General features: G+C 46.3%; 4 protein-coding genes and 1 pseudogene across 4 annotated transcripts in view; all 5 read right to left on the bottom strand.

Annotated features, from left to right (window-relative positions):
• Positions 1-7,443: 7,443 nt before the first annotated feature.
• On the bottom strand, positions 7,444-10,581 carry LOC136538392 (protein ETHYLENE-INSENSITIVE 2-like). Its single transcript, XM_066530366.1, has 6 exons — positions 10,330-10,581; positions 9,808-9,894; positions 9,517-9,630; positions 9,207-9,419; positions 8,711-8,893; positions 7,444-7,920 (listed from the first exon to the last, which is right to left on the bottom strand). The coding sequence occupies exons 1-6, from the start codon at positions 10,579-10,581 to the stop codon at positions 7,444-7,446; spliced, it is 1,326 nt and encodes a 441-aa protein (XP_066386463.1).
• Positions 10,582-19,515: 8,934 nt separating this feature from the next.
• Positions 19,516-24,575, bottom strand: LOC136538393 (protein ETHYLENE-INSENSITIVE 2-like). The gene is made up of 6 exons (XM_066530368.1): positions 24,244-24,575; positions 23,164-23,250; positions 22,890-23,003; positions 22,578-22,790; positions 21,449-21,628; positions 19,516-20,974 (listed from the first exon to the last, which is right to left on the bottom strand). Exons 1-6 carry the CDS (start codon positions 24,493-24,495, stop codon positions 20,204-20,206), a joined length of 1,617 nt encoding a protein of 538 aa, XP_066386465.1. The 5' UTR covers positions 24,496-24,575; the 3' UTR covers positions 19,516-20,203.
• A 357-nt stretch (positions 24,576-24,932) lies between these two features.
• LOC136536310 (protein ETHYLENE-INSENSITIVE 2-like) lies at positions 24,933-51,748 on the bottom strand (annotated as a pseudogene).
• Positions 51,749-59,564: 7,816 nt separating this feature from the next.
• Positions 59,565-63,262, bottom strand: LOC136538394 (probable linoleate 9S-lipoxygenase 4). Its single transcript, XM_066530369.1, has 8 exons — positions 62,936-63,262; positions 62,535-62,824; positions 62,175-62,418; positions 61,704-62,063; positions 61,502-61,608; positions 61,298-61,405; positions 60,859-61,166; positions 59,565-60,750 (listed from the first exon to the last, which is right to left on the bottom strand). Exons 1-8 carry the CDS (start codon positions 63,144-63,146, stop codon positions 59,700-59,702), a joined length of 2,679 nt encoding a protein of 892 aa, XP_066386466.1. The 5' UTR covers positions 63,147-63,262; the 3' UTR covers positions 59,565-59,699.
• Positions 63,263-66,189: 2,927 nt separating this feature from the next.
• LOC136521433 (probable linoleate 9S-lipoxygenase 4) overlaps positions 66,190-71,339 on the bottom strand; it is a 6,927-nt gene continuing 1,777 nt past the window's right edge. The window contains exons 3-9 of the mRNA XM_066515173.1: positions 69,074-69,317; positions 68,649-68,990; positions 68,447-68,553; positions 68,250-68,357; positions 67,846-68,153; positions 67,323-67,586; positions 66,190-67,206 (exon numbers count right to left, since the gene is read on the bottom strand). Coding sequence (XP_066371270.1) covers positions 66,420-67,206; positions 67,323-67,586; positions 67,846-68,153; positions 68,250-68,357; positions 68,447-68,553; positions 68,649-68,990; positions 69,074-69,317 — 2,160 coding nt within the window. The 3' untranslated portion in view covers positions 66,190-66,419. The remainder of the gene's footprint in view (positions 67,207-67,322; positions 67,587-67,845; positions 68,154-68,249; positions 68,358-68,446; positions 68,554-68,648; positions 68,991-69,073; positions 69,318-71,339) is intronic.

A 71,339-nucleotide genomic window follows, 5' to 3' on the forward strand; every position in this document is an offset into this window, starting at 1 on the left:
TCGCGCACTGGGAGTGGAGAGATGGCGGGAATAGCATGTACCCACGTGGCCATGGGCTGGAATGGTGGAGTACTATGTTCTCGGGTGGCGCGGACCCGTTCTTGTTTTAGGGGATCCGAGGATAGGTTGGTATATGTAGGTCGGGGACCTGCATATGTCGTGTGGTCTGGAATCCCCAGCTGGGTTTAATCGGTTCGAATCGTCGTTGCTCCTCGGTTATGGAGACTCAACTCACTGTTCATCATCGTAGTACTAATAACTGGAACTCAAATAAGGCTTGTGAAGGTGTTGGATATGAAGTTTCATGATCTCATCGTGGATCGTGTCAGCTTTGTATATGATTTTATGAAGCTTTCTATATAAAGAATTTTGTTAAAGAGCTTTTACGCAAAAGAACTTTGATTATTGTTAAAACCATACCTTGAATCCCTGAACCTGCATTCCTGAGTTCTATCAGTTTTATTTCGGTTAAGTCTTGTTGAGTACTTTTGTACTCAGGGTTCGTTGACCCTTGTTGCAGGTGAGCCTCATGAGCAGATCTGTTTTGGATCGTGCTGCATGACAGTTGTACCTTGTGCGGACAATGAGAAGTAAATGTGTGGCCCTTGGGCAGGGCAATCTCCTTGTGTGTTTTGTATTATATTATAATGCCACTCCACTACTACTATGGTTTGTATTAATTATCGAACTTAGTTTGTAAGGTTTGAAACAACTGTTTTGTAAATTATGTTATTGTAAGACTTCCGCTGTTTTTACTCTGATGCATATATTTGAATAAATGTTGTAATACTGCAATGACTCTGTAACGTGATCCTGCTCGGAAATCGTGGATGATTCGGGGTTCCCCGAGGACACCCGACAGTCTTTTTAAGTTAATGGAAACATATGCATAAATGTCAAAGGTCGTCGGACAGTGACAGGTGCATGTGGGCCCTATAACTTAGGAGGTTCTGCCACAGCCCCTCCATAAGGAGGCCGTGGAGGGATTCTGTGATACTTTTGATCATCCCCATGAACTCGTTGTTCGCGGGGGATGGGATCGTGCGCTGTGCCACAAGGTGGCTAACGGTCGCTGTGGCATTGCGGAGACTGAATGGAAGCACCATTGGGGCGCTCCGTGCAGAGTGTTCCGGGGAGAGGGTGAGGTGACGTGGGTCCTCCCTAGATGGCTGGGGTCCAGGAGAGACGCCGGGCTGGTACTCAAGCCTCCCATAGTGGAAGCTGACGGAGGGGAGAGACTAGATGGTAGCGTGGGCCAACGCCAACTCTCCCCTACCGTGACGATGAAGTCCAGGTCACCGAAACGCACGTGTGCACCCAGGACCCAGCTAATTGCGTGGCTAGCCATCTGAGGCTTGATTTGGAATGCGCAAAGGCCCCTACCTGGCGCGCCAACTGTTGGTGTTTCGAACAAGCACCGACTAGTAATTTTATAATTGTTGCGCGTTAGGCTCGGATGGTGTACTAAAGAACACAAGGTTTATACTGGTTCGGGCATAATGTCCCTACGTCTAGTTTGCTGCTGCTCATGATATTAGTACTAAAAAAGGTTCGTAGTAGGGGGTACAAACGGTTGAGAGAGAGACATGTCCTAAGTCTCTGATGGAAAGGTTGAAAGGACACCAAGAGCTCGGTTGCTGCTTAGCTGTGTGTTGTGCGTCAAAACGATCAGTCCCCTTAGTGGGGTGCCCTGCCGTCCCTTTTATAGACCAAGGGGGGAGCAGGGGTTACAAATGGGAGAAAGAGGAAAAACCAAAGGCAAAAAAGTCCTTCGAGGGTGTCGGGTCTCCCTTTTCCCTTGAGCATGCCCTACTAGCATGGCAGACCATGCTAGGGATAGCATGTTTCATCGATCCTAATAGGGCTGGGCTCTAACTTCGTTTTAGCAAGTGGTCATGTCCCATCCTTCCCCGACGGACGGTGCGGTGCGGTGCGTCAGGGCGCCGAGCCATGACTCTATGGGAGTAGACGGGGAAATGACTATACGCCTATCACTATAGATGATGTGAGTTCTTCCTTAGATTGTATAGGTTGTCGTATGCCTATGTTAGTACCCGCGCCCGAGGGCTGATGGCGGCGCCTACAACACTATGGGACAAAAGTCGATGTCAACAACACTATTCGAGCACTGTTAGGTCAGAAAAGGGCCTAAAGTGCTTGTCCCAACGGTACTGCGGTTGACTCGAATGTCCTATCATACCCTATGCTTGTCATCATGAAGGAGCAGGGTGCAATAGTCGAGCGAGACGGAGCCAGCCCTCATCCGTTGGGCGAGGCGGAGCCAGCCCTCGGACGTCGAGCGGGGCGGAACCAGCCCTCAGTCGTCGGGTGAGGCGGAGCCAGCCCTCAGTCGTTGGGCGGGGCAAAGGCCGCCCTCAGACGTCGGGCGAGGCGAAGCCAGCCCTCAGCCATCGGGCGAGGCAGAGTCTAGCCCTTGGGGGTCGGGCGAGGCGGAGCTAGCCTTTAGCCGTCGGGCGAGGCGGAGTGTAGCCCTCGGGGGTCGAGCGAGGCGGAACCAATCTTCCGTCGTTCGGGCAAGAAGCGTAGTTGCGTTCTTGTATGACTGGAAGCATCAACGTTCGATGGTTATTAGTTCCACCTCATTGGGTACCCCGGTATTGGATCCCCGACAGTAGTGAAACAAGCTCACGTAGTGCAAATAAAATGTAACGAAGTAGTGGATTATCTGATTCAACACACACAACACATGAAATGGCATGTGATAACATGTATCAAACTAGGGTACAGAGGTCCTATACTAACCCTAACATGCCTTAGGTAATTAAAGCAAACAACAAGCACATACGAGAATATGTGTCAAACAAGGGTACATAGTTCCTTCGACTAACCCTAACATGCCTTAGGTGATTAAACCAAAAAAACAAACATATGAATGTGGCCCATTAAAAAGATTGGTTTGTCCTAATAGTGTGGCCACATAGCAAATTATGTTGCACCATCTCAATAGTATCCTCCCATTGTTGGTGGTGGTGGAGGCAGGGTGACGGCAGAGGCCTCTTGTTCCTATGATTAGGGCAGGTGCAATATGGATCATTGCAGAGTGCCTCCTGTGAACCGGCACCATTGTTGTTGTCGTCCTATTCGTCGTCCTTGCAACACGCCTCCTTTCCTCCTCTTCCTTGTGCTTTTTTTTCTAGAGCCTCCTCTCTACGTCTCTTCTCTATCATCTCCTTGTCCTCTACCTCCCACCGTAATAGTTTCTGCATCCACTCCTTGTCTTTTGGCTTGATCTCAGTGTCGATCCACTGCTTAAAATCACAGAGCGGTGGAGGGGTCTACAACAAATGCAATTGTTACAAAATAAATAAATCATGCAAGACTTCATTTGACATAAAATAATTATTACACAACATCAATTTCTCATCATCTTGTTAATGTGGCGCTGATGAAGCGTAGGCTCAAACGTAAAATTGGCACACATCCAATACCTCTGCCTATACGTGTCCTATTCATCAGACTTGGCTACCTTTGCAAGGATCACCGCACCAGCACATGGGCACTGGAACACCACTAGGCAGAGGCAATGAGTCGAAGGCATTTCCGGTCATCCGGCCATAACTACAATTGAACCAAATTTGTTCTAAGAACCGAAAGCAATGAACATTAAACCATAAGTCTAGGGTTTTTTCATTTGTTGCACATAAATTAAAACATAATATAACACGATGATAAGAGATTATCTTGGCTTACTAGCTTTACCACGCTTTGATATCCTACCGTTACATAATACAAAAAATAAAAAATCACTTCAAACATTAGGTAATAACGTATCTAGGGTTACAAAATAGACGTAATATATACCAAATCAATGCATAAAAATGATATGGAGAGAGAGGATACCTTGCTCGCGAAGATATATGGATCAAATCTAAGTATCCAAGGTCAAATTCGTCGATTCAAGAGATTGGGCGGGTTAGGGAGAGGAAGAACCCGAGAGGGAGGAGGAAGAGATAAAAGTAGCCTCGGCAAGGAAAACTTGGCCGTAGATTTTGAATCCATGCTCGGCGCCAGGATCCATGGCTCCGAGATCAGAGCCGAGATCCACGGCTCCGAGGCCAGGGCCACAGATCTTGGTGCCGAGCTCGTAGCCAAGCAGCCTGTTCGTCAGGCCGTAAACGATCGTGGATTATTTACTGCTGGCTGGTTTGGTGTGAGAGAAAAATACTATTCTGGCTTATAATCCATGATCGTATACGAGCAAACGAACAAGATGAAGATCTGTGTCTCCGAGCTCAGAGCGAAGATCTGTGGCTTCAAGGTACCGGCCACGTCAATGCCACCTAGGATGCCCTGTTGTGCACGACTAGACACCTCAGAGTCAAAATTTGTGGCGCCGAGACATGTTACTTCAGAGCCATGAGTCCTGACGCCGAGACGTGTTCAAAGATGAGTTTACGTCTGTAGGGGTCAAATGTAAATTTTCTTAAAAAAAAAAGACCAAATTGCAAAAAAAAAAAAAAGGTCCCCAGGACCGAGCCGAGTCCCGGCAGGCCGGGACGGCCTGGGCGCCTGGCACCGAGGCGCGCACGGTACGTGTCTGGTCGGCCAGCGAGTCCTCGCTTCAATTGCTCCCGCATGCCACCTGCTTCACGAAAGGAGATGCGGCCCGCCCAAGGACGGTCTGCACCGGCTGCTGCTTCCTTCAAGGGCCCAAGATTCGTGCTGCTAACCATCGCAGGCACCACGTGAAACGCAACGCGCCAACGAGATGGTGGCCACCCAACTTTTGGTCCAATCATCACTACATTAGAGAGTTTTGTCCAGGGCATTTAGGGATAACAAGACATAGGCACCTGGCAATGTAAATGCACCAAGCTCAAAGAGGTTTGAGCCTGACTAAGAATTTTCGAGCAGCAAGCAACAACAGCGACTCACCAACCAAACTGCGAAGACACTAGAGTTGAAGGTGAAGCGAAATTTACAGCGTCCCATCAGAAAGATTTCATCTCTTTTTTGTTGAAGTGCATTGGGCTCCACGTGCTTGTCACATCCAAGATCATTCAGAGGCGCCAGGTCGAACGTGCCAGGGAGATCAGCAAACTGGTAAATGAGGTATCAAGGGTTTGCCTACATCAAAAGGAAACCAAAGAGATCAGCAAACTGGTGGTAGCGAAAATGAGCCGAATAACTCAGGGACTTGAACAGGACAACTGCATTGTTCACCATTAAGAAGACTGTATAAGCTGCCTACAAGTTCTTTTCCATCAAAAGTTCAAAACTATAGAGGGTATATCCAATGACTACTGAAGGCATACGCAATACTACCCAAGTACCCATTCACCATATGATGTAAACAGAAGTTGATACTCTCACTGTGAGATGAAATATGCTCAACCTTCTATGATCCAATTAGCTGTCACAATTTGTTTACTGAAATGTCAAATTCAGTTGCAAAGATGTGCAGTCAAGATGCTCAACTAAAACCAAAAACTTTCCAAAAACCACAACGCATTGAATGGATCTAGATCTCAGGAAGCACGCCTTTCTAGTGGGAAGATTACAGTTTGTACCTTTATTTTTACTAAAAAAAAACAGGTAAGAAGAGAAAAAGATCACCTCAAGAACCCAAGCATACTTGGTAAGAGAAATCATCCTTTGACCCTGCTACTAGATCTGCCAGTGTCCACCTCACTCTTCAATTCCAAGCTTGCCACACTAAGGCCTTGTTTGGCCGGGCTCCCGGCACTTCCGGCTCCGGCTGACACCTCTGCAATGAACACTGTAGCAACACTGTAGTATCAGAGCTGTTTTTCTCCCCCACATTTTCTCTCTCACTGTAGCACGAGTACTGTTTACAGGGCCAGTGAAGCTCGAATTTCTAGCTCCACCGGCTCCGGTTCTGGCACGCTACCGTGCATAAACAGTATAGGAGCCGAAGCACCTCGGAGCCATACCAAACGGCCCCTAAATGACTGCTTGGCCTGAAGGGATTTATTAGCGCTAGTGTTCACGCTTGATGTCAGAATGTCACAACTCTCAAGAGCCCCCTTATGTGCAAGTTGAGACTAGAACCTCGTTGCGGACTCCACACATGGTGATTTTTCATATGTTATCCTACAGAGGAACCACCTGATTTACAGCACCACTGTCCACATTAATTTGCTTCATTCAGCAATCAACAAAGCATTCTGTTTGCAGCAATCACCACAGTCGTCAGGTGAAACAGTGGTGTTTCTTTGAGTAATAAGGCCTTGTTTAATTCCTCCCTAAAGTTTACTTCCTATCCCATCGAATATTTAGACATATGCATGAAGTATTAAATAAAAAATAACTAATTGTACAGTTTACGACTAATTTACGAGACAAATATTTTAAGTCTAATCAGGCCATGATTCGACAATGTGGTGCTACAGTAACACATGTGCTAATGATCCCATGCGACACTCCCATGTGACATCCAACATGACACCCAAAATTTTATATTTTGGATTTAAACAAGGCCTAAGTAGATAAGCCAACACTTTCACTCCCACAAAGAGAGGTGAAATCATGATAAGGACCATTGTGTGAATGTAAATGAAAGAACAATAATGATTGATTAAAAAAGGAATAGTTCTTCGTTGCACTGATCATTGGTGTTTTACCTGAAGCAGACTTCTCGAATTCCAGAGCATGGGCCCCTGCAATATCCTTGTCCGTGCAAGCATCTGAGTCTACTTGCACAACCTTTTCAGTCAATGGTTCCGTTCGCTTCGCTGAAAAAACAAGCCAAAACACTGTACCGATTAATTTGTTGTGAAAGACAAATACTGTTTCGGCTAAAAAAACAAGCTGAAAAGTACGGATTATAAGACAAACGAACAGTCAGAGCTAAGGGTGAGCTTCAGGATTAGGCTATCTCCAACAACAACACCAAAAATACAAGACTTATTCGTCCTTTGGGTAGCGCTGTAGACAAAAGGTTCAATACCTATTCGACATCTTCTCCAACGACAAGACCCAAAAGAGAATCTTTTCTGCAAATGGATTTTCAGGAGAGAGGATGTCCATATTTGGATTGTGCCTCTCAGATAACCAAAAATATATCTCTCATATAAGTTCTCTGTTGAAGACTACCTATTTTGAGTTTAGATGTGCATATAAATTCGTTGTTGGAGACACTCTAGACATATGAGTAGCATGTAGAGTAGCGTCAGAAACCGCCCACGTGATCAAGAGCTGATCTGAGATGACCGGTATGCTACAAAAATTATTTCTGATGGACTTTCAGTGAATCCCGTGGGACTGGGATGGCTAAGGACCTCTGAACTTCTTCATGTGCCCCATTTCTCAGAGAAGTCGCTTTGCCGTGATGAGTGGCATCCAACGTTTCTCTGTGTGACGAGTGCACAGACAACATTCTCTAAGCTTCATTACATGCTGATTTTAGTGGAGTAACAGCAAGGAACAGTGCAAAACCAATAGATGCACAAGATACCAGGACTACAACGATATATGGAAGTAGAATAGTTCAGTGTTCCCTTTCAGGTCATTTGTCCAAGTGCTATCACCAAACAGAACTTCCGCCGCGAAAATGATATTTGTAAACAGTGTTAGAAGAAATGCTAGGAAGGACAATATTTCAACATATAGAGATATCCGGTATCTGCCCATCAATAATCTCGAAGAGGAAATGCGGAAAACAGGTATCACAAACGAAGGAAGGAGCATCGCTTGGATAATTGGGCAGATCATGAGTAACTGATATAACCCTTCAAAACCTGCAACCTTCGCATGGTATATAGTAGCAATCATGGCAAAAACCTTAGGTAACAGATGGTGCGCAAAAAGAGACAGCTTTACGCCGAAGAGATTCTTTGAAATTACATCACTACCAATAATACATGTCATTGATACGATGTGGCCTGAAAAGAGAAGGATCACCAATAATACAATTGGTGCCACAGGATTTATAAATACCTGCAAAATACAAGAACCCAAATAAAATTCAGGAAGGAGCTTCATCCTTCAATGCACACTCCAAGCTCAAAGTGATACTATCTTTATTGAACATGCGTTGGCCAGTTCATGCGGAGGCTAAGTTTTTATGAGGACTAAGAACATCTCCAACAGTTTTCCTATAACTCATTCTCTATGTCCCCATTCAGGGAGTGAGCCTAAAGGAGAGTTTGTCTCTAGTGACTTCCCTAGAACACATTCCCTATCTCCCAATTCAACCTTAGCACTTGTTTCGACAACTACGCGTGTGTTGGGTTTGAGTAATATGGTGGTCTATCATTATCTCTCACCTTGCTTTTTTAGTTGTCTGTAGAATAATTGGGTTGATTCATCACCAGCTCATCATTCCTCACAAGCTAATGTATATACACGAAGAATAGGTTGATTCCACCAAAATTCATTGAAGAAACTCATGATGCACGACCTCATGTAGCATGAGGTAATTACTCAAACCAAACACACCCTATAGGCTTTGTAAGATCTATAACTTGAACCCAAAATATACTAGAACTATCTTTTTCCTAAAACTGTGCTACTTCAATTAGGTCCTCTTGACCATAGTAACATATTGAAACTCATGCACCATTTAGTCCACCCAAAAAATTAGGTAATGTACTTATAATACAACAATTTCACAAAGTTGAAAATCCAAACGTGCAAGGTATAGTAGCATGCCACAACACTAAACCCAAACCCATGGTCATTTCTTATAATTTGAGAATTCGAATGCTGCTCTTACATTAATAGGAACAAACCGATTCATTAGCTGTCTAGCATCTTGGAAGTTAATGGCCATTGTGGTTTTGGACTCATCAACTGCTGAACTCAGCAGAATGTAATTCACAAGAAAGATACCGGAAAACGCAAATAATATAGAAGAAAGGTGATCATGAAACAGAGAACCAAGGGCATGACCCCGAAATCTTCTCTGAACCTGCACACATGATAATATGATATCTGAATTAACAATGATGCAAGAAGCCAAAGCAGACCAAACTAGCAAAGAATGAATCAAGAACAACTCAGTACATTCAGTACCCATGTGATGAATTGGTGATCGAGAACAACCAGTGCACTCAGTACCCTAACATAAAACATCACTTGCACCACGAAAGCCATATTCAGGATTGATAAGACAAACTTTTAATCGAAGGCATGCTTGATAAAGCTAAGTGCACCAACTGTAGCTCCATATGTGTCATCTGATAATTGCAACTAAACATGAGAACATGATGTTGGAAATTTACCTGAACAATTGATGAATGAGTATAGAAGTTGTGTACTATTATATTTGTGCCAAGTAGTGCCATCAGTGAGTAAGCACTTTCACCACTCAACTTGGGGAACATTACGTTCGTATTAACAGGGGTTTTGGGATGGCTGACTAATAAACCAAGCACAAAACAAACAAGTGTAAAGCCAGATAAGTAGGCATTCAACATTACAGCCTTCCTCTTGTTCTGCAACCAGCACAAATATAGGAATCAGAATACATTATAAAAAAGTCTTAGAGCAGGTCATAATTTTATACACAGTTCTTTGGGGACATAAATTTACCAGAAGGGAGAGTGTATATGATAGCATATTAATTACAACACTTGTAAAACATACGACTGTGATGGGATCGTTGCTTTCAAATACAAGGTTGAACCCAACTGCGATGCCTGCAATATGAAAAGTGTCAAATGTTAAGTGTTTTTCCCTTGAAAATGTTAAGTGTTTCAAATGTACGAGCTACTTAAGTGCTCTATTAATTGTAATGGTGCAAGCAAATGTATATCATGAGCATAAAAATCCAAGATAAACCATCATCAGAAAATGAATTTTTTGAAATATTTGTAGACATACCATGGTCAATTCAGAAGTTAACAAGGACAGTCCTGCTTGAAGACCAAGAACAACACATATTTTCTGATCATACTCCTGGTGGCAAATCTATTTGTTCATGTACAAATATAACAAGAAAGAAGTCAAGATCTGAAGAAGATTCTGCTGAAAATAGATGAAGAAAATGTAAAATAAAAGGGATATTTCTAGATAGAATTTAAACCTCAAGCCATTAAGTTTTTGTTGTGACATGTGGATATCTGATGTGTTCTTTTGAAATATGATGGCATTTTTTTTTCAATAGAAGTATGTCAGCATAGCTACAACACTTAGGATACCATGATTACTCCATGAGCATTTTTTTCAGACACCTCCCATAAACACACAAAAAAACACACCAATAGTACGGGTACATACAACAATTTATGGTAGGCCCACCCTATCCTAAGGAAACACCATTCTTATCAGTGAGATCTCCACACTGTGGTTCTGGTGAGAGTTCTACAGTTTGCGGTGGCAAGAGAGGACTGAGTAAATTCTTACCTCCGCAAGATTCTTCCCGGTGACAATGCCGATACAACTCGAGAGGTACTGACACAGAATAGCTGATAGATTTAAAAGCAGCACGAGCAGGACAAGATCATAGCCAAACCGAGACCCTGCTTCCACTGCCACCAAACATTTCCCGAAGTCAAGATACCCCATTGAAACCAGGAGTGTTGGTCCAAGGGTACGGAAAGAATTATGCGGAGCATCCCCAGCAGTCAGGGGCTCTATGCATCGCACACCATCCATTGTGCAGGGACAATATGATGATCTGCAAAATATGATGATCTGCAAAAGCTCAGTATATATGGATCGACTCTACTGAAACCCAACTGTCTACAAACTCAGGCCTTTTGTACTCTCTCTCGTTATGATCCAAGCAGTCTACTTTGAGTTTCCAAAGTCCAGTGTGACCTCCAAGTCCGGCACCGTGCCAATTACAATAATGAAGACGCTCCTGATTTAAGCTCCATCCATCACGCCACAGTACTTTGCCAACTGGTCTCACGAAAACAAACTTTACACTATTTCCTGCAAATGGTTACGGAGAGTTACGGGTGAAAGAGGAGTAGATCGAGGACACAGTAAAGTGCTTTCTTATATGGAAATGTTGAGCAGCACAATAGTGACAGTTATCTTATTGACAGTAAGCTCTGGGAAGCTTTATTCAAACCTTTGGCTTGTTTGGACTTTGGAGTGGTAGAAAGCACGAAGCAGGTTCAGGAAGGCACTAATTGATGTTTTTTTTTAGAACACGACTTCACGTATATTTCATTAAGAAGAAATAGCATAAAGAGTTCGAAGCCATCCAAAGGCGAGATGCCTCGATGGCACCGTTACAAGCGACCACACGCTTAGCTTAATGTTCTACATGATGAAGGATTTTGCGACAACTAGAAAGGACCACTACGACACCACCATGGTCACCAGTAGGGCTGGACAAAATATTCGCGGCTCGCTAACTCGCTCGACTCGTGTCCGGATCGGATCTGCTCGGCTCGTTTTAACTTTTTCACGAGCTGAGCTGGAAGTCTAGCTTACTGTTTTAACGAGCCAGCTCGCGAGCTCAAACGAACCGAGGCCTATCAACCCACGACCATGAATTCAGAAGATGATGATGTTGACCTGGAAGTGTACACCTATTTCATTGATATGTAATCTTTATTTTCAGCTGTTTCATATGAATTTTGATTTTATAATTGTTGTGGTACTTAAATGTTGATTTATGGATTGCTTTACAGGGAGAAGATGATGATGCTTACATTGAATTTATGGACTTTTCTAAGTCTGTAGTGGCAAGCAACTAGTAAGTATGCTGGAACTGCATGGATCATGAATGAACCAGCTATGTTGCATAGTTGATATTTTTGATGAACATAATATGTATTAATCATGTATGATTGCATAATAGTGGACGTCACATTCTAAAATTATTATGACATGTATATTATAAACATGTGTGTCATATTTTTTAGTAGCTCACGAGCTAAATGAGCCAGCTCGAGCTCGCTAACGAGCCAAGCTAAGCTGCCCCTCTAGCTCGTAATATTAACGAGCCGAGTCGAACTGGTTCGTTAGCCTAACGAGCCAGCTCAAGCTGGACCGAACCGAGCCAGAACATATCCAGCCCTAGCCACCGGGATCGACGAGAGCGCCGTAAAGCCCGTGGCTATCCACTCGTCCCCATCCTCCAACGCCTTGCTCAAGCTGGACCGAACCGAGCCAGAACATATCCAGCCCTAGCCACCGGGATCGACGAGAGCGCCGTAAAGCCCGTGGCTATCCACTCGTCCCCATCCTCCAACGCCTTCCTCGCTGCCTGGGCCGCTGTGCAGGCCGCATTGTCGAAGACACGAGAGTTGCGCTCCTTCCGTATCCGCCAAGAGACGAGCAGCACAGCTGAGTCAAACCCCTTGCGCATCTCCTTCGGCACTTGACGTCGAGCATCCATCCACCAAGCTGAGAGTGTCGCCCCCGACAAAGGCGTGATCCGATCCCAACCAAAGCTACGCAGCAGACGGCTGGATGGGAGGTCGGTTGGCTCACGAGGCGGCGAGATAGCTTGGCGATGGAGCCCGGCGATCGAAAGGCGGTTGGTGGCTTACCGCGGTGGTGCTTGCCGACGACGAACGGCGCGGAGGCGGGCGGCAGAGAAGAGGACCTCGTCTTCCGAGTTCCCACACCTAGGTTTCGAGCTATAGTAGGTGCCGCGCGATTCGCTCGATCGGGAGACGGGAGAGCGCTGCCACTCATGTCCGTGGGTGCGCCGTGGCCCGTAGGACGCGCGCAATAGGGCCACGAGACGCGTGGCGAGGCGAAGCTGGGTGGCAAGCATGCAGGAGGGACAGCGGGGACGCGCCGCTGCCGACGTCGTCGCGTGACGGCGCCGTGAGCCATCCGAATCCAAGAGCAAGACGCAGCCCCCACGCGCGCGGTTGACAGGGCAGTGATCTCGGTTCGGAAGCAAATTCTAACAGACCCTGTCTTTTCCTAGTCTGAGAGACCCGGCTTCTTTATGTGACACCTTGAAATCCTCATCGATCTCAAAGCAGCGGAGCCATTGCCATCAGGATCCTAGCGAGTAGGGACGCCGTGAGCGTTAACGGCAGTCTTTCAACCAAATCCACCGACAGAAGTAAGGCTTAGTTTAAAGGCAACGTCTAACGTGCAGAGTCGCTCGATATTAATCCAATAAATAGGGTGAGAGGTGGAATTTTTTTACATTTAAGCCCCTCACCTGTTGTCCTTTTTTTTTTGCGCTTAAACCCCCTCATCCCATCCATGGATCCTGATCGGTAGTTTCTAAGTTTGCACATGTTGATGGGTTTGTACATGATATGTTGCCTAATTTAAATCCAGTGCCTTAAGTTTAGGGGTATCACATCGGATATCACAAATAAGTGTTTGGATAGTAATAATAAAATAAATTACATAAATCTTTAGTAATACGTGAGACGAATTTATTAAGCATAATTAATCCGTCATTAGCACATGTACCGTAGCACCACATCATCAAATCATAAACTAATTAGGTTTAAAAATTTATCTCGCAAATTAATCATAATCTATGTAATTAATTATTTTTTAGTCTATATCTAATACTCTCTATATATGTGTGTGTGTCAAAGATGGTAGAGACTGAACATGCGGACAGCTCTTCCGTGACCCTTTTAGTGGAAGCTTCATGCGGCTCCTTCAAGGTAGCGCTGGTGATCAAATCGAAAGGAATTGCCGAGGCAGCGGCGCGGCAAGCAGCTGCTGCAGCGGTCCAGCACAGCAGGAGACCGTCAGCATCACCGGAGGCGGAGGAGTAGGTGCCGGTGAAGAACTTGGTGTACCGGCCATCGTCGAGCGAGCTGCTGGCGGCGGCGACAACGGAGGCAGAGGCGATGTGTCGTACGAGCCGCGTTCGAGCTGTGCCAAGGGTGCCGGTGCTGCTCGTCGTCATCCAACGCGAGCAGCTGCGTGGGCAGGGCACCCCAGCTACTGCTACGCCATCGATGATCGACCATTTTAGCATATTTGCTTGTGCTTGCCTTTTCTTTTTTTGTCACCAGCATTTGAATCCATGACATGTAAGGTCATTCACGCTCGGTACTAGTATGTAATATAAAAATGTGTATGTGCAATTTTAGTACCACATATTACTAAATTATAGATGTAGTGCTAGTTGCCTTAGCGATGGAGACACGGATGACTTCCCGATTAGGATAGGACTACATTAAGGATCAGCTTTGAGCCCTTATTTATTTGCCTTAGTGATGGATGAGGTCACAAGGGACATACAATGGGACATTCCTTGGTGTATGTTTTTCGCGGACGATGTAGTGCTAGTTGATGAAAGCCGAACATGAGTGAATCAGAAACTGGAGTTATGGTGGGAGACTTTGGAGTCCAAAGGTTTTAGACTCAGTAGAACTAAAACTGAGTATATGAGATGTGACTTCGGCATTACTATTCGGAAGGAGGAAGATATTAGTTTGGAAGGTCAAGTAGTGCCTAGGAAGGATACCTTTCGATATTTAGGATCAATGCTACAGAGAGACGGGGATATTGATGAAGATGTTAGCCATAGAATCAAAGCAGGATGGATGAAGTGGCGGCAAGCATCTGGTGTCCTATGTGACAAAAGGGTACCACAGAAGCTAAAAGGCAAGTTTTATAGGACGATGATTAGACCTGCTATGTTGTATGGTGCAGAATGTTGGCCTACGAAAAGACGACATGTTCAACAGATAAGTGTCGTGGAAATGCGTGTTGCGTTGGATTTACGGTCATACAAGAAGGGATCGAGTTCGGAACGATGATATACGTGATAGATTAGGGGTAGCACCAATTGAAGAAAAGCTTATCCAACACCGGTTGAGATGGTTTGGACATGTCCAACGGAGACCTCCAGAGGCACCGGTGCGTAGTGGAATCCTAAGCCAGGATAGTAACGTGAAGAGAGGCAGCGGAAGACCGAAGTTGACTTGGGTAGAGACAATAAAAGAAGACTTGAAAGTTTGGAATATATTCAAAGACTTAGCCTTAGATAGGAGTGCTTGGAAGACAGCTATTCACGTGCCTGAACCTTGATTGCTTCTGCTGGGTTTTAACTTTAGCCTACCTAACTTGTTTGGGACTTAAAGGCTTTGTTGTTGTTGTTGCTGCTGTATATTACTAAATTACAGAGCGCCAAGCAAGCTAACAAAGTGGTAAATGAAAAACAATGACTACGTAATACATTAAATGAAAAAGATACAGGCCCTCGCTCCATCGTTCCTGTCCCAGAATCGATGTGGCTGGTGAGCACCAGCGGATTGGCACATTCTTATACATACAGGTCGGGCATTCCATCGAATAGTTGGCGTGCGCGGCGCACCACGTCCTTGCTCATGCTGCTCTCGGGCATTGCAGAACAGCAGAAGCGGCACACAGTTATGAGGTTGTGGTAGGCACTCGGCGACGAATGTACGGCACCAGCGCCTTGTTGTAGACCGGCACCATGGCGATCATGGCGAGCGCCGACAGCGCGAAGATGGACGGCGGCGGGAGCTCCAAGTGCGGCGCTCTCCAAGTGCGGGCCTGAGCGCCGCCATCACGCTGCCCTGCTTGATGGAGAAGGTCGACACCTGCGCCACCGCCATGCCGAAGGTCAGCGTGCACGCCCAGATGGGCACCATCGCCAGCACCAGCTTCGTCTCCTCCACCTGGGTCACCGTCGCCAGCCGCCAGGGCCCGCAAGCTTGCTCGCCAGCGCCGGGCTCCATTATGGCCGCCCTGAGGAATGAGCACGAAATCACCGCATCAAGAGCGTTTGTTCCACAATCCACAGGGCTGTTACTGCCCGATTCAAAAATCAAAACCGGCTTTGATCGGTCCGTTCCTGTGATACAAATGAATACCTCCTTCAAAGCCGGTAGCTTCCTGAGCAGCCTGGTGATCACGGCGGCGGACCGCGCCACCTGGTTCGCCCAGGACCTCAACCGCAGCAGGCTGGACGACTTCTACTGGCTGCTGGCGTGCATCGGCGCCGTCAACCTGGCCTTCTACATGCTGGTCGCCGCTAAGTGCTCTGTTAGGTACACAGTAATCGGCCGGAGCCGGAGACGAATAGAGATAGGGGATGGCCGGCCAGAGGTCCGGTTACAGAGGAAAGCTTAGAAACCTAGAGTTATCTGATACAAGTTGAATTATTCCTTTCTTCCTCTCCACTCTCTCTTATCTACTCCTCCTTCTTGGGCTCGCAGCGGATACAGGCCCATTGCGGACCAGACACTCTTGTGCTTCTGGATCGGGCTCGAGTTCCACGTCTCGGCCCAGCTTCACATGTGGACGGGTCCAGGTGAGGGACGGTGACATGCTCGTACAAGCAGACCGTCAGGGCCGGCAGTGTCGGCGACGACGTTGAGCGTCGAGCCATTGGTCTCCCTCGTCTCGCCTTCCTTTCGTCCCGCGCACCCGCTCCACCTCTGCCTACTCGCCGCCGACGATGACTGCGCCCTGCTGGTGCTCGACGGCTTCACTTAACGTGGAAGTAACGTCGTCAGATGAGAATAGGAAATAGAATGGAAGGAGCAAAGGGGATACATGTGCTTTGAGATTGTTAGACACACGTGTCGTTTGAGGAGCAAGCTCCTTCACGATCCAGGAAGGACCGGGTTCTTCAAAATTTGCCTCCAGTGATCTGGGCGCTGGCCAGCCGCTACCATACCAAGTTTTTTCTTGTTTTTTTCTTTTTTTTAAATGAGGGGCTACCATACCAAGTTATTTTTTTCCTTTGGAGGGGGCTACCATACTAAGTTGGCATAGCTGAGTCAAAATTTTACTTTTGAGTATAGTAACTTTTTTAAAACTTACTTGCCCTGTCTCAAAAAATTTGTAATTGTAGAACTTGAGGAGCAAATTAAGGTAAGTGTAAAATGACCATGCTGCCCCTATATAAAGATTTCAGATGCATAGACAGAGAGAGTGACAGTACATACCGGTTTCGGTTCGTGACGACGAGCTATGCAAAGCGTTTAAGAGACATCCGTGAGAAAAACAAATGGCCAGTCGGTCTTGTGTGGGTCCTACTTAATGTGATAGCTTACTATGACGGTATAGCACCTATGTATGCAAAATTTTTGGGACAAATTTAAACTCTATAATTGCAATATTTACGGGACGGAGGGAGTATTTTGTATGTTAGATTAAAAATTGCAAAAATGTACCAGGCACCACAAGGATATTGAAATATCTCCCGACACCGTAGAATTAGGATCGGATAATCCTGTCTTTCTTATCTCTAAGGAGGTTTCTTGCCTCTAAACAATACTCTTATGAGTATAATCTGATCACGAGGCTCAGCAACACAGTCTACTATCCCACCAAATCTTTTCCTCCTATATGGCATCATGAGTTTAAGTTTTGCTCTAAGCTACGAGATATTGCTTTCCCATGCCTTTAGGGAGCTTGATCTCTGTCGGGAGCAACACCATCATCGTCGCTCTAGCGTGGGTCGTAGCAACAAATCGCTTAATTACCTCCTCTCTATGGTCGGCCTTCATCGTCTAGATCTCCGCTGCTAGACCGTGCCTGGCCACCGTACCATTGTGGAGGCGACCGGGTCAGATCACGCCCCAACCATGCGTTTAGGTGCCACCACCGTCGACCTGCGTCGTCGAGCCATCTGATCATGCATTGTCAGAGACGCCTCTGCTGGACGACCATCGGTTCTGATTTGTTGCCCACCAATGAATTTAGGATCATAAAAGATGAACAGTAGCACTTCTCTGAGTAAGCAGACGAGCCAACACTTCCACTCTCACCGATGCATTTAGGATCATAATAAGATATTTTAACTATACAGACTGCTATTTTTTATTTTTTTATTTTATTTATATAGCGGATAAGTCATCCACATTTGTTAGGTGGTTTGTGTTAATGATCACTTACAGAGGTTTCTAGGATTTGAACCCATGATGTGTATTACTAGACACATTTCCACCGCTACACCATACACTAATTTATCGCTATATATAGGATGCTATTCTTTTATATTAACATTTTATAATATTAAATTAATTATTTGACTGCTAAAAGATCAAATGAAAAAACTACAAATTTTTAGAACTTGTCAAGCGCTATAATTTTAATATAGGGCGTGTTCGTCTAAGATTGTTTTGAAAAAAATAAAAAATTTGAATCAATTCAAATATAAGAACTTAAAATAAATATATGAGACTCTAAACAACTGAAAGGATCTAAATGTCGAGAAGGGTTGAATTGCCTAAAAATTTATCTACCAAATGCACAACACAAAATCAAAGTAGTTAGTATAAAATGATATCCTAATAGAAATTACTTTGCCTAACACTATTTTGTAAGCCTCCTACTCAATTCTAGTAGCAAGATGATCCTTGTCCACTAATTGTCACTCAACTACCAAAACAAAACTGAGGCTTTCAACAACTTTAAATAAAAAACTTATCAACAACAAAGTTGTATATCGCGTCGAACACAACAAACTAGGTATTGATCATGGCCAAAATTGAATTTCAAAGTTCAAGAATTTCTAACACATATTTGGGACTCTAAATAAAATGTGCGTGACTTATATTAAAAACTTATCAAATAAAAATATTTCAACTACAAAGTTGTACATAGCATTGAGAACTAAAACTGTTATGTAGACCATGTCAACATCCGAGATTATTAAAAAAGTCTAAAATTAAAGTTCAAATTATAGAAAATTAAAACAATATTTGGGACTCTAAATAGCTTTAAATCAGAAACTTGTCAACTACAAAGTTATAGATCACGCCGATCTCTAATTTTTTATGTAATGTTTATCTTCACTCGGCTTCATATGAAAATATAGCTATTTCTATAGACGATGATCCTCTTAAGTGTGCCGTCTCCGTTAATCGATTTTCAGAGACAACATCTTAAAATGTGTCTTTATTAATAACCAATTCCGACATTTTAAAATAGTCTACTAACAAAAACGGTTTTCTTAAGATGTCCATCTCCGAAAATGATTAACGGAGGTAAACGTGTTCGTTCAATGTTGAGCTCGTTGAAGAGCGGATATGTGGTTGACCTATGAAAAAGAATGTAATCACAAACAAACAAACATGAGGGTGTGGGTGTGTGTCGTCTCCTAAAATCTTCGTCTCAATTAATAAGATCCCCACCTTAATTAATTAGAGACCTATCTCCTAAAATTCTTTAGTAGTGGTTCAATGTTGGGCTTGTTGAAAAGCCAGCTCCCAGTGAACCAAACACACTTTGGTCAGGAGCATATATGTCAGTGTGACAGTGTCAGCATAGCATGGTAATAACTTCTTGTGTAAGCTCACCGTGATAATAAAAAAGATGCCCCCAGAACTCATCAAGAATTACTGCTAACTGCCTCCGTGCTGTGCGCCCCAAACCAGACGTTTAAAAAGGCTACCACTGGCATTAACATGAGTCCATGACCACTCTTTTTCCCCATACTACAAGCAAGAAATGGTGGATCATTAGAACCAAAGGCGTACCACCTCCAGCAGACTTCTCATATTTCAGATTGCACAATACCTCAGTCTCCCCAACTGTGTAAACATTTGCTTCTGCTTTTAACAACTATTTTTTTTGAAGGGCAGCAAGATCATTGCTGCATAGTTTATTACAAGAAAAGGAATTGGTCCATTTTTGGAAAAAAAAGAGGACCTAAAAACTGAGCAACTGCACGGTTCCAAAAGTGAAACCGGCCTGACCTGCAACTAAAAGAACTACATACAGATACAGCTGACAAAACCAAAACACAACTACGAGAATTGCTGGCAACAAAAAAATCACCACTAACTACAACCATCAACACCTCTTGCGAAACTACCACAGATCGATCCAAACAAGAAAGTTGACAACTACTATAAAACAACTGAGAAGACACCATCATCTCTAACCAAGAGCACCACTAGCCGAACCATGAAATACTGAGAACCATGAAGGCAAAACCTAAAAAGAAGGCTGACACACCATCAGAAGGATGTCAACAGGTTGGATGTCAAGTTGATCAAGGGCTTGTGTCAGAGATTCTTCCACCTATGTCACCCTCATGAGTTGTCTTCACCTTCTTGTTTAACCACCATTTCATTTGAGGGCTTCATCTCGAAATTTTCTGAAACGCTATGTTCTACTACAGTGATACAGACCTCTGGAACTGGTTGCGTCCACTCAACACCAACTGATTTTGGCACCTCATTGGTTATAGGTGGTGATGGTTCAGCTTCAGGATTAATCAATGTATCCACAGTCAATTGCTAAGCGCCACAATCAGAGGTGTCGGAATCGCATGTAAGCTCAAAAGCTGATTCCTGATGACCCTCCAATGAATCCCTCAGAACAGCTCAACAGAAGACCTCTAAATTTCTTCATGTGCACAATTATCCAGATAAGGTGCTCTGCAGGTGTGTTCATGAACTGATTCCGTATGACCTTCCGATGAACCCATAAGAACAGCTCCAACAGAACAGCTTTCAAATTCTTCATGCTCATTTTTTTCCAGATAAGTTGTTTCTCTATGAGTAGTGCCCAATGTTTCTCTTTGTGAGTGTACAGACGACAAATGAGTCTGAGCTTCATTACTTGCTGATTTTAGTGGAGTAACAGCAAGTAACAGTGTAAATCCAATTGATGCACATGAAACTAGGACTACAACAGAATATGGAAGTATGGCAGGGCTTCCAGTATCTCCTTTCAGGTTGTTTGTCCAAGTGCTATCACCAAACAGAATTTCTGCTGTGAAAATTATATTTGTGAACACTGCAAGAAGGAATGCAAGGAAGGCAAAAATTTCAACACATAAAGCTATCCTGTATCTTCCCATCAATAATCTTGATGAAGAAACACGTAAAATGGGTATAATCGACGAAGGAAGAAGCATAGCCTGGATAACTGGGCACATAATAAGTAACTGATATATCCCTTCAGAACCAGCAACCTTCGCACAGTAGATAGTAAGAATCATGGCCAAACCCTTATGTAGCAGATGATGTGCTGAAAGAGGCAGTTTAACACCAAAGAAGTTCTCTGAAATTACATCACCACTAACAATGCATGTCAATGAGATGATATGGCTTGAAAAGAGAAGGATCACTAATAGCACAATTGGTGCTGCAGGATTTGTGAATATCTGCAGAAGGCAAGAATCCACAGAAGTCAGGAAGGGGTTCCATGCAGAATCCAAACTAAAAATACTTATTAATATGCATCAACCAGAAACTTAAGTTGTTTATGAGTGGGAAGTAATATGCTTATAAATCAATGTAAGCACTGATTTTTATTCTCCTTAACACCTATGGATGAACTAAAAAGCATTACAGTTATCATTTTCTTAAAATTGTGCCAGCCAGGTCCCAGACCTGACCTACTGAAACAATGGCGTATATAAGTTCAATGCTCCAAGCAGTTCATCAAAAAGCTTAACTTGTTGAGGGAAGGTAGACATCATATTCATAATTCAACAATTTCAAGCAATTGCAAATCCAAACAAGCAAGGCATAAAAGAAATGCAACATGCTGAACTCGTGGTACTTTTTCTTGGCAATTATTAAAAAAACAATAGATGCCAGGATTTGACAAATAGACAGAAACTGGAGATACAAACCTGGTGCATTAGCTCCATAGCATCTTGAAAGTCCATTACCAATGTGTCACTGGATTCATCTGCTGCTGAGCTCAGGAGAATATAATTCACAAGGAAAATCCCAGTAAATATAAATAATATAGAGAAAAGGTGGTCGTGGAACAGGGAACCAAGGGTATGGACTGAAGATCTTCTCTGGACCTGCACATATGATATCTGAATCAGTATACGACAAACCAAAGAAAATCAAATAAGCAGAGAAAAGAAAAGAATGATTTGCTTAGTGAAATGGAAGAGAAAGGACAAAAGTACATTCCAACCAGCTTCTTGGTTAGAGCGGAAAACCCTGGGGTCTGGGGATCACTGAAACCCCTGTGCCGGTCCGCGTTCCAAGCCTGGTACCTCTCCTCAAGGATATGCCCAGGAGGTGTCTCCCCCAAGATCTATTTTTTTTAAAGTACATTCCAACCACTTGAAATGTATCTTTTTTTTTTTTCAAATGGTCGGCAGGAGATCTGCCGAACTTGTATTGATATAGAAGGACCACTTGACATGTATCATGAATTACCATAACTAAAAACACTAACAACCTTAACACCATTTATTTCTTGATGAAGATCGATTCATAAGTAATGGATCATAACAGGCAATACAGAGGACTTGTTTCTTATTATGAGAACTCTGACAACACGAAAGAAAACAAAAGGCTCCACCTAGTGACATAGGCTGCTTCAAATACGAAAGCAGCATAACCAAACACCAGTAATCTATTCATGAATCATGACAGAGCACTTTCTTACTCTGTTTTCATTACATTTGAAAGGCCAACTCAAACATGAAGCAGCACAACCAAACACACTGAACCTGGGCACTAATCTGCACCTGAACTCTAATCTGGACACAAAAGATTATTTGCTAACAACATTCAGCACTCCCATGGCCAGCCACATTTTCCCAGACATCACTTTTCATTACATTCAGCACCCTGAGGCTTATTGTTGTTGGATCACTTTCAACGTGCAAGACACATTCATTCAGGATTGATAAGAAAACTTAATGGAAGATAAGTTTGGCAAAGCTAAGTGCATGTACATGCCATCTGAAAACTTTACCTAAGCATTAGCAAGAGGCTTTAGAAGTTAGAACTTACCTGAACAAATGCTGAATGAGTATAAAAGTTGTGTACTATTATATTTGTGCCAAGAAGAGCCATCAATGAGTAAGCGCTTTCACCACTCAACTTGGGGAACATCACATTCATATTGACTGGGGTATGGGGGTGACTGATTAATAAACCAAGCACAAAACAAAGAAGTGTAAATCCAGCTATGCAAGCATTAAATATCCCAGCCACCTTCTTATCCTATAATGAGCACGAGTAAGAAACTAGAATTACATAAGGTCTTAGACTTAAGAAGATAATCTTTTTATGATGGGGTTATTTGGGGATTTATAGATTTACCAAATGAGAGAGCGTGTATGGTAGTAGACTAACTACAACACTTGCAGAACATATGGCTGTGATAAGATCGTCGTGTTCAAACACAATGTTGAACCCCACTGCCATGCCTGCAATCTAAAGTAGCCAAATGTTAAGTGTTTAAAAGACGATAACTATGATGTGCTCTGGTAAGGAGTAACAAGTACTCATAAACTAAATGCATGCATAGCATGATCACACAAACATCCCAGAATGAAGCACAGCAGAGCGAGAAATCTATAGTTTGTAGGCGTACCATTGTCAATTCAGAGGTCAACAAGGAAAGCCATGCCTGAAGACCGAGAACAACACATATCACCTGACTGTATTCCTGGCAGCAGATCTATCAGTCATGTAGAAGTACAGAAAGTAAGGTTAATATCTCCCAAAGCCTATGCAGGAAATAGTTTAAGATGATTTAGAATGAAAGGAGCATTTACTTGATAGAACTTAACCCCAAGCTATAAAGTTTATCGTTGACAGTTCTCCTTGTTTCTTATCTACAACTAATATGTAATATTAAAAGAAGGAATTTTCTTTCTCCAAATTTTCATCCATCACTTGGTCCCCCAGTATGTCTATCCCTCCACTCCCCGACCATAAGAGTCCTGGTCGGTTTTACTAAGAGGTAGGAGTACGTGACGAATTAGAGATAAGAATCCTAATTGGTTTACCATCTCGTCCGTGACCCGAACTCACGACCTGTGTTCATATGAGTCAAAATAGCGCGCGTCTAGCCACAGTAGAGTCCGATTCCAAGACGTATTGGAACGGATGACACAACGCAAAAGCATGTTTGCTAGTTGAAAGAAAAGTCAGAGATTAAAAATGATAACTTGGTTTCCTGTGATATATACTCTCATTGTATCCATGAAACTGAGGTTATTGTGAGTAAATATTGTATTTTTGAAAGTCCTCACCAGCAACCCAGAAATAATGTTAACAATAACAAGTAATAATACAGTCACACAGCACAAAGTAACTAATTTAGTTACATTGCGTTTCAGTGTTTCATTCAGAAAGTGGTACACTTCTTTTTTAGGCTCTGAGACCTCTTTAGATTGCATCTAACAGCAGTGATACAAGCATCCAGGACTTGAGAATCCAAGCCCGTCCTTGTCTACTCGAAGATAATTACCAGGTCCATAGGTGAGAAGCCAAATCATTGTTATGAATTGCATAAGAAACGTTAACATTTTCGAGGTTATGCTAAGCTAGTAAGCTCTAGAATATCAGCTAAAATTAGTGAGATCTCTGCACGGTGGTTGTAGTGACTGGCAAAAGTTCTACAAATTGTCTCTGAAGCAAGAACAAGAAAGTGCTCAGTAAGTCGTACCTTGGCAAGGTTCTTCCCAGTGACCATGCCGATACAAGTTGACAGATATTGATACAAAATGGCTGAGAAATTGAAGAGCAGCACCAGTAGCACAAGATCATAGCCAAACCGAGATCCAGCATCCACTGCTACCAACCACTTTCCAAGGTCAATATATGCCATCGAAATCACGAGTGTTGGTCCAAGTGTTCGGAAAAGGTTATGCTGAGCATCGCCAGCAGTCAGAGATTCTATACTCTGCACACTATTCATGGTGCAGAAATAACGCTAATCAGCAAAATTTCAGTATGGAATATGGACCCAGACCACTAAGCCTAATAGCCAACAGTTGATCAAACTCAGGTCCTCTTGACTCGCTCTTAATGATCCTAATAGTGGACTACCAATCTTCAGAGAAGACGACCATCCACAACACTGTAAAAACCCAGGGCATGCCACTAGTGATGGGGCGTCTTCCTCCTAACCACAGCCTTTAACTTGCTTCAGAAAGATTTACACCACATAATTCTTGCAAGGATGTGGACTACTATCATACTATGGCTGAGAGGATAACATGTCTTTCCTTATGGAAATGGTGAGAGCACTGTAGAAGCAACCATGAACTAGTGATGGGGTGTCTTCCTCCCAACCAAAATCTCCAATATATATCTTCAAGAGGGGCCAAAGCTTAGGTTTGTGTACCACAGTTTTCAGATCTTGCGCCCATGGAGGCAATAAACCTTAACAGCTAACACCGAGCCACCTGCAACGTGATCAAAGCACAACATCATATAGAGCCGAAGCAATCGAAAAAGAAACACGCATCAAGGCAGCAAGTAGTCAGACTAAGAATCCTCTTCCCAACAAAGTGTAGTAATAAAACCAAAAAGAGCTTATATATATAAAAAATGAATAATGGCTCCGAAAGAGACAAATCCCTTTTCCGCTGTTACCTTTTATTCCAGGATTTTTTCTCTCCATATTTCGCTTGGGATTCCCCTGACACGAGAGCTCTACACAAGGAACGAGGTAAGACCGAGAAATGCGCTGTGCAAACAAAGTTGAGAGCCCTACTGAAAAGTTTTGGGGATCTTTCTACGGTGCCTTCTCCTTCTCGGCTAATGGGGGAGAGGAACTCAAGAAGACAACTGACCCCGCTCCTCTTATTTGCTCCTCGGACATACATCGTTGGGTTGGCGGCGAGCAGGGATGGGCCGACGCGTCGCAGAGGCTGTACGGGACCGAGATGGAGGCGGCAGGGTGGTGGCGGCGAGCGTGACGTGGAGCCCTGGAGGAAGTTTTTTTTATCGGGTAACGCGCATAACTCACAAGCTCCACGCTCCTGTCACACCTTCGTACACACCTAAAAAAGAGATTGAGAGACATTTTCTAGAAAAACCAAGAAAAAAAATACGACACCAGAGTTTAAATCATGATGGTAACGTCCCAATGTGGTAGCGTCCCATTGAACTGCGTACCCTAGACCATGACCCCTTTTGCCCCTGGAGGAAGACGTCGTGAAGAAGAGCGGGTGGCATTCGCAGCCTCGCAGTCGCAGGGCAAAGTCGGTGTGGGCCGTGGGCGGCAAAATTAGGAATACGTACGGTCGCGTGGCGGCTCTGCAGGGGCACCGCACGCCACGAGACTGACACCACCACCACCCAGGTTGTGACGCTTCCCACGGGGCATATCACCTTCACCTACACGCATGCAAGCTCATAGCCATCGTCCATTGCAATTCGCAAGCGGCGAGCCTCGGTGACATTCATGACTTGCTTCCGAACTCGAATTTCCCTAACCAGGCGAAAGGTCCTGGACGCAAACCACAACTTAACTACAATTTCACACAGGATGACAGGATGTAGACCAATCCCAAAAACAGAGTTACACATAACTGTACATCATTTCACAATGCCTTGAGGAAACTAGTGGCCGCTTGTCATACTGTTTCAGCGAACGAATAATATGGCTTTTTAGTAAAGTGAACATGGCCTGCTGTACACCGGACTACATTTGGCAGTTTGACCCCTCGTGCGAACATCACATGCAAAAACTTGTACGGGCCAAATGCTAAAAAGGGGTACAGAAAAAGAAACAAGAATTCTTGCACCCATGACTCCAGAAGCAGCAAAATGGAACATGTTTGTCTTCCCTTTGGGAAAGGCCACATCTCCAGCTGCTGTGCCGCTCCGCCCCTTGCGGCTTGAGACAGCTTGCTCCACGCCCTTGATCACCTCCAGGATCATGGCTGCCGTGATGAAGCTGCCAGGGATGGGTGTGCCAACCGGGCCTGCTTTCGGGAGGCATGCACAAGCCATTAGGGGTTTCCGGGGATTTGAGAGTGAAGGATCAATGATTCCCTACATGAAGTAAACAACAGCTCAGAAATAACATTGGGAGAGAAAAAGAACACAAGGTAAGAGCAGGGTTTTTTTTGTTCAGCGGCAATGTGACCTCATGATCCTGTAACCCTTGATGTAAACGTTTTCACGCAATAGATAGGCCTACCAAAAGGCCCAGATCAATGAACAAAACAGAAAATTTCAGGTGCACGCCCCCCCCCCCCCCCCCCCCCCCCCAAGCGCACGCGGCAGTGCCCACCCATTGACCATCAAAACCGGAGCATGAAATGTAATCAGAAAAGGATTACAAAAATCTTTGCTATATGAACGAGGCACTGGCATAACCAAAGGCTGAATCTATTTCTCAGGTTTACCCTTTTCTAGTGGCATAAGAACACGATGTGTAGTTCGCTGGAAAACAGATGTGCAGTCAAAAAGGATCACCTGAAGACGGTTGAGAACATATGTATACTTGCCCCAAAGTTCTGGTCTACTTTCCACGCGGGACAGGTTTAGCACCCGATGGATACACCAGACACCAAAACTAACAATCAGGGAAGCCCGCCAAACACAATCATCTCCGCAATTGGGCGCTCTGTGCACAGAATTGGTATCTCTGTCATCATTGGTTCCTTCCTGTGAAACTCTCTCGGCTTCAGAGACTTGATCAATTAGATTTTCATCACAACCGCCGTTCTGACTAAACAGCCACTCTGATCCTTCCAGCTTCAAGAGCTTCATGATGCCAAATCTAAGAGACTTAAGAAGTTCTGCCTGAAACTGTGTGTAAGAGAAATCATCCTTCATGGCACTACTTGCTCACCGGCCAGTGTTCACCTCACTCCTATTCAACTCTGAACTTGACACACCAAATAATTGTTCAAATGGCTGTTGGGACCAAAGGGATTTGGTTTTGGTGTACGTGCCTGACTGTGTAGAGAGCATATCTCTCTGAACATTATGTTGTGACAGCTCAGTAAGTGGAGATGATGGCCTGACTGCTAAGTCCACATACCGTGATTTTTCAGATGCCAACCTACTCAGGTATGCTAGATTTGCAGCAGGACCACCCAAATTTGCTTCATTCAACAAAGCATCTCTGCTCGCAGCAATTACCGCAGATATGTCAGGTGAACTGTGATACTTCTTTGAGTTAGCAGATGAGCCAACACTCTCACTCCCACCAATGGAGATAGGATCATAGTAGGATCTTTCCGCTGCCATTGTACTTAAGCGGTTCAATGTCGGGCTTTGCAAAGAGCTATCTCCAAATGAACCAAGGAGATTATGGGTATGAGCATTCATCGCAGAGCCAGTATAGTTGGGAATAGCAGATTCAGAAGATCTAGGAGGTTGCCATGGGTCCAGTGGAGTGCTATGATTTCGACTTGCATTTATCCCTTGCAAATAGTTTGCTAGCTGATACCCATGAATGGTAGCCGGCTGATAAAACTGGTTACCGGAGTAAGATGGAGTATGAAAATTTGAATATAATTTAGCATTTTGCTCAAGGAGGGTTCTGCCTGAACTTGGAATATCTCTGTTTGGTAAATGCATGCTTTGAGACCATGTTGGTGGACCCATGGTACCCATCTGCAGACCGATACCCGTGTCTTGATTAGAGATATCTTTATCATGAGAATCCCATGTGTTCAATACAGTAGCTGACCCAGGCATTACATCTCTCATCGTTGAGTTACTGGAAGCTTCAATTGATAGGCTATCTTTCCTCACAGCAGAACCTTTTAGTGTTGGCCTCTTGTGTAAGTTTACCATGATAATAAAAAAGTTGCTCCCAGAGCTCATCAAGAATTTCTGTTAACTGTCTCCTTGCTGCACGGCCCAAACCAGTGTTGGCCCACAGGATCACCGGCTCAGACGAGTGAACCACTCAGCCGATCTTGCCAAGCACCCGCTAGTGTTGTCGAGCACCCACTAGCCGTGCCGACCACGAGTAAGCGTTGTCCGTGCCACGCACTATGACCAGAGCTAGAAGAAGAAGGGAGAACAGAGCAAGCACGCACAATGCAAGACAACTAGCATTGGCCGAAGCCCTGTCTGTATGATGGCAAATCTGAACTCTCTTTACTGAGTTGTCATGGTAGGCTATTTATACAACTCTATCTATCTAGTCCTAGTACAGCGCACATGCTGCAACAGTAACTAGATAACCTGACAGGACTGACTCTGCGCCGGCCACTGCCTGTTCCTACAGTGCTGCAGGTGAGCGGTGCGGCGCCTGCACCTGCAGCGCTACAGTGTCACAGCAGGGGGCCAGTGCGGCGCCGCCTTCCCTTGCTGTGTTCACATAAGGAAAACAGTGGATTAGCTAACAATCTTCCCCTAATCCTACTGCTAAACATTGTACCCCCTCCATGCCGATCATCTCCTTCAGCTCCGTGAGTCGAAGTCGTCCGAGCGGCTTGGTGAGGACATCCGTGAGCTGCCGACCAGTTTCGACGAACTCGATGACGATCTGCCCTCCATCGACACAGTCCCTGACGAAGTGGAACTTCACGTCGACGTGTTTACTCCGGTCGTGTAGAACCGGATTCTTCGCGAGGGCGATGGCAGGCTGGTTGTCCACCATTAGTGCTGGTGGGTGAGCTTCCACGCTGGTCAGCTCGCCCAGCCGCCGGCGTAGCCACACAACTTGGCACGCCGCTGTGGTCACTGCTACGTACTCTGCTTCGCACGTAGATAGCGCCACCATCTTCTGTTTCAGCGACAACCATGAAATTGGGGCTGACCCGAGGAAGACGAGCACGCCAGAGGTGCTCCGTCGTCCGTCGATGTCCCCCGCCATGTCTACATCGCTGAACACCGTGAGCTGCAACCTACTCCCGTCGGTCTTTGGGAAGATGATTCCATGATTCACCGTCCCCTTTACGTAGCGTAGTAGCCGCTTCACCGTAGCCCAGTGATCCTCTCTGGGATCCTCCATGAAGCGACTGACGTAGCCCATGGCGAACGCAATGTCCGGCATCGTGTGGACTAGGTAGCGCAGACCGCCGACGATGCTCCGGTAGAGTGTTGCATCCACCTTCGCCGCAGTACTGGCCTTCGTCAGCTTCAGCCACTCCTCCATCGGAGTCACACATGGCTTGCACTCCACCATGCCGCCCCTCTTCAACAGCTTGGAGGCATACGTGCTATGACCGAGCGTGAGTTCCTCCTTCCCCTGTCTCACCTCGATGCCGAGGTAGTAGGAGAGTGTGCCGAGATTGCTCTTTCAAAAACGAGCTGCCATCTCGCGCTTGAAGCTGTTGATGTCCTCCGTGCGCGCGCCAGTGACGATTAAGTCATCCACATACACACCGACCACGAGTTCCTCCTTCTCCTGTCATCGCGTGTAGAGCGCGTGCTCGGTTGCGCACCTTTGAAACCCAAGCTCGCCCAGCGTGGCGTTAAGTTTGCCGTTCCATGCTCGAGGGGCTTGCCACAACCCGTAGAGCGCCTTGCACAGTCGAAGCACCCTGTGCTCCTCTCCCTTGACGGCGAACCCTGGAGGTTGCCTGACGAAGACCGTTTCTGCTAGCTCGCCATTGAGGAAGGCCGATTTAACGTCCAAATGATGGACGCGCCAGTCCTTTGCTGCTGCCAAGGCTAGTAGCAAATGAACCGACTCCATGCGCGCTACTGGCGCAAAGACTTCCTCGAAGTCGATGCCCTCGCGCTGAACAAAGCCTCGGGCGACAAGGCGCGCCTTGTGTTTGACAATGGCGCCAAGCTCGTCCCTTTTGACCTTGTACACCAACTTCAGGCTGATCGGATGGCATCCTGGAGGTGGATCGACGAGCTACCAAGTCTCGTTTTCTTCGATCGCCTTCATCTCCTCCAGCATCGCCCGTCGCTAGTTTCCATCGCGCTCGGCTAGCGCGAACGTGGGTGGTTCCTCTGCACTGACGAGTAGCAGCTCTACGTCGTTGAGCAGCCTACCCGCCAGACCTGAGGGACCTATGCCGCCGCCGATGTCATCTAGCCTGCGGAACCTCAACTCCTCACCTTCGTGGTAGGCGTCCACAAACTCAGTGATGTCACTTGGAGGTGAGGCGAACTCGATCAGCATCGATGGAGTTCCCTTTTCCGTCGGAGTGCCCTGCATAGCACCTGAAGTGCTCGGCACCGCTTCTGGACAGCTCGTCATTACTCCTACAGTGTTCGGCCACACTGTAGGAGTGTCCAGCCTCAGTCTTGGAGTGGTTGGCACCACTGCAAGACGTCTTGGCTACGCCATGGGAGTGCTCGGCACCCGTTCTGAAGTGGTCGCCACCTCTTCAGACCCTCCTGGCTCCACTCCTGGCGTGCTCGGCATCCCTCTAGAAGTGCACGACACTTCTCCCGGAGTGGTCGGCATCCTTCCTGAAGTGCTCGGCACTGCCCCAAAAGTGCTCGACTCTACTGTTGATGTGCTCGGCTCTCCTTCCAGAGTGCTTGGCACCTATTCCGCAGTGTCTCCATCATCGTGGATGACCAAGTGCTCGACGACGAAGGTGCTGGGGAAGCCGCCAGCTTCCCCCGTGCTCGGACTGCTCTAGTCCCAAGCCGCCTCCTTGTCGAACACAACGTCGCGCGAGACAAGCACTTTGTCTCTGCGTGGGTCGTAGAGCCGGTATGCCTTGGTACCCTCCGAGTAGCCTAGGAACACCATCAGTGTGCTCCTGTCCTCCAGCTTGGTGAGGTTCGGCTTCATCTTCCTGACGTGGCCGATGCAACCGAATGTCCGGAGGAATGACACATTCGGCTTGCACCCGTACCAAGCTTCGAACGACATCTTGCCCGTCAGGGCCTTGGTCGGAGCGCGGTTGAGGATGAACACCACCGTGGTCACTGTCTCTCCCTAGAATTTTGCCGGCATCCCTTTGGCCTTCATCATGGATCGGGCCATGTCGACCACCGTCTGGTTCTGCCTCTCCACCATGCCATTCTATTGTGGTGAGTACGACGCGGTGTGGTGTTGCCCCACACCCTGATTCGCGCAGTACGCAGCGAACTCCACCGAAGTGAATTCACCACCGCGACCAGTCCTCAGCACGCGGAGCTTCTTGCCGCTCTCGGCCTCCGCGCGCGTCTTGAACTTCTTGATCGCCGCCGCCGCTTCATCCTTTCTCGTTAAGAGTTGCAGCCAGATGTAGCGACTACAATCATCCACAAGTAGGAGGAAGTACCGCCGACCACCGCATGTAGCAGGCGTGATCGGCCCGCAGAGGTCGCCGTGAACAAGCTCGAGAGCTTCCTCCACGCGATACTTGGCTGCCTTTGGGAAAGGTAGCCTCCTCTACTTTCCGGCCAGGCAGCTGTCACATAGCTCTCCTCGATGCTTAATGTGGGGTAGTCCTCGGACCATCTTCTCCAGCCGACCAAGCGCGTCGAAGCTGAGATGTCCGAACCAGGCATGCCACATCCATGGTTCCTCGGAGTGCCTTGCCGCCAGGCACACCGGCTGCTCTACCTTCAGGTCGAGCAGGTACAACCGGTGCAGGGACCTCTTCACCTTAGTAAGAAGTCGCTGCTTCTGGTCCCTGATCCTAAGGACATCGTCCTTGATCAGAACCTCGCTACCGCGCTCATCCAGCTGACCAATGCTGATAATGCTGGAACACAGCTGTGGGATGTAATATACATCCGTTAGCGCGCGGTGCTCCCCGTTCTGACATCTGAAGATGATGGTGCCGTGCCCTTGGATAGCCACCCTTGAGCCGTCACCAAACTTCACCGAACCGATAACATCGTTGTCGAGCTTGGAGAAGGATTCCTTGGAGCCCGTCATGTGGTTGCTGACACTGGAGTCCAGATACCACCGTTGCTCCTGGTTGACGCCCACATGCCCAAGGTGAACTTGGGCACGTGGTTTGTCGAGGTTGACGGTCTTCAGGGCCTTCTGAGGTCCTTCCACCATCGTCGCCTCTTCCCTCTCCTCAGCCTCGACGTCGTGTAGTGCACAGAACGTCGCCATCAGGATAGTGGCCTCATCCTCATCATCGGCTTTCGCTAGGTGAGCCTAAGCCTTCTTCTCCTGCTTGCGATTTGGGCACTCCCGTGTCCAATGGCCCATCTTCCCGCAACGCCGGCAGGCGTTGGGGTCGACTTGCTTCTTCTCCGAAGAAGCCTTGTCGCAGTGCTTGCCCTTGCCACCGTGACTGGAGGAGGCTGCCTTCCCGGAGTTCCTCCGAGCAGCCCACTCCTCTTCTGTCAGCAGGAGTTTCCCGCTGTCCTTCGTTGCTGTCGCCTGCTCCAGGTGCTCGTCCACCGCCCGCAGACGGCCTGTCATATCCTCAATGGTGAGGGTGGACAAGTCCAGCATCGTCTCTATGGAGAGCGCGATCTGCATGTACTTTGCCAGAATGGAGTGGAGGTACTTAGAGACCGCCTCTTCTTCGTCGATGGTGACACCATGGCTCTTTAGCTTGCTGATGAGCGTCTACAAGCGGAGGTAGAAGTTCTCCACCGTTTCACCATCCTTGAACTTGAGGAGGGCGTACTCCTGCTTCAGAAGCTGGGCCGTCGCCTTCTTTGCGCGGTCGGAACCGACGCGCATCGCCGCAATAGCCTCCCATGCCTCCTTAGCCGAGCTCTTCGCCCCCAACGATTCCCTATACTCCACCGGTACAGCAGCGAGGATAGCCTCCAACGCTGACATGTCATCCTCTTCATTGTCGGTGCCCTTGTCAACAGCATTCCAGAGCCGTCGGGCTCTGAGCTTGACCTTCATGGTTACCGACCACTCTCCATAGTTGGTGCGAGTCAGCGTCGACCAACTGGTGCCGCTGACCTCCCGCACCGTGCGAACAACGACCTCCTCTCGTGGCTGGGCAGCCATAGCAGTGCCACTGCTGTCGCCCAACTCCGAACTGCCCGTCATCGCCATCGGTTAGAACGGCGACGACACTCGTACGGCTCTGATACCACTTGTTGGCCCCACAGGATCACCGGCTCAGGCGAGTGAACCACTCAGCCGATCTTGCCAAGCACCCGCTAGTGTTGCCGAGCACCCACTAGCCGTGCTGACCACGAGTAGGCGTTGTCCGTGCCACGCACTATGACCAGAGCTAGAAGAAGAAGGGAGAACAGAGCAAGCACGCACAATACAAGACAACCAGCGTTGGCTGAAGCCCTGTCTGTGTGATGGCAAATCTGAACTCTCTTTACTGAGTTGCCATGGTAGGCTATTTATACAACTCTATCTATCTAGTCCTAGTACAGCGCACATGCTGCAACAGTAACTAGATAACCTGACAGGGCTGACTCCGCGCTGGCCACTGCCTGTTCCTATAATGCTACAGGTGAGCGGTGCAGCACCTGCACCTGCAGCGCTACAATGTCACAGCAGGGGGCCAGTGCGGCGCCGCCTTCCCTTGCTGTGTTCACATAAGGAAAACAGTGGATTAGCTAACAACCAGACTGTTTTGAGACGAAACCACTGACATTACCAGCATCAGTATCATCTCCACCATCTCCCCTGTTCAACATAAGAGATGGTGGACCACCAGAAGGGAAAGAAGGTACCTTACCCTTATAGGACTTGTCAAATTCCAAATCACGTGACACCTCAGAATTTTTCTGTGCGCCAACATCTGGTTCCACTTGAACAATCTTCTCAGTCGCGCTCTTCACTTTGATGTTCTCTGCAGTACTTTGTTCTACTATGGTGTCAGTACAAACCTTTGACATTGGCTCTGTCCAGTCAACCTCAACAAATTTTGGCTCATCGCGGAATGCAGACAGTGAGAGGCGAGATTCAGGATCAACTGCCCTATGAGATGTTGGTTCTTGAGCATCATGATAAGACTCTGTAGCGGTATCAGAACACTCGGTATGCTCCAAAGCTGATTTCTGATGACCTTCAAATGAATCCCTCGGAACAACAGCAGCAGACGACCACTGAACTTCTTCAAGGGGAACACTTTCTAGAGAAGTCTCTTCTCTATAGTGAGCAATGTTCAATGCTTCACTATGTGAGCGCACAGACAACTCCTCGTTTTCAGCTTCATTACTTGCTGACTTTAGTGGAGTAACATCAAGGAATAGCGTAAAAGCAATACTTGCAAAAGAAGTTAGGACTATGACAATATATGGAAGCAAAACAGGGCCTCCGGTGTTTCCTTTGAGGTTGTTTGTCCATGTGCTATCACCAAACAGGATTTCCGCCACAAAAATGATATTTGTAAACAGCATAAGAAGAAATGCAAGAGTGGCAAATATTTCAACATGTAAAGCTATCTTGTAGCTGCCCATGATTAATCTTGATGAGGAAACACGGATAAGGGGGATAACAGCTGAAGGAAGGAACATAGCCTGGATAACTGGACAGAGAAGAAGTAACTGATATATCCCTTCAAAACCAGCGACCTTTGCACAGTAGATACAAGGAATGATGGCGACACCCTTAAGTAGCAGATGATGTGCAGAATCTGGCAGTTTAACACCAAAAATGTTCTTTATAATCACATCACTACCAATAATAGATGTCAACGAGATGATGTGGCTTGAGAAGATTAGGATCACTAACAACACAACTGGCGCCACAGGACTCGCAAACATCTGCAGAAGACAACAATACATGAATTTAGGGGGTGTTTGGTTTCCTAGACTAAATTTTAGTCTATGTCACATCGGACGTTCGGATGCTATTTAGGAGAACTAAATATGAGTTAATTATAAAACTAATTACACAGATGGAGACTAATTTCCGAGATGAATTTATTAAGCCTAATTAATCCGTCATTAGCACATATTTACTGTAGCACGACATTGTCAAATCATGGACTAATTAGGCTTAAAAATTTCGTCTCGCAAATTAGCCACAATCTGTGCAATTAGTTATTTTTTTCGTCTATATTTAATACTTCATGCATGTGTCCAAACATTCGATGGGATAGGGACTAAAATTTTCCTGTAGGAACCAAACAGCCCCTTAGTAGCTTCAATGAAGAATCCATTCTCAGAGTGACAGTGCTGTTCTTAGTTTCCGTGCTGTTACAGGCTGTGTAAGGGTGACAACATAAACAAGATTACACCCCGTCCCTCCCTCTTCTCGTGTGCCAGATGGCCTGCCCAAGCCGACATTACACCTTCCTTGAATGCAATGTTGAGCATACACAAAATCCTCAATTTTTAAGCTTATTGGTGAGTTGTTTAAACAATTTAAAACTCGATGAGCTCTTCCATTGTTATGACTGGCGTCACGTACCAGCGCCGGGGCCGACCAAGTGGCTAGGCCACACCGGCGGCAAGGGGCCTAGGTGCCCAGGATTTGTTATCTTTAGATATTATTTCTATTTCCTTAGTTATAGGATTAGATTGATTTGCTTGTATCGTTAAGGGATATAAATATTCCTGGAACCTTTGGAATTAAGCAAGCAAGGCAATATTTGTTGCCTGGCCTCAAGGGCCACCAACGTGACCTCCTCCTCCTGCTCTCTCTCACGCACGCCCTAGGGCTAGCAGCAGCAAGCCGCCGCCGCCACTCCCTCACGCTGCCACGGCTCCACGCCGCCGCCGGGAGATCAAGCCCCGACCTCCCATCTTCCATCCCTACGCACTACGCAGCCAGGGTAGGATCAAGGATCCTATCATCCATCTTCACCTCAAATTCAAATTACTAACTAAAAAATTGTGCATCAAAAAGTTAATCAGCCTTGCATGTGTGATTTGGAGCTTATTGGATTTTATTTGAATTTTTGAGGGAAGTTTGAATATGGACCTAACTAAAATTCAAACTATATAGTTTAAATAAACAGAAAACAGGATTCTAAAACCAAAACCCAGCTAGACCCACCTACATAATGTTTCTGGTCCAGCCATACCCCCCCCCCCCCCCCAGTTTCTGGTCCAGCCATACCCCCCCCCCCCCCCTCCACACACACACACACACAATCCTTGGACTGAGCCAGGCTGAAGGCCAACATCAGCTGACGCTCGCTGTGCCCCTCATCTCAAGCCCTGGACTAACACTGATGTTGACCGGCGAAGAAATGAAGCCAAAACAAACAATAGGCAAAGGTGCGTTTGAACGGCGGCCAGCACTTTGAACGTGCCGAACGGATATCGTATCATCTAGTGACAGTCAGTGCTGGGAACACACACCAGATGGTCCGGTGGTACTGACGATCAGGGGATGGCTAGACAAACTGGTCCCGAGGGAATATACCTCACTCTGATTTTCCTATCCGCCCTTGGCTTCCTTTACGGTTCGGTGAGAAACGTACCTGGGTGGAAGCTCCAACATAGACTAGGGGTGCGTTTTGGCAACTGATGCCATAGGATAAATTGACAAGTTTGCCCTCTAGCTCTTCCTCTTTGCTTACTGCATTTATTACTTCCTCTTGTGCTTTGATTGTGTGACCTTTACTTTACTAGATTATCTTAGGCTAGTTGATATGATTGGCTCTAGGTTCCAGAACTCTTTGTAGGTTTAAGGGTAAGTTAGAGCACACTAGAAAAACCTTAGATGCACATCATACTAGAACTAGTTTACAGTTTTTCTAGTGGTAGTTTTATTTGAGCCTTATGATTATAGTTTTAAATTAGGCACCGAATTCACACAACCCCTCCCCACTTGGGCATTCACAGAGACCTTTCACCACTCTCACGCGATGCTGATAGGTGGTGCCTGCATAGCATAGCATTGTCATCATCCTCTTAAAGCCACACTGATTTTCGCCTCTCGCCTCATGATGAGGATAGATCATTGCAACTGTTGGTCTTCAAGAGACGTTCCTAGTACAAGTTTGAGCACAAATCACAACTACAATCTTAGCAAGCAACTAGAACCTTATAAGCTTGAGCACAAATCACAACTACAACCTTAGTACAAGCTTGGTGGCTAGTGGTTGTGAGTCACAAGCACCAATGCTGTAAATCCAAACCTTGCCCTCCCACAAATCACAACTAACCTTAGCATCAAAGTGAACTGCAAGTTTTCCCCTATATTTGCACCTGCCAGGCCTTGAACTCATGACCTCTTCGTTATGATAACATATTGAATTCCATCACCAACTATTCACTCAAAAGTTTAGATTGCCGAGGAAAGGTGGGTGATGTGCTCTAAAGAATTTTAGAAAAAGGCAAAGGGATAAGGGGACATGCTATTTTCTGAGTTCGATTGCTGCCAGAAGAGTAAGGGTGTGTTTAGTTCGCAAAATGAAAATTTTTGAATGTCACATCGGATGTTTTGGGATGTCGGAAGGGGTTTTCGGATACTAATAAAAAACTAATTACATAGCTCGCCTGGAAACTGCGAGACAAATTTATTAAGGCTAATTAATCCATCATTAGCGCATGTTAGTTACTGTATCACTTATGGCTAATCATGGACTAATTAGTCTTAAAACATTTGTCTCGCGATTTCCAACTAAACTGTGCAATTAGTTTTTTTCATCTATATTTAATACTCCATGCATATGCCGCAAGATTCGATGTGATAGTTTGGGGTGAAAATTTTTGGAAACTAAACCAGGCCTAATAGGGAGTAGAACAAAGGACCTGACAATCTAACAGATATTGAACGAACCTGGTTCATTAACTCTATACCATCTTGATAGCTAACAAGTGTTATGTTACCGGATTCATCTGCTGCTGAGCTCAATAGAACATATTTCACAAGAAAACCCCCAGTAAATACGAATAATATAGAAAACAGGTGATCATGGAACAGAGAACCAAGGGTAGGAGCTAGAGATCTTCTTTGCACCTGCACATATGATAGCTGATTAACATACAATCAAATAAGTAGAGAGCAGATCAACAAAAATGGCCAGGTTTGTCAAAGTGGAATGCAGAGTACAAAAGTATAACAAAAATGGCCAGGTTTGTCAAAATGTGTTTTCAAGTATTTTTAAGGGAAGATTTTTTTAATGTTGTGTTAGTGATCATGCATTTCGAATATGCAATTAAATTGCATTCCAGTGAGATTTCGAGAGTGTCATTAATAATAACCTGCTTGGTTTATTTTTGGCCTTATCAGGACATTACTAATGATGAAAATCTGAGAAATGATGGTGGTAGGATGAGTATCAGAAGATTTTTCTCTGTTTTAGTGTCACTGTGAATCAAGTTATAGACTAACATGCCGCTACAAAATAGTGTCATTGTCGGTTACCACTATGACCAATAAATTGTGGTAGACTAATGATTCATGTGATGTGTTGCATTATATGAGAACACTGCAGATGGATACACATATGTGAAAATAGAATGTACGCGTAAGTTGCTTTCTACATGAAAGTAAAACCAGCATAATCGAAGCAATAATCCACTCATTCTTTTGGTGATAAGCATTATCTCACTATGTGTTCAGAAAAATTACTCCCCCGGTGGTATTATTTGATTGCTGAAAACATGAAACATTCTCTACAATAAGAAAATGCATCCAGCCAACGGAAAAGGCACATTACCTTAGTGGACCAAATGTAACTCTAAATGATATCTGACAATTGTGACTAATCTGAGCAAAAGTGTTAGAGCAAATAGGAATAGTACCACGTTGTCTACTAACGTGGGGTATTAGTCATATGCACCCTATATAACCAGCCCATGAGGCCCAACACAATATATATATCCAATTCCACCACTTATATTCTCCTACATGGTATCATTCGCCTAGGTTTAGATCCTAACCCTATCCGCCGCCGCTTCCGCACCGCTAAAGATGGCAACGGGTAATATCAGCGCGGATAGTGGCTTCGCACGCCCGCACCCGCGAGAAAAATCTCATGCCCGCACCCGCGCCCGCCACCCGCCATGGGCAGCAACCTGTGCCCGTGCCCGTGCCCGCGGGCACAGATTCATGCCCCTATCCGCGCCTGCCGGGTCGGGTGCCCGCGGTTACACGGGTTTTTTCTGCCCGTTGCCATCTTTAGTAATATCTGTGCGGATAGTGGCTTCGCACGCCCGCGCCCACCACCCGCCACGGGCAGCAACCTGTGCCCGTGGCCGTGCCCGCGGGCACAGATTCATGCCCGTATCCGTGTCTGCCGGGTCGGGTGCCCGCGGGTACGTGGGTTTTTTCTGCCCGTTGCCATCTTTACGCACCGCGTGCCCCCGGGGAGAGATCGATCTCCGTCGGGGGCAGCGCTGTGGCAGAACCACCTAATCTAATGCCTCCCAGGAGTACTTGTCTTCCATTAGACACTAAGTACTCAAGAGAGGACACTAAACTAGAAAAATCTCATGCCCGCACCCGCCACCCGCCACGGGCAGCAACCTATGCCCGTGGCCGTGCCCGCGGGCACAGATTCATGCCCGTATTCGTGTCCGCCGGGTCGGGTGCCCGCGGGTACGTGGGTTTTTTCTGCCCTTTGCCATCTTTACGCACCGCGCGCCCCCGGGGAGAGATCGATCTCCGTCGGGGGCAGCGCTGTGGCAGAACCGCCTAATCTAATGCCTCCCAGGAGTACTTGTTTTCCATTAGACACTAAGTACTCAAGAGAGGACACTAAACTACGCAGTTCCGTCGAGCACACCCCAAGGGAGAACTCGAAAATCCATATTTTTCTATCAGGATCATAAATAAGAGAATAAAGCTTACAACATTCTTAAGTCATTTCTTACATCACTTTATTATAGTAACAGAATATTACCTCAATTGATTATAATAGCAGAATATAACAATGTTATAAGAGTTACAGAGGAAGCAAAGATTAATTTAATGACATGGTGGAGTATTAACATAATGGACATTTATATACAAGAGCTGCTAGCAGATTTTATATCTTTTCTTATAAAAACCTTTCGTAAGGGTTATAAATAAACACTACGGTCATATCATGAAAGAAATCCTCTCTGAGCCCAATAGGAGGTTTCCACACACAAAGAGTCAGCTCTAAGTATCCTCCAATCACCTGCAACAGGGGAAATAAAACCCTGAGTACTCGATTGTACTCAGCAAGACTTACCCGACACGAGGAAAATAAAAGACTCCAAGGATATGCAAGGCTTATTTAGCTTGTGGGTTATTGCATCTGCGGAAGCGTTACTAAACGTGCGTCCTTATATTCAATTTTATAGCAGTCATCATTAGTTCAATAACTAACCATCCTATGTAAGCACCTATGCTACTTTCAAGCAGGTGGTAAGCAATCAAAACAATTTTATCACCTTTCAAGTTTCAGTTCTTACTACGGTGCTAGACCATAGCCACGTCATAACGTCTCATAGAAACGACGATTCGTGAACCAATGTATCCCAGCTGGGTACCCCGAAACACACGCTCCGTTTGTACTCCAGGCACAAACAAGACCAACCCATTTCACCCCTGTCACGAGGTCCAGGTCCCCGTCCAAACTTGGACTCCAAGCCCCCACACTTGAGACCCGGTCTCAATATGGTGCTTAGACCTCCACCTTTCCCCGCCTCCAATCAGTCAGTCCGAAAAGAGCCAGAACCCACGACAAGAGCGTAATGAGCATTTCCACTCCCATAAGCAAGTATGTGCTTAGGATAATAAGTCTGTGACCTGACTACCATCCACAGCAACGGACGGTCATCAATCGACACAAGTGGAACAAGTGCAATCCGAGCCTCGCTCGAATGCCTACCCAAGTCTAGATCCAAAGTACCATTCCGTCTGGTCTCCAATTATCCTTCATATATATTCCATGTGATAGTAATATAATAACAACAATAATATCTTTCCTATCTCTCTCGAGTGACAGGTAATCACTCGACTTCTACCGGATCCTATAGCATAGCAATCTACATGATCCTGACATACTAGTAGGACTCATACGCAATGGCCCAAAGTAGCCCAAGGCCAAGGAGGCCCGCGCACGACGGCGGCTTTGCAGAAAAGCCCCATGCTTTTAGATAATAACATGACTACTATGCATACTATTTCTACCATCAATAATCTTGCAACTAAACCCTCGGATGTTTTCACCTTTACCACAGGGAGGTCCCTGGGGATCCCCGCGCGCGCCGGCACGGTGACCGACGGCATAAGGCGGTTACGCCGGGCAACCTAGGCGGGCTACGATGGAAGTAAGGGGTTGACCATCATCTACAACTAAACGCGCAAGGATGGGTAGTGGTTAGGGACTCGGAGGCGCACTGTCGTGGGCTACATCAGCGAGTGGCTATCCGTGACGGCGGCGTGACTATTCTGGTGAGCCTACGCCCTCATGGAAAGGTAGAGATGGTGGAGAAGCATCAGTAGCTGACCGTGGTGTATGCCCTACTAACGGTTGAAGAAGGGGAGCACTGTGATGGTCTAGCCACGTGCGAGCCGCTGGGGCGGCGGTGCTCCAGGATAGACACCCATGCGTCACCACATCACCGATGAGTTCCCTGACCAAAATAGCATGAGCACCGGATGGAGGAAGTCAAGGTGAGTTCGGGGTTACGAGCAATTGAACTGTTATTAACCCTACAGGCCTTACCCCCAAGCCTACCGGCTCGACGGCGCACATGACCGACGGCGAGCAAAATCTAAAATTGGCCGCGGCTAGACCACCGTTGGACCCGACGAGAGTGGGGCGTCTAGCTAACTTCCTCTGCTTTTCACTGATGCGAGGAATTGAGCTGGGAAGCTTCAGGCTAGTGATTAAGAAAGGGGAAGGGAGAGTGGTGCACTGCCACCGCCACATCACGGGAGGTGGCCCCGGCAGAGGTGGCCCGGCCATGACCCGATGAGGCACGATAGTGTGGGGATATGACTGCACGAGCAAAGGACAGGCAGCGTGTCGGTTAGTGCTTGGACGGAGCCATTGAAGGTGTGCCCACGTGTGGCCACTCGCACGCAGCAGTACGGCGTCGCAATGCAATAAACTATGTACGACATCGAGCTCGGGCTTGGTAGGTGGGTTGTGTGGCTGGGAACAAATGCTACAGCGGCCAAGTGAGTCGGAGGGCATGGGACAGCGCCACGCGCAGCGGCGTGTGAAAGGTCCTAATATGGCTAGAGGGGGGGTGAATAGCCTATTTAAAATCTACAAATCAACTAGAGCAATTTGATTAGTATGACAAATAGCAAAATGCAAACTTGCTCTAGCTCTACAAGGGTTGCAAGCCACCTATCCAATAATTCTAGTTGCAATGATTACTAGGCACACAACTTGCAATGTTACTACTCACTAAGAGCTCTCAATCTTGCTACTCTAAAGAGCTCCACTAGATGAACTTAAAATAACAAAGCAAGCTCTCAATTCTAATTACACTAAAGAGCTTGCCACAACTAGTTTGCAAGAATATAAATGAGTGAGTAGGGTGATTATACCGCTGTGTAGAGGAGTGAACCAATCACAAGATGAATACTAAATCAATCACCGGGAGAATACCAAAGGGCAAGAGACAACCAATTTTTCTCCTGAGGTTTACGTGCTTGCCGGCACGCTAGTCCCCGTTGTGTCGACCAACACTTGGTGGTTCGGCGGCTAAGAGGTGTTGCACGAACCTCGTCCACACAATTGGACACCGTAAGAACCTACCCACAAGTGAGGTAACTCAATGACATGAGCAATCCACTAGAGTTACCTTTCGGCTCTCCGCCGGGGAAGGCACAAGACCCCTCACAATTACCACGATCGGAGCCGGAGACAATCACCAACCTCTGCTCAACGATCCTCGCTGCTCCAAGCCGTCTAGGTGGCGGCAACCACCAAGAGTAACAAGTGAATCCCGCAGCGAAACACGAATGCCAAGTGCCACTAGATGCAATTACTCAAGCAGTGCACTTGGATTCTCTCCCAATCTCACAATGATGATGAAACAATAATGGAGATGAGTAGGAGGGCTTTGGCTAAGCTCACAAGGTTGCTATGTCAATACAAATGGCCAAGAGTGAGAGCTTGAGCCAGCCATGGGGCTTAAATAGATGCCCCCATAAAATAGAGCCGTTGGACTACTCACTGCACTAAACACGGGCTGACCGGAAGCTTCGGTCAGATTGACCGGACGCTGGACCTCAACGTCCGGTTGTGCGATGCACACCACGTGTCCCCTCTCTTCAAATACTGAGCGTCCGATCCCAACGGTTAAGTGATGGGCGGACGCGCTGCTGTGAAGTGACCGGACGCTGGCCCCCCAGCGTCCGGTCGTTTCCAGTAAGCATCCATTCACGGAAATCCATGACACGACCGGACTCACCCGGCGTTCGGTCACTCAACGTTTCCTCTGTACGCCTCACATCAGCATACGTCAGCACTGACCAGACGCACCCAGCTAGCGTCCGGTCACTCTTCATGCCAGTGTCTAGTCACAAGACCGAGATACGTGCTCACTGCTGCTACTGACCGGACTCTGAACCCAGCATCCGGTCACTGCTCCACCAGCGTTCGGTCACTCTGTGAACCTCTGTCTTTTCTGTATAGGGCGCCGGTGGCACCGTCGGACTGTCCGCACTCTACGGGTGGACACTCCACCGGTGAAGTTTCTAACCCTTGCTCAAATGTGCCAACCACCAAGTGTGTCACCTTATGCACATGTGTTAGCATATTTTTACAAATACTTTCAAGGGTGTTAGCACTCCACTAGATCCTAAATGCATATGCAATAAGTTAGAGCATCTAGTGGCACTTTGATAACCGTATTTCAATATGAGTTTCATCCCTCTTAATAGTACGGCTATCTAACCTAAATGTGATCACACTCGCTAAGTGTCTTGATCACCGAAACAAAATGGCTCCTACTATTTATACCTTTGCCTTGAGCCTTTTGTTTTTCTCTTTCTTCTTTTCCAAATTCAAGCATTTGATCATCACCATGCCATCACCATTGTCATGATCTTCGCCATTGCTTCATCACTTGGAGTAGTGCTACCTATCTCATAATCACTTTAATAAACTAGGTTAGCACTAAGGGTTTCATCAATTAACCAAAACCAAACTAGAGCTTTCAACGTGGCTCGAGATAAGGAGGGCAGCAGGTGGGGCAACCGCGCAGCAGGGTGGCAGCGGTGGCCGAGGGGCGAGTGCCGAGGCCATCGGCCAGCAGCTGGCGTTGCAACCGAAGGTAGCCATGCCACGACCACGCCATAGCCAGGCCAATGGCGGCCACCATCAGCCTACCCACGCACGCGCGCGGCCAGAGGTATCCACGACGCGCACCGAACGCGGTGACCACATACTCCCAGCCGAATGGCCAGACACGTGCTAAGCACGAATTTTAAAGCGTCAAAACAAACCGCTTGGAGCTTGATTGAGATTAAAACAAGAGTTTAAGATTCTAGTAGCCACTAAGAGCTTCTCATCCGAGCAACGAGCATGGCCGTAGAGCGAGCATCGAGGGAGATGAGAGGTGCCAACAGGAGCTCGTCGCGCTGAACGCCAGTTCATGACCGAAGCCCGAAACAAGATCGACAGCGCGTTCTAACAAAGTTAGGGCAATTTCTGCGACGCCACGACAACCCCAACTCATGCGTAGATTTCACCATGCTAAAGTGCTCACTTAGAGGCAACTAACACTACGAATCATGGAGCTAGTGCTTAAGTGTTTTAGCTAGAATTCAATTGCTAAAATATCATTGTCTACCATCCTTTTCGGATTTAGAAAAGGGCAAGAGTTCAGTTAGAACTAAACAACCACTAACACTTTTGCCAGAATTTTTAAAATGTCTAAACCTTATTAATTTCAACCAACAAGCATTTCACACAATAGTCCATACTTCATACTAACCCATAGGAGCAAAATATTTAAGCACCTTTTAACTATTCTGCTCAATATAATTCACCAAAAATGGCATTTTGTACATAAATTCAATTTCTTATCGATTTAACGAAAAGTTCTAGTTTAGATTTTCGGATTCGATTTTTGAGCTCCCAAAACACTAGTTATCAATATTTATTTTCTAAAAGTTAAAGTTGCATTTCCATCTACTAAACCTGTACTTCAATTTTTATTTAAGTACTAAATACAAGTTATATTTTATTTTTGTTTATAGAAATTGTTTTTTGTGCTAAATAATTAAAACGACTTATCCCATTTTTCTCGTTAGAATTTTTATTAGCACTTTTACGCACCAAGTAAGTTAACTTGAATATTTATTTGAGTTCACAAAAGTGAGTCACATAGGATTCGCTTATCATTTCACGCGCGTTATAAATTTTTAAAACCCGAAAACTTGTTAGGCTAATCCTTCTCGGACCTAAATCTTGGTGCTAAACAAGCTCGTAACACCAGGGGTGTTACCAGCGCCACCCCTTTAGGCGCCGGATCCTATTGATCCTGCTGCCATCTTCGTCACTGTCAAGCAGCAGTTCGGGCCTTCTTGCGATGTCACGCTACATCGCCGGCCTCACCGTGCTCGCTATGGAGGACGCTGGGCGTCGCCCCCATCCCGCGCTATCGTGGTGGTGGCCCGGGCCAGGTTGATCCCGACACCGAGCCGCCATGGTGGCGGCCGACCAATCTGCGCCATCCTCGCGTGACCCCGGGTGACCGCGACCCCCCGTGCGCCCCGCGCCGTCCGACTCCCCGGCAGCTCGTGCCGTCGGTAGGGACGAGCCGCACCAAGGCGCACTGCCTACCAACGTGGGATGTTAGTCCTATGTATCCTATATAACCAGCCCATGAGGCCCAATGCAATATATATCCAATTCCACCAATTCTATTCTCCTACAAAAAGACAGCTAGATTACCTGAACAACTGATGAATGAACATAAAAAATATGTGTTATTACATTTCTGCCAAGAAGTGCCATCAGCGAATAAGCACTCTCACCACTCAACTTGGGGAACATCACATTCACATTGACTGGGACCTTTGGTTGACTGACTAATAAACCAAGCACAAAACAAAGAAGTGTAAAGCCTGCTATGCAGGAATTGAATGTTCCCGCCATCCTCCTGCCCTAGAATGAGCACAATCATAAAACCAGAAATATATAAGATATTAAATGTCATCTTCTTTTTGGGCAGATCTTTGGGTTAATAAATTGCCAGACAGATGATAACATATGGCAGCAGGTTAACTACAACACTTGAAAAACATACACCAGTGATAGGATCACCATATTCAAAAACAAGGTTGAACCCAACTGCTATGCCTGAAATCTGACAGCACCAAATGTTAAATGCTTAAAAGATGGGAACCGGTTACATGTGCTGGAAGTGACTAAAAGTAGTCTAATCCATAACATGAACATATGGACGTTCCATAATGAAGTGCGGACAGAAGATGAATTTGTCCAAAGTGTGCAGACATACCAAGGTTAGTTCCCCAATAATCAAGGACAGTCCTGCCTGAAGACCAAGAACAACATTTATCGTCTGACTGTACTCCTGGTGGCAAATCTACCATTCACGTAAAAGTATCACAGGTAAGAGGTTAAGAAATTCAGAAGAATATGCTGAAAATATGAAGAAAATGTATTTTTTTAGATAATGGATAAACATCCGGCCTCTACATCCGTAGATGTACACAGCCCAAAAATACAGAAAATGATAAAACCAAAAGAAAGCCAAGGTCTTATAACATGACCAAGACGCTAACTTAAACAATAAAATTGTTTCCATCCGTTATTGGATATCTCTAGAGCAATAACTTCTAATTTCTTGCTTATTGTCGAGAGCGCGTCCTTAGCTTGCTCTTCACGCTGCAGCTGGGCCCAGAAGCGTAACCAGTACGCTCCCCTGAAAATGACCTGCATAATAGAGTTAGATTTTATTTTATTAAAAACAACATCATTACGGCATCTCCAAATAGCCCAACACATAGCAGCCACTCCCACCCAAATCAAATTTCTAATCCTTTTATTTTGATTAGACAGCCAGTTACCAAACATGTGGCTGATTGATCTAGGTTGAGTTAAACTAGTAGCAAAGAAGATAATCCTCCAAATCATTTTGGCAATAGGGCAGTCCAGGAATAAGTGTTGAATAGTTTCATTCCCATTGCAACAAACGCAATTCTGACTCCCTTTCCAATTTTTCCTAGACAGGTTATCTTTGGTAAGAATGACACCTCTTTGTAGGAACCAGAGGAAAATTTTTATTTTTAGAGGAACTTTTATCTTCCAAATCTTCCTATGCCGAAAAGATGTATTTGTATCTATAAGGTTGAGATACATGGATCTGACTGAGAATGAACCTGAGCTGGTTAAACTCCATCTAAAATGATCAGATCCATTTATTAGTTCGACATGAGAAATACTTGCTACTAGACTAAGCCATTCTGTAAGTTTATTACCCACCAGAGCCCTCCTACAAGAAATATTCAGAGGGCTAGTGCTCATTATCTTTGAGACTGTAGCGTGAGGATCTCTCACAATATTATATAAAGATGGATAACGAACTTTCAGAGGCCTAGCACCTACCCATACATCATCCCAAAATCTAGCCGTGGTTCCATCCTTAATATCGAAAGAACCTTTTGCCAGCACCTCATCCTTGATATGCATGAGGCCTCTCCAAAAATGTGAATCATTTGGCTTTGCCGTGACCTGGGATAAACTTTTTGAATTTAGGTATTTATTCTGTAATAGCGTTTGCCATATGCCTTCTGTGTTCATGAGATTCACTAGCCATTTTGCTAGTAGGCATTTATTTTGCAGTTGTAAATTCAGAATACCTAGTCCACCTTGATCCTTGGGACGACAAATGATATCCCATTTGGCAAGGCGGTATTTATGTTTCTCTGAGGATCCTTGCCAGAAGAACCTCGACCTAAAATGATTGAGTTTTTTGATAACTCCTTTTGGGATCTCAAAGAAAGACATCATAAACATGGGTAGGCTGCTTAATACAGAATTAAGCAGTACTAGACGTCCCCCATAGGATAAGTATTTCGCTTTCCAGCATGAGAGCTTTTGTTCGAATCGCTCTTCAACTTTTCTCCATTCAGAATTAAGGAGTTGCCGGTGGTGCATAGGGATGCCTAGATATCTGAAGGGGTATTCCCCTGCTTTACAGCCAAAGAGATCAGTGTAGAAGGATTCCATTTCTTTGGCTGCCCCAAAGCAAAAAATCTCACTCTTGTGGAAATTAATTTTGAGCCCAGATAATTGTTCAAAGGCGCATAGTAAAAGTTTGAGATTTTTCGCTTGTTCTTGATCGTGGTCTAGAAACATGATGGTGTCATCTGCATATTGTAGGATTGATAAACCATCATCAACCAGGTGGGGGATAATTCCACTTATCTGCCCATCCGCTTTTGCTCTATTAATAAGAATAGCTAGCATATCAGCGACGATGTTAAATAAGATAGGTGACATAGGATCACCCTGCCGGAGTCCCCTTCTGGTTTGGAAGTATGGGCCAATGTCATCATTAATTTTAATCCCCACACTTCCTCCAGAGACCATATTCTGAACCCACCTACACCATTTAGGTGAGAAACCTTTCATACGCAAAGTCTGTTGTAAGAACGACCACTTGACCTTGTCATATGCTTTTTCAAAGTCAATTTTGAAAATGACTCCGTTTCTTTTCTTAGAGTGTAATTCATGGATGGTTTCGTGGAGAATTACCACACCTTCCATAATATTCCTTCCTGGCATAAAGGCCGACTGTGTTGGTTTCACCACTGTTTTGGCAACCGTATTCAGTCTATTTGTGCCCACTTTTGTGAATATCTTGAAACTCACATTGAGGACGCAAATTGGTCGATATTGCTGAATTTTTGTGGCATTTTGAATCTTTGGAATTAGAGTAATGACTCCAAAATTCAAACTGTAGAGATCGAGTGTCTCCAAATGTAGGTCTGCAAAGAGACAAAGAAGGTCCTCCTTGATAATTTCCCAAAAAACCTGATAGAATTCCGCAGGAAAACCATCTGGTCCTGGAGCTTTATTATGTTCCATCTGGAAGATTGCATCCCTCACCTCAGATTCGGTGAATGGACTAATTAAGATATCATTTTCTTCCGGGGACACTTGAGGAATATCTACAATATGATCCTCCTCAAGAGTGATAGCAGATTGTTCGGGGGACCCAAAGAGATTCTTATAATAGTTTGTAATATGGCTTTTGAGGCAATCATCACCAATTACAGCACCTTGATCATTTTCAAGTTTGTAGATATGCTGCTTTCGGTGTTTCCCATTAGCCACTAGATGGAAGAAACGAGTGTTAGCATCACCTTCCAATAGTGTTTTCACCTTGGCACGCTCATACCACTTGAGTTCCTCCTCTCTCAGCAGATTAACTAGACGTTCTTTTAAATAATGTTTTAAATTAATTTCTTGATCAGATAACTGAGAAGTCTCAGTTTTCTTGTCAAGAATTTCTAAGCGTCCTAGTATAGTCTTCTTCTCTTTTTTATAAGACCCGGCAGTATGTTTAGCCCATCCCCTCAGATACTGTCTGAGTCTGCGGATTTTGGATTGCCACCGCTCCAGAGAATTTGATCCTGAACAAGGAGATTGCCAGATATTTGCAACCATACCATAAAACCCTTCCCTTAATAGCCACCCTCTCTCAAATTTGAAAGGGTGATTATTTAACTGGTGGGTCGAGTGGCCAGTGCTAAGAACGAGAGGGGTATGGTCAGAGATATTTCTATCTCTAGCCTCAACTGTAGTGAGTGGGAATTGATTCTCCCATTCAGTGGTCACAAGGACTCTGTCTAACTTTTCAAAAGTCGGGTCATCTCCAGGTCCTGCCCAAGTATATTGGCGGCCTGACATGACAATCTCTTTAAGATCCAGAGAATCAATGACAGCATTGAAAAGATTAGGCCACTTATAGTCAAAATCCCCTGAGCTCTTATCTTCTCGCTCTCGCATTATATTAAAATCCCCTCCTATTATATAAGGAAGAGATTCTTTAGAGCAAGTGTTAGCTAGTTCTACCAGGAAAGCATTCTTGTTTTGAATTTGGGCAGGTCCATATACTGTATATAGTACGAACTTGAAGTCATTAGATTTGCACCGTAGGGTGAATTTTACATAAAAATCTCCCTCATCTATTGCTCCAATATCAAAAAAATTCAGATCAACCCCTAAAAGAATGCCCCCTGATCTACCATGAGGGGCCATGGTGTGCCAAAGAAACTCATGTCCCGCACAAAGATCTTTGAGGACATGATCTGGAAAGGATTCACGTCCAGTCTCGGAAATTGCAATAAAATTGATTTGCTCTTCCTTAACTAGTTCCCTCAAGTACCTATGTTTAGCCAAGTCTGCAAGACCTCTGCTATTCCAGAAAACTCCCTTCATTTTATAATGATTTTAGAAGGGGTTTTGGCCTTTTTAAGAAGTTTGACTTTGCCACGAATTTTGGCATTGTTATAAATCTTCTTTGTACTGACAGAGGATTATTTTCTTGATAAAATTACACATCAAACTAAAAGTTTGTTGATAGATGTGAATATCTAAAACGTACTTATCTTTTTAAGGGACAGCTATGAAACGTTTAAATATAATGGGCCTAACTAATGAACTATCATGTTTCACTGAGAAGAGCGCACACACATGTTTCTTTTTAGTCCAAGAGTTTTAAATGACAAGTAGTAATAGCATTACCACTAACCGTCCTCGGGACATGTGAAGACGAAACCCAGGATATGGTTAATCAAATCCCCCCTTCCCAAAATAAATAAACTTCTAGAGTTGCTCTAAGTCAAACTGATTTAAGTTTGACCAAATTTATAGAAAAATAGCATAAATATTTATGCCGCCAAATTAACATCATTAGATACATCATGAAATATATTTTCATAATATACTTATTTGGTGCCATAGGCAACGTTACTCTTTCCTATGAAGTCGGTCAAACTTAAGATAGTTTAACTTAAAGTGATTCTAGAAATTGAGTTATTTTGGGACAGAGTAGTACTTCTGTCTACTTGAAAATGCTTGCTTGGCAGTTGGCACACAGGTAAACCATGAAATCAGCATCCCAACTTACATATGAAACACAGAATTTCTGTTTATTTCTTGTATTATAAGTTTTCTTTTTATTTCTGGTATTATCAGTTAGAATCAGTGACATCACTGCAGAGTTGTTATGACAAGAGTTCTACAAAATAGTAAAGCAAGAAACACTCACTATACCCGTACCTCTGTAAGATTCTTCCCAGTGACCATGCCAATACAAATTGATTGATACTGAAATAGGATGGCTGAGAAATTGAAAAGCAGCACCAGCAGCACTTGATCATACCCAAACCGAGATCCAGCATCCACAGTCGCCAACCACTTTCCAAGGTCAATATACCCCATTGAAATCAGTAGTGTTGGCCCAAGGGTACGGAACAGATTAGGCCGACCATCCCCAGCGGCCAGAGATTCTATACTGCGCACACCGATCATGGTGCACAAACAATGTTGATCCGCAAGGGATCAGTATGGACTTGGAACAAGATACCAAACTGCTTACCAAACCCAGATCCTCTCTACTATTCTGCTTTGATCCAAGCAATCTAATACAACTCTCTGAAGCTGATGACCATCCACATCAACATTTGCATCCCCCTTATCTTCTCTCCAACTAACTTCACAAAAATGAATCGCAACTGTGTTTTCCTTGTACAGAAGTGGTGAGAGTGAGACCCACAGCAGAGTTAATCATGCGCGGCCAGGCCGAGTGTCTTCCTCCAAACCAGACATGAAGGCATTAGACTTTTCCACCACAATTAGGTGGTGTTTCGATCCAGTGACTAAAATTTAGGAGATGTATCGGGAGGATGTTGTATGGGGTGTTCGGATACTAATAAAAAAATAAATTACATAATCCGTCAGTACTCTACGAGACGAAATTTTTAAGTCTAACTAATCTGTCATTAGCACATATTTACTGTAGCACCACATTGTCAAATTATAGACTAATTAGGCTTAAAAGATTCGTCTCGCAAATTAGTCACAAACTATGCAATTAGTTTCGTAATTAGTCTATATTTAATACTTTATGCATATGTTCAAATATTTGATGAGACAATGACTAAAATTTAGAAAGGGCAACCGAACACCACCTTATTCGAGAACCTCGAGACCGTATTGAAGCCGTAACCCCTGACACGACCCACCTAAAACAAAATCGAGACACCATAAGCAAACCAAAATCAAGCGCTTCGCTCATAGGATCAAATGAAAAGACGAAAGTTGCGGCAGGAAAACATGGGGACCAAAGAAGCCGCTTTCTAGCTCAGTGCTTCCCCTCTTGTTTTTCCCCTTTTTATTACAAAGAAGAAGAGATCTTGTGCCCTGTTCGCTTGCTTATAAGGTCATGTTCGTTTCTTTTATAATCTGTCTTTTTTAGTTTATTTTTTTAGCTGGAACAATATTTTTCTCTCACCATAAATCAGCTGAAACAGTGTTTTGATTTGTTTTTTCAGGGAAACAAATGGGGTTTAAGTCGTACTTTTTCAACGAACGAACAATATTTTTCTTTCAGACCAAATCAGTCAACGATATTTTAAGCGGCCAAGCGAACAGGGCACTTTTTTGGGCATGGGATTCACCAACCGCCGAGTGCTCCGAAAAGCAAAACAACACGGCCATCGTACCTCGGACGTCGAGTGGCCGTGGCCGGCAAGGACGGCCGGAGGGCAGCCAGCGCGGTGGGGCGGCGGAGTCAAGCGGGAGCGCGAGTAGGGATGATCCCCCGAGCAGGAAGCGGAGCGGGGGTGCGTTGCGTTTGCGTACTTACGTCGCGAGTAGCCGACTAGCGAAGCGGGTAGCGGCGCGGATCTATAAGAAGCCTCGAACTAGAAGAATCGGGGCCTGGCGGCTGGCGGCTGGCCGAAGTAGGCTTCGCCGGTCTGCTGTTTCAGGGGCCTTGGACCCGCTGTGGATGTTGGCTTCGTCAGGCCACGTAGAATCGGACGAGAAAAGATAAGAAGGCCCGGTTTAGATGGTAAGTTTTTTCACTTTTTTTTTCATCACATCAAATCTTTAAACACATGTATGAAATATTAAATGTAGATAAAAAATACTACAATGTCAAATACTGATTTCTAATCCCAAACTAAATAAGGCCGAAAATAGTGGCCTCGCAAGCCTGCTAGTATCCTGCAGACGACAGATATGCCTCGTCTGATAAAATATAGAAGCTACAAGCAAAGCACGCGATGGGAGGAACCGAGGAAGTGCTCCCAACATTTGCTTTTTGTCTGGTAAAGCTGGAGAGAGAGAGAGAGAGTGTTGTGTCAGTGTGGCTGCGATAGAGTGGGACTGGGAGGTGGTGGCTTCATCAGGCGCTCTACTCCTACGTGTAGGTAAGCTTTTTGCTGAGGCTAACGCTGGTATTCGCCTACGCTGCGCTTGCTCTAAGCGGCAGATTACTAAAAAGTGAAAACCACCGGGCACCGGCTGGTGGCTAACTCGGTCCACCTTGGCACTGAGACTCTAAGGGTGACATGCCGCATTGCCTGTTTTGAAGTAGTGATGGATTTTTTTTCCTGTTTTCAATATTGTCCATGTTCGGCCTCTATTAAATCAACTTCTGCTGATTTGTATGGTTGATTTGTTGTGAGAGAAAAATACTATTCCACAGCTAAGTTGTACGGATTAATGCCGGCTGAATAGCACACGTGAACAGAGCCCTGATTAATAAATAAAAGTCTTTAGTATAGTTTTATATGTTAGTCGTATCATTAAATAGTTACATAACGTTTGTGATCATGAGTGGTTATATTTTTCTAGATTTGTTCTAAAAATAAATGATGTTATTCTTTCAGTGATAAACAACGTATCGTCAGCACTAAGACCCTTACAGCGTGTAAAAGGCATGGTGCACAGCGAGGGTGCAAGCCACGCGTTATTGGTCAAAACTCGAAATACTGGAGATGAAACTACATTGTCGCTTACATATAGCGCATGGTAAATATGTAAGCCACGACGCACAGCGAGGATGTAAATCGCACGAAGGCAATGGTGTACAGCGATGATACAATTCATGGCTAGCAAATAATACCAACGGGCACGACGATGAATCTCATCTCCTCTTTTTACTCAGTTTTTTTTTTAAACTATACTACCTCATCACCACTGCTAATACTAATGTGACAGTATTATAAGCGAGCAGGAGGCATACCGAGATGGGCAGAGAGGTATTTGTTCGTCTTGTTGCTCCTGTCTGCCTTGTGCCTTCTGAGGGCCTCTTTGACAGGGCTCCGGCTCTTTGACAGGGCTCCGGCGGCTTCGGCTCCCGCACTTGTCGGTCGTCCACGGGCCGATAGGTGCCAGGGGGAGCCGGAGCCGTGGAGCCCGAAAAAACGAGCTTCTTCGGCTTCGGCGGTGTCTGTAAGAAAGGAAAGGAAGAGAGAGAAAAATGACTCCGATGAACAGTAGCCCTCTGTCGACTCGTGGGTGGCCGACAGGTGAACAGAGCTAGGAGCCGGAGCCACCGGAGTTCTGCCCTAAATGTTTTCTCCTCAATTCTCTCTCCAGCGCTTCAGCCTAGAGGCTACTCCTACACCGTATGTATACACTGTTGCCGACTTCTTGTTTTGCTTGTCCGTTTGTTGGTACGGGCACCCAGCGACATACAAGGGCCTCTGCCTCTCACGGTCGCAGGTGGCACCGTGTCAGGCAGACCAGCCTTTCCTTTCATCGTAAATGATAGTAGATTATTTACTGTTGGCTGGTTTGGTGTGAGAGAAAAATATTATTCTAACTTATAATCCACGAAATCGCTGAACTTTCAAACTGGAAGCTACGAGACGAATTGATCCATCCGTGTCCATGCTGCGCCTCAGATGGATCCAAAGATCATGCTGCCTCGCGAGTCGCGACTGATGCTGCCGCCTGCCGTGCGAGCACCGGCGGAGGGAGAGCGCTCTGTTCCTCTTCAGAGAAAGAGGAGTTCGCGCGGCGCTGGGACCGGACGAGGCACGCCGATCCCGTGCCGTGGGCCCGTGGCGCCAACGGCAGCCAGCAAGTTAGAGGAATTGTTTCCGGCAGATTGTTGCACTCGTGAATTGCAGTGCCTTTTTTCTCCCTTCGCTCGTGTCAGCTTGCTTGGCAGAGCGGTAGTGTGCTGCTGCTGCTGCACTTTTGGTGCCTTGGTGCTCCTACTAATAATAATCAAGCAATCAGCCAACCTCGTACGCACTATTGGTGTTATTAGTAGATAGTGGGAGTGTAGGACCACTGTCGGGATAGCTTCCTCCATTTCTTTTTTTTTTCCAATGGGAAGGCACGTGGGATGACTAGGACTTGCAGTGCCATTCTTTCGAGTGTAACGCTGCGAACGAGGGCGTGGCCCAATATTGCGTTCGGTTTTTTTATACGAACGAAAAAGTCGGATGTTACGTCCTCAATTTTCGCGAAAGTCTGTTTTTTATTTCTGAATTCCAAAACGGGGTAAAACAACTCCTTCAACTTTTAAAACCGTTTATCTTACCTGCCCTGTTATAAGCAGTTTTAAAAGCGGTTTTGTCTTATTTATTTATTTATTTCGGCCGAATCTTTGAAAAATCATAGTAAATCACAGAAAAACCATTAAATGGAAAACTCAATTTGGTTGGACTCCGCATGAGTAGATCTACACAGTGAACATATAATATGATATGCTTTAGTACGGAGTTTTTGTTGTGGCTTTAGATCTATGCTTTTCTGTAATTAATTGAAATAATTCATAGCTGCAGTTTCTATGGTCTAATTGTGATGAAAATTTTATGGTGGGCTAATTTTATGGCGTTTGATCGGCGAAGAACTCGCTGACGGCGAGGTCTCCGGCGACGCAGTCTTCACCACTAGCTTCCCCTCTTCATTCCGCACCCAATGAGCTAGATGGTTGAAGCTCTACCAGTGGCTAGGCATGGCGGCGGCGCTAATGGTGGCTCGGCGGTGGTGCGCGGTGGCGCTCTGACCATCTCCGACCACGGCGAGCTCGGACGAGCGTGGCTATAGCTTCAGGGTGACTTAGCAGAGATCTAGGGTTAGGATTTGGGCTCTAGGAGGCGCCGGTGAAGCACGGCCGCGTGCATGGCGACACAACGGCGCGAGCGCGACGACGGCTCTACGGGGTTCCGGTAAGCCGGGTGACGGCATTATGCATCCGTCTTCCCTATGAGCCTCACCGTCCTAAGGCTATGCCCTAACACCTAAAAGCGAGAGAGGAAGAAGACGAACGAGCACGGCCATGGTGGTGCGCATGGCGGCGGTGCGGCCTGTTCACGGCGGTGCGGTGCATGTCCCCTCTCTGGCGAGGCCGGCGTTGGCCAACGACCAGCGGCTACAGCATCTACTATATCTAACAACTACGGAACGGTAGAGAGGGAGAGCGGTGCATGCGCGGGGTGGTCTGGCCACAGCGAGCTCAAGCTTGATGGCGCACTACGGCCATGGCGACCGCGGCGATGGTCCTAAGGGGCTTTACCTGTGCTCGGGGAGCGTTCCTAGCGGGTTGACGGTGTAGCGCGCGAAGCGACGGAGCTATGGACGAGACGAATCGAGCGGCGATGCGGTGTGTGCTGCAGGCTCTACCGGCGAAGGCACGGTGACAGCGCGACTGCTGCTTGGGCTCCGTTCTGGAGCTGCGCACGAGCGAGAGAGAGGACAGGAGCGAGAGTGAGCGCGTGGGCGAGTGGATGGCCGTGTCTCCACCCTTTCGGCTTGGTAGCGCAGGCCGGCGCCGACGTACGGCCGCCACGCGGCTCGCGCAGCCTGCGCCCGGTCGGCCACCACAGCGAGCGGCGAGGCCGATTTCAGGCCTGAAAACAGCGTCTAAAACTTGATTTTTGAACCACTAGAAATCCTAAACTATGATGAATTTTGGCAAACCAACTTCACCACTTGGTAGAGCTACAGGAGTACACCAAGTTTGCTTAAAGGAGTTTGGTCAAATTCCAAATGGTTTTCAAACTAAAAATCCCCAAAGTGGGCTACATTAAAACTGTAAAGCAGTTTAGGACTTGAAATTTTTTGGAGTTCTAAAACAACATTAAGTTGATTTTTGTGAACCTTGTTTGACTAAGCTAGGCACTGATTCAGCTCTTGACCCTTAAACAAAGTTTGTTCTACATGATCTAAGTTACAACTTTGATTTAAGTCCTATTGCCATTCAAGCCCTCTATTAATTAGTCAAGATAGGTAAAACAATCAACCTAATAAAGGGCATTTCTAGTAATACCATCCCTTAGAAGCATTTTTGGACCAACTCGTGAATATAAACTTGGTTCCATTTTTCATTCTAAGTGTATCTAAGTTGTTTTGGTGACTAAACAACACCCACTTGCATTACCAAGCATGATCACTAAGCATTCCCATGGCAAATTAAGCATTTTATCAAAATAATCACAACTAGACAATGCATCATTTCATGCTCATGAATGCAAATGCATGAAGGATGCTTATGCTCATGAAATACAAGTGCAAGAATGCAAGCTTAATACTGGGGTGTTACAGGCACGCCGCCGGCAGAGAAAAAGTAGATGAGAGAAAAGGCCGCGCGGATAAGAAGAAGAAATAGGAGAATATGAAGGAAAAAAACGAGAAGGATATTTTGGTTTTTTTTTCCGTCCACTATGAGTAGTTGTTTTGCCAAACGCTTTATTAAAATAGTTTTAGCTCCACCGATGGAGGCATTTTGTAAAACTGAAAAAAAACATGCTTCATTTGTAAAGTGGAGCTATGCCGAACGGTGACTGAGTACTGTTTTAATGTTATACAGGTCACTTAACTGTCGATAGCGAGATGATGATCTATTAGCTCGGTCCATCAGACACGTTTATATATGAATAATAAAACATGCCTGCGTGCATCAGTGAGCACATGTGTATCTAAAAGCAGTTCTAACATTAAAACCATCAGACTTGCTGGCGCCTGGACATCTGTCTGGAGCGCAAGCATCCAGACGCTAACGTGCGGAGAGAGCAAACGAGCGCATAGCACGTCGGGTTCGCGAGGGAGCGCACCAGCGGTGGGCCCACCCTGCCCCGAACATTGCCCATGCCGCCGGCCGCTTCTCACGCTGATCTCATGTGTAACACCCGATCTACTTTTGGAACATTCTGATGTAACAGTTGCACCATACAAAAGAAGACAAATGAAACACTTAAAACAAGCGTCGAAACATCTAGATGTAGCAGTTGCAACATATAAAAGATGACAAATGAAACACTTAAAACAAGCGTCTAAAATATTTGTGAAACGTCTGAAAAACATTTAAAAACCATTGCAAACATATATATGCAACATCCAGATAAAACACTCGTAAACATACATATGAAACACCTAAAAACACTTGAAACACATGCTTGCAATATGCATGTATATGCAACATCCGGATCTACTTTTGCAATATCCGAATAAAACAAGTGCAACTTTCGTCTGGAACATATGAAATATTTGGAACATGCACTTAAAACATACGTGTATATCCATTACAACATGTGCAACATCCCGATCTACTTTTGCAGCATAGATATACAACACATGCAACATACTTCTGAAACATCTTAAACACTTGAAACACACTATTGTAACACGCGCTTTCAACGTAGCATCTGCTTGCTGCTCGGACGAATGGAGGCTCGTTGACGTGGAGCTCGATGTCGCGGAGTGGCACGGAGGTCGCTGGTGTGGAGCTTATCAGCGGCACGGAGCTCAGCAGGGGCAGGGGCAGACGGATGGAGCGAGACCGCGATGGGAGGCGCGAGTCTGGGCGTGGGCATGCGGCGCGGGCGGGCGGCGCAACGCAAGCGGAGGCGCGTAGCGCGCTGAGCGAGGAGGCAACGTGGGTGGGGACAGTGCGGGCGAGGCGTAAGCGAGCGGGTGACTTATACGGGTTCGTCCGGACGGACGGACCACCTATAAGCAGCGTTACCGTAAAAACCATCTTAGTAGATGTTTGGCTAACCGTTGCAAACGCAAATGCAAAGGGACATGAAAAATAGTCTTCGGTAATGGATTACAGTGAAAGGATAGTGTAATTTCTGAAAAGATGTATCCGATTACATGGTAATGAATTACGGACCAAGCTAAAGCAAACAAATGTAATGCAATCGCTTCCCTCTGTAATCTGTTTGTGTTACAAAACTACAAATCAAACACTATGATTTTTGACGTAAATCATAGGATAACAGATAAATCATTCATTACTGTTGCCCTCACAAACACTTGAAATGTGGTCCAGATCTCCACCAAAGACTCCCTGTCAACTGCAACCACATCGAACAGGCCAAAACACAAACACATTTCTTTTTTACGAATTAAAAGTTGAAACACATTGACGCATCACACGCTGACAATAGCGAACGCATAGCTACCAAGCAGCAGCACGTAGTATCATCTACGGCGGGACAAAACAAATCTCTGCTCAGATGGAGATGCTGTTGGGGATGCCCATGGCAGTAAGCCCCTCGCCCTTCTCGCCGGTGACGTCCGAGGTGTTGGGGTACAGCAGCATGTAGGGAACCTTCACCGGCCCGGCCCGGTTCTTGAGCGCCGGGTCACCGTTCATCTTCTCGATCCGCTTCTCGATCTCCACCAGCCGGCTGCCGAACCTCTTGAACGCGTCCAGCGCCCTGGAGTCCGACGTCCAGCGCTCCGGCTCGTCGCGCTGGCCGAGGTACACCTCGTCGGAGGCGTGCTTGGACAGGATCTCGATGAGCGAGACGCCCACGATGGTCTGGAGCTGGCTGGTGATGGTGCGGATGAACACGGTGTCCGCCTCCTTCTGCCCCGCCTCCAGCTTCCTGTAGTCGTCGCTGAAAGGCTCCGGCATCGGCCGCCGGCTCACGGTGGGCCGGTTCGGCAGGTAGCCGGCGTACGGGTACTGCCCGAAGTTGACGGCCGCGTGCAGCGCCGACGCCACCCAGATGATGGTGGTGCACGTCCTGGCCAGCTCCCTGACGGTGTTCATCTTGGGCCACCAGTCCCGGTCCATGAGGTCGCCGTGCCCGACCTCGCGGACCTCCTTCCACCACTCCTGTAGCTCTGCGTCGCGCCGGACGTCGATGTCGTAGGGGTAGTAGATGCCCAGGTACTCCTTCACCCACTGCTCGATCGTCCACCATACCATCAGCCCGTCCTTGGCGTACGGGTAGTCCTTGATCAGCAGGCGGACCCCGTACGGGTTCCTCGCGTCCGCGACGGCGACGCCTCTCTTGATGAGATCGTTGGGGAGGGCCTGCTCGGTGAGGTTCCAGTTGTTGTAGACGGCGGAGGACATCTCGAGCGCGTACTTGCCCGGGAACACGGTGAACTCGAAGATGCCGCCGCCGTTGATGAGCGTCTGCCGCGCCAGGCCGTTGATGGTCATGGTGTCGCGGAAGTGTGGGCTCAGCAGCTTGTGCACGGGGTGCACCACGCTGAGCTGCCGGTTCGTGGCGATCACGAACGGCTCCATGACCGCGTGCGTGTTCAGCCTACGAACGGAACGAAGGCACACACACATACAGAACATCAGTGTTAATTTCCCTAGCACTAGCAGTCGCAGGGCATCAGCCAGAAGATGGTCTCTGTACTGTGCGTACCAGTGGCTGATGAGCTGATGCCAGCCCGAGTCATTGACGCAGACGTAGGCTTTGGCGAGCTGCCATATGTGGCGCTCCACGCCTGTGTGGGCAGGGGTATACACCTTGCTCACCGCGCCATGCCGCTGGCCTTTTGGGTTGGGCAGGCTAAGCTCGATGGCGAGGGGCTTCAGCGTGCCATCGTCTTTCAGGAACAGCAGCGTCCTGGTGGCGTAGATGAAGTTGCCCTCCAGCTTGTTGATCCGATCCAGGTACGTCATGAAGTGGTCGTGGTGGTCTAGGATGAAGAGCCTGTTCTTGCTCAGTGCCTGCACATAATGGGGTTTGTGATCACATCAGAGTTAATAAATCCACGGTTCCTGCCACAGAATGAATGTTTCAGTTATATATATATATATATATATGCATGCAAATGGTGTTCAGTTGTTCAGTAGCATACATTGTGCACTGTCAGGCCTTCCAGGTTGTGCTGGATGTGAGCCTCAGTTATCTTGCTAGTATGGTCACCATACACTCTTGGATCCAGGGTACTTGTAGCAGGGAACGTCTGCCATCATGAAAGACAACTCTTAATGTTAAAAAAATTAATTACTATTTACTATAGGAGAAGAAGAGGCGTCTGAATCTGATACAAGGGTCGAACCTCCAGGCGTCTGATAACCACTGGGTTCACGCCTGCAAGCATTTCCCGCGCAAACTCCTCATCAGTCCTCCAGCCAAACTTATCTTGTGGAGCCTTGTTTCGCGCGTCTAGTAGTACCAAGAAACCATGCAAGATTTAGTCACAATCATGGAAATACTAGCTACCAGATCGACACAAAATTGACCAAAAAAATTCAAATAACCTGATTCGATGACATGTGGAAGGGGCATCTTCAGGGGGTCGTCGTGGCCACCAACCGGCAGAAGGCTTCTAAGGAACTCACTGGGGATCTTCTTCCTGATCTCGGCCAGTATCGGGTGATTCGGCGCTTCCGGGCCAAGTTCATAGAGCCTCAGGATGTCTTCAAACGAATCGAACTCCTCCGGTACGCCGCCGATGTCGACTTTTGTATTTATCAGCGGAAGAACAGCCTCGACTATCGCCTTCAGAGCGTACCCACGGAAGTCGTCCATCTTGAGATGCCCAAAGCGTTCGTCACGAGGGACGTAGATGTCCAGGGCTAGGATCTGCAGGAGATTAAGCCTGCTCTCTGACTTGGGGTCTGAATTGACAGAGGATCTTAATTAGCCAAGTGCTGGATTGGATGCATGGTTGTCAATAGTTTTAGATTAGATGGGTGAAGAACACAATGCGGTGACCGGCTTGAACTCACCGGTTTTGGTTGGGGCCCGGCCGGTTCTGCCACGCCGGGGATATGGGTGGTCTGCGGTGCCACCAAGGACTGGACGTGCGTGGTCTTTGCCCTTGTCTGGGTCACCAAGGTCGTTGTAGTAGTCGTAGCGGTAGACACGGTCGTGCTCCTTGTATGGCCCAGGGTTATCGTCGCCTCGGAGTACTTTGAGTTCATCTTGCCGGTAAGGCACCAACGGGGCAGGCATTTTGCTGGGCACATATGTCTGCAATATATATAATCAGATATGTTAAGCAGCAGGATGATGCTACAGCAGCACGCAGCTAGAAATGGGAATGAGAAAAGATGGGAGAAGGGAATAGGGATCCGCTAGCTACTGACGTCGTTGGCAAAGAAGATGCGGTCCTGGGTGTAGCGCTGGTGGTTGTAGACCCAGGAGTTGGCGACGAAGACGACGGTGCCCTTGCCGGGGACGCCCTCGAGGGTGAGCGTCTTGAGGAACACCTCCTCGGTCTGGTGGTTCCTGACGAGCACGGCGCCGGGGATGCCCTGCGACTCGTCCCACTCGAAGTTCACCCGGAACAACGTCTCCCCGTCCGTCTTGGACTTGAGCGACACCACCGCCTCCTCCAGGTGCGCCGGCTTCCCGACTCTCCCCTTGCCCCCATTGCCTGCGTGCGTTTCGAAACGAAAACTGCTTGTTAAATAAATGCGGGCAGGGCATATACTATACGCGATAGATAGGCCGGCGTGGGACGAGGAGGAGGAGGAGCTTGTATTACGGCGGTCGGCCTTGGTGGCGCTGACGAGCTGGAACGCGAGCCCGGTGTCCTGGCCGAGGATCTGGTGGATGCCGTCGAGGAGCGACGCCTGGAAGTGGTCCAAGATGAGCGCGGCCTTCTTCACCAGCACCACGGTGCCGCGGATCCGACCCTCCTTCCACGCCGCCTTGTTCTTCCCCGTCAGCCGGTCCGCGAACGCGTGAAGCAGCATCCTCGCGTCGTCCGACGTCCGGTCACTCGGTCAGGACACCGTGCGTGGGACTAGGAGTGGCCTCGCCCCGCCTGCTTGTGCTGTGTGTCTACTGTACGAGGACTGCTGCTACTGCTGTCTGCTGACACGAGCTGGGAGCCTGGGACTGTGGGTCCTAATTATAGGCCGTCGCGGACTAGCCACGCTCGCGTGCGGCACGTGGTGGTACCGGCCTCCACTGTTCACACCCGGCACTGCGGCAGGGACCAGGGTCCAGGGACTCGCCGAGTCATGCCAGGCAGCCAAGCTCTGGCTGTCCGTATGTGCATTTTCGCCCGCCGAGGCGAACGTGGAACACGGAGGCGCTCAGTTGGGTCGCGCTTCGTTCTCAGGCTGGGCCCGTACGCATTTTGGTTCTGGGTTCTCTGGATTTCGAGCGGTCCTGGCAGAGCCTAGCCTAGCTTTGAAGACGTGCAAAGAACGGATGACGCATCCATAGGATCCCCATGCACCATGCTGATCACATTTTTTTCGCGAACATACAATATACTTATACTATGTTTCATTAAGAGGTTACAAGCAGTGTTGAGAACAGACATGGCCGCCGGAGGGATGCGAGAAGCAAGGCACAGACGGCTGCCATCTAAACAGTCTCCAGAGCTTAGCAGACATGTTTCCGGAAGAGAAGAATAAAATGAAAACAAAAATTTAGAACCATATTTTATAACGTGGGAACGTAAATATATATTTTCGAATCGAGAACGTGAATGTTCCTGAAACAATATCCCAGAACGAGAAACATGATCATGCACATTTTACGTTTTCGGCTGCTAAGTTTAAGAGCGGCTACCAAGATTACATCGTACACTATTACACGGTTCAGTTTATAGAACGACGCCAGCCTACCATGCCGATCACGTTTCAGTGCCCCTGATGACGCATTCAATTAGAAGGTAGATGCATGGCAAGTAAAAACAAGAGATTTGCTAATCTACTCTACGCAGACCCACAACTTTATAGTTGATAACATTTTCATTTAAGAACATCTATGACACAAATATTTTTTTAAAAAAAAAGTTAATACAAACGATAGCATATCTGATATCTAGCTATAACTCATAAGTGATGATGTGGTGTGGTGGTAAAGAAATAGTGCACGAGCCTTAAAGTCGTGGGGCTTGAATCCTTGACAATGCATGCACCTAGAAAACCAGGTGACTTGTAACATTTTATTTTAGTCACTTGGGTGATAAATTTTTACGTTGTTTTTCTTTTTTGTAATTTTTTGTAACATTTCTTAAGTTCTATTTGGCACAGCTTCTCCACTAGCTTCACAAGCGGTTCAAATTTGTTTTGCGCTAAATGAGTCTTTTGCAAATACCTTCGAAGATAAAGCTCTTTGAAATCTGTTCTCACATTTCTTGAAGCTAAAAATAGTAGCTTTTTCTAGCTTTATCTCACACCTATGGCCCCAACATGTGTGGAGGACGGATTTGCCCCATGCCTGAAGGGACGACGATACACGGGTGTTGCGGGCTCGGGCGTTGGGGCACATGGTTGTTGGGAGCGTGGGCGCATGGTCGAGACTCGAGAGGCATGGACGCTACCGCGGCCTGGAGCACGTGGACGTCAGGGGCGTGGGCGTGGCCAAGAATTATGTGGCCATGATCATATCTTTTTAGTTTTGATGGTTGAGATGATAACACAAATGTAGAACTAACACTTTTGTAGAGTGGTAAATCAAAATCTCTCAATTCAAATCAAAGTTTCTCAATTCATAACATTTGGAGATAAAATAACTTAGCTTAACTAGTTTTGGGAGTAAAATCAATCAACAAATTTTATAGGTGCCAAGCAGAGAATACATTGTTTGATACTAAAATAGTCTTTTTATTTGAATTTTCTCCAGTATGCGATTTTTTTTGTATCCATGGTTTCTCAGGATCCATGGAAGCTGTTATATGAATGGATTTTCTATTGTCGTAAACGGTGGTGTAGTCCATTTTCCCGTCATTTAAATGTTAAGTGAGGCCAGTCTCAATGCAAGGTTTCACGGCTCGGTTTCCAAACTGTCACGTCAATTTTATAGATTTGAAATAAAGAATAAAACTGGCTCTCTCAATGCACAGTTTTATTTCACTATTCCATATGCTACCAGTAGCATTTAATTCCTGTATGTTGTTGTGATCAAATGTGTCATATGATCTGTGTAGCCATTTGCATGCTTATCAAATGGATCCAGACATCCAGTAGACCCGTAGAGGTCAGCATGAGATAACCGGCAACCGCCGCTTGAGTGCCCTCCCCTAAACGCTCCACACCGCCGGTGGCGGCCCACCCGGGGGTGAGCGGATCGCAGGGGCTGCCAAGAAGAACGACTCCCCTCTCGACGATGCCGTCCGCGTTGCCGGCGATGAGCACAGCGACAGCTCCCGCGGCACGCCACCGTGACGTGGCCGCGCACGCCACTCCATGCCTCTCGAGCTCGATGTAGTCCTCCACCCGGCCGAGGTTGACGAACACCGCCTCCGCGACGGCCCCGTCCGGCGCGTACGCGTGGTACGGCGGCAGACGCGGCGCCCCTCGTCCGCGGGCTCCTCAAGGGACAGGCGCGCGAGCAGGAGCCATCGGGCCGGAGCAGCACGGCACTGGCGAGAAAGCTGATGGCCACGGGATCGACGGAGATGAATTTTTTTCCCTCAACGCAGGTGTTCTGCGGTTTCCAAAAACTTGGAAACTGCGCTTAATCGTTTCACCCCCATGAAACGTCACCGTCTCTCTCCTTCATGATACATGCAAAAATTCTGTTTTTCAGAGAAACTCATGACGTCCCCACTAAGACAGGCCTGATCAGCCGTTTCCGTTTAATCAACTATTTATCTCATTTAATTAAGTTAATTAATTGTGTAGTCCCTTTAAGTGGCCATATAGACTAAATAAACGCTATACGATATGTGTCCAATTGTTTACTGTTTAGCGTGCGTTTTGGTGAACATTGGTGTGTCTTGCTGTCTCTATATTGGAATCAAATCCCTATCTGAAGAGTTACAGTAGTCTGATAGGCTAAGAAATGAGCTGACAAACCTTTATTCTTAACCAAGAAAAAACATACATGAGAACATTATTCAGGCGTGGCTCCTCTCTCAACCCTACAGATCATGGTAACAGATAACAATCTTCATCTCCACCCCCTACCCTGAAACTGACAAAACCAACGAAGAAACACATTGTACGGCGCAGCACAACATTTACATACCAATATACCATCCTACTAAAGATACAATCTGACCAGGCTCATATGGAGATGCTGTTGGGAATGCCCATGGCAGTAAGCCCCTCGCCCTTCTCGCCGGTAACGTCCGACGTGTTGGGGTACAGCAGCATGTATGGCATTTCCACTGGCCCCTTTCGGTTCTTCAAGGTCGGGTTGTCGTTCATCGTCTTGATCCGTTTCTCAATCTCCACTAGCCGGCTTCCGAATCTTTTGAACGCATCCAACGCCTTGGCGTCTGACGTCCAGCGCTCAGGCTCATCACGCTGGCCGAGGTACACCTCGTCGGAGGAGTGCTTGGAGAGGATCTCAATGAGCGAGATGCCCAGGATGGTCTGGAACTGGCTGGTAATGGTGCGGATGAACACCATGTCCGCTTCCTTCTGCCCCGCTTCCAACTTCTTGTAGTCATCGCTGCCCGGCTCCGGCATCGGCCGCCGGCTCACCGTCGGCCGGTTCGGGAGGTATCCGGCGTATGGATACTGCCCAAAGTTGACAGCTGCGTGCAGCGCAGATGCCACCCAGATGATGGTCGTGCACGTCCTAGCCAGCTGCTGGACGGTGTTCATCCTGGGCCACCAGTCTCGATCCTTAAGGTCGCCGTGCGCCTCCTCACGCACCTCCTTCCACCATGCCTGCAGCTCCACATCACGCTGGAGCTCACCGTCGTTAGAGTAGTAGACGTCCAAGTACTCTTTGACCCACTGCTCAATCGCCCACCAGATCACGAGCCCATCATCGGCATATGGGTAGTCCTTGATCAGCAGTCGGACACCATATGGGCTTGACTGGTCCGGTACAGCCACACCTCTGAAAGCACAACCAGAAGAGTAACCCGTCAAAATCAAACTGATTTAGGAAGCTCTTCTGCATTACCATCTCGTCGCTTCTATAAAGCTTTTACGGTCAATGTAGTATGCACGTACCTCTTGACGAGATCTGCGGGGAGAGCCTGCTCGTTGAAATTCCAGCTCTTGTACACGTCGGAGGACATCACTAGCGCGTATTTTCCAGGGAACACAGTGCGCTCGAAGATGCCACCGGCGTTGATGAGTGTCTGGCGTGCCAGGGAGTTGATGTTCAATGTGTCACGGTAGTGTGGGCTCAGCAGCTTATGCACGGGATGCACCACGCTGAGCTGCCGATTTGTTGCGATTGCGAACGGCTCGATCACCGCGTGCGTGTTCAGCCTGCAAACACATGAAGACACACAAGATTAGTGTCTCGGTATCTCAAAAGAAAAAAAAAGGGCAGACCCAGTGCCGGAGGCCCCCACATGAGTGGGGTCTGGGGAAGGGAAAACCCGAGGCAAGCCTTCCTCCCCACAAAATCTACGGAGAGGCTGTTTCGAACCCGCGACCTGGTGACTCAGCGAGATAGCTCTCAAAAGGCACCAGAAACATTTAGTGTTTTGGTAGCAACAGAACAATTAAAGGAAGAACTCTGTACCAGTGGCTGATCAGCTGATGCCAGGCAGAGTCGTTTACGCAGGCGTAAGCCTTGGCAAGTTGCCAGATATGACCCTCCACGCCAGTATGAGCTGCGGTGTACACCTTGCTGACTGCGCCGTGCTGCTCACCGTCAGGGTGGGGCAGGCTCAGCTCAATGGCCAGGGGCTTCAGGGTGCCATCGTCCTTCAAGAACAGTAGGGTCCTGCTTGCATAGATGAAGTTTCCCTCCAACTTGTTGATCTTGTTGAGGTAAGGCATGAAACTATCATGGTGGTCTAGGATGAAGAGCCTGTTGTTCTTCAGTGCCTGCACAGTGTTTGTTATGGCAATCAATCGATGGTTTTAAGCAATTATCTGTATTGAATCTTTGAGTTATATGTGAATGTGTTCAGTCCAGCATACATTCTGCACTGGCAGGCCTTCCAGGTTATGCTGAATATGAGCTTCAGTGATCTTGCTGGTATGGTCTCCATATTGACTTGGGTCCAGGGTACTTTTAGCAGGGAACTCCTGCGATCATGAAGAAGAAAAAAAATTAAGGCTCTTTACTCGATTCTGGGGCAAGTGTATTGCCTGGTCATATGATACAAGATGCTAACCGTCAGGCGTTTGATGATTACTGGGTTCACGCCTGCAAGTGTCTCTCTCGCAAACTCCTCATCAGTCCTCCAGCCAAACTTAAACTCTGGAGCCTTTTTCAATACATCTGGTGTATACCAAGATTGAGCCTTAGTCATGATAACTATTTTTAGTTCAAACACCGGATTAGCATAGTAGAAAATTACCAAGAAGTTCAGTTACCTGATTTGATGATATTTGGAAGGGGCATCTTTAGGGGGTGGTCATGACTACCATTTGGCAAAATACTTCTAAGGAACTCACTGGGGATTCTCTTCCTGACCTCTGCTATTAGTGGATTGTTGGGTGCTTCTGGACCCAGTTCATAGAGCCCGAGGATATCTTCGAATGAATCAAACTCCTTTGGCGTATCATCGATGATCCCTAGTGTCGGAAGAATAGCCTCAATGATTGCCTTCAGTGAGTAGCCAAGGAAGTCTGACATCTTGAGATGCCCAAACCGTTCATCACGCGGGACGTAAATATTCAGGTTCAGCAGAAAAAGCCTGCTCTCTGAATTTGGGTCTGCGTAAAAGGTTAACCAACAAGGATTTCAGCCAAATTTCTGTCATCTTATATGGACCAAAATGTGGCTGACTTCAATTTACCTTTTTCTGTTGGGTGCCGGCCAGTTCTGCAGCGACGGGGATATGGGTGTTCTTGGTTGCCACCAAGGATCGGCCGAGCATGGTCTTCACCCTTGTCTGGCTCACCAAGGTCATTGTAGTAGTCATAACGGTAGACGCGATCATGCTCCTTGTATGGTCCAGGATTCTCATCACCACGGAGTATCTTGAGTTCATCTTGCCGATAAGGCAACAATGTCGCAGGCATTTTGCTTGGCAGATAGGTCTGCAACACAGGAATAGAGTGACTGGCCTGTTTTTTTATAGCCTTGGAGAAATATAGTGCTGGCAGAAGTAAAGCGTATGATGATTAGCTGATAGGTCTGCTTATTTCCCCCAATATCTTATGAGAGGAGAGAAAAGGCTATATTGACTAGTGTTCTAGTGTTTTCTGTTGCGTGGATCTAGTACCGATAATACCCAAAGAGAAAAACTACAACCATGAAAATCACGGTGAGTAAAGTGATAATTTTTAATTCCACTCAGCAAATTATCAAGCCATACCAACCATCAAACTGTTTCCACAACTGGGTTAATCTATCTATGTGTATTTGTTATGGTGCAACATGAACCAAATAGTTCTCCTGCGTGTTAAAAAAGAAGAACATCCTTCCTCTCAATATAATGATATGCAGCTCTCCTTCGTGTTTGTGAAAAAAAAATAGTGCAACATGAGATAATTTAGATTTCAGGATTCAATCTGTGATAATGTGATGGTACCAGAATGAACACATAGGAGAGCATTATACAAGACTCGTTATCTTGCTTCTGATATCCATCAACCAGTTCTGGATCAACAAATGAGCATAATGAATATGCCACGATGGATCCTTTCCAAAAGCTTAACTAAGCAGCACAACTTGGAGATACTTTAGTCATGTGCTACTAAAGGTACTAAGAGCTGCTGATCATGAGCAACTTGCTGTTTTAATCCAAGGCAATCAGTAAAAAATCATTTAGCCTTGTTGAAAACATGAGGCAAGCCAAATGTTTTATCATCTCCATCTACAAGGCCTACGACTTCCACGTGGAAACAATCAGTGCCTATTTTTCTAATGTCTGTGTCAGTGATAAGACAACGTTAGATAGTGCTAACGATGCACATGCATCTAGTGAAGCCCTATACAGAAATCACACAACAAATTACTGTAACCGTACCTTGTAGTTGCAGTGGCAGCAAAGTGGCGGAGCCTGAAGTTAGATTTAGAGGGGGCCAACAGTAGAATATACATGGCTTAGGGAGTGCAAGGGTGGCCAACTTAAATCTTCATTAGCAAAATACACTAAGATACTGTAGCATCCTTTAGAGAATTACAAAAGTGAGGAGGGGCCATGGCCCACTATGGCCCTAATGAAGCTCCGCCTATGCAGCAAGCACAGCCGAACACTTTGATTGCTGCTGGCTAGCCGTAACATGAGCGATGAGTGTGTGGGTGCGGGTGTTCGATAGTACATGTTGTGTACAGATATAGCAATGATACAGTACGGTCATCTGTGGACTTGACCCGAAGACCAAGCTGGCCAATTTGGCAGCTAGTAAACCGGATCTATCCAATCCAGGTGAACATTAAAAGAAAAAGAGCTAATAGCAGAATACTTATTCTAATCACGGCTCTATGCACTTTTCAGTAGATAATGCGTAACATTAGGATCTAGGTACAGCTAACATGGTACATAATTCATAAAAAGGCTTTTTGCTTTTAAAATGAATAGTTGACCAGCATCCAAGCCTGTTCGCTTGCTCGTAAACGATCGTAAATTTCCAGCCGGAAACAGTGTTTTTCTCTCACACCAAACCAGCCAGCAGTAAATAATCCATGATCGTTTACGCCTCCTGAACAGACTGGCTTTGAATGCGTTTACCAGAATCAAGTGTTTTTTTTTCTTTTTGGAATTTGATCAATAAAGCATTTTTATTCTTAGCAGCAAAAATGTAACCCTCGAGTTTCAATGGCATATGTATATGCAAGTTTCTCGTAATCGTAACTAGCATGACTGCGTGAGCACAAATCGCACCATAGTCTATATGTGAAATTATAACACATATTGCACTGCTTCAGTTTTTTCCAAGGACAGAGATTGGTGTGAGCATTTGATCAAAACACAAGATTTCGCATGTTCCCACTTAGATTAGATGGTGATTTTCGCTACACAGGCCATCGCAGTTTTTTCTTTAGGCACGATCGTGATGCATCAGCAACGGGACCGACCACTGGACCAGCGAACCCAAAACGAAGGACGCAACGGG

The sequence above is a fragment of the Miscanthus floridulus genome, chromosome 2 (genome assembly GCF_019320115.1).
Source record: "Miscanthus floridulus cultivar M001 chromosome 2, ASM1932011v1, whole genome shotgun sequence".
NCBI classification, from domain to species: Eukaryota; Viridiplantae; Streptophyta; class Magnoliopsida; order Poales; family Poaceae; genus Miscanthus; species Miscanthus floridulus.

Coding starts and splice junctions, on each gene's coding strand:
- LOC136538394 (XM_066530369.1), bottom strand. CDS start 63,146: ATGCTGCTTCACGCGTTCGCGGACCGGCTGACGGGGAAGAACAAGGCG. Junction 62,064..62,174: donor CCGGGCCCCAACCAAAACCG/GTGAGTTCAAGC, acceptor CTGTCAATTCAG/ACCCCAAGTCAGAGAGCAGG. Junction 61,406..61,501: donor TGGTTATCAGACGCCTGGAG/GTTCGACCCTTG, acceptor TCATGATGGCAG/ACGTTCCCTGCTACAAGTAC.
- LOC136538392 (XM_066530366.1), bottom strand. CDS start 10,581: ATGGATGGTGTGCGATGCATAGAGCCCCTGACTGCTGGGGATGCTCCG. Junction 9,631..9,807: donor TAACTTCTGAATTGACCATG/GTATGTCTACAA, acceptor GACACTTTTCAT/ATTGCAGGCATCGCAGTTGG. Junction 7,921..8,710: donor GACAGCTAATGAATCGGTTT/GTTCCTATTAAT, acceptor TGTATTTTGCAG/GTATTTATAAATCCTGTGGC.
- LOC136538393 (XM_066530368.1), bottom strand. CDS start 24,495: ATGAATAGTGTGCAGAGTATAGAATCTCTGACTGCTGGCGATGCTCAG. Junction 23,251..24,243: donor CTGGGAAGAACCTTGCCAAG/GTACGACTTACT, acceptor CATGACTGATAG/ATCTGCTGCCAGGAATACAG. Junction 21,629..22,577: donor CTCATTCAGCATTTGTTCAG/GTAAGTTCTAAC, acceptor TCATATGTGCAG/GTCCAGAGAAGATCTTCAGT.